Genomic DNA, 70478 nt, shown 5'->3' with positions numbered 1-70478 from the left:
GCTGCGCTACGAACCCGGCCACCCGAGTTTGATTCCAGCTCACAGCTAACACCAGTGAAACCGGTCCTGGGCCTCCCCTAGGTCGCCTCAGCCTCAAGTTAGTACCTGCTGCGGTGTATAAACATCGCCACTCGGGACACAAAGGTGACCTGGCGTGGTTCTGGTCACCCACTCGCTAATAGCACTTGCCCCAACAGTCCGTAGTGCCTATACGGGGTATCTTTGTCTTGTAGGGCGGTGGGGGGAGAGTGTGTGCACGGGGAGATGTGTGTGTGGGGTGTGTGTATGTGCCAGAGTGCATGTCGTTGTGCGTGCGTGTGTTGGAGGTCTGAGGCGTGTTTTATGAATAGTGTATGGCAGTGAGTGGGGTGTGTAAGTTGTGCGAGAGTGTCTAGTTGTGGGGAACTTGAGTGTCGTCGTGGTTAGCGTACCGGGCTATCAACTCAGCGACCCGAGGTTCGATCCCCGCTCACGGCCAACATTCATGACGAATACCTGAACCGGTCCTGGACCTCCCCTAGGTCGTCTCAGCCTGTAATGAGTTCCTGATGCCAGAATCGGGCGACTGCCCCGGGACCCGCACTTTGGGGGGCCGGTAGAATTTGAAGGCGTCTGCCCGCCCCCCCCGGTGCCTGCCCCCCCCCCCCCCCTTATGGACGACCCTGCCTGGTACGGCGTGTACATATCAGCACTGGGGAGACAAAGGCGGCCGGGTGTGGTTCTGGCCACCCCGCCCCCTCCTTTACGGTGGCGACATTCCATTCATAGGTGCTATCGAACAGCACTTGCTCCAGCCCTCTGTTAAGGCTATACGGGAGATCTTTGTCTTTATCTGTGGGGCATGGAAGGAAATGTGTGCGTGTGTGTGTGTGCATGCGGAGTGGTAGCCACCCCTCGTGTGCTCGCACACAGCACTTGTTTCCACAAGTCTGTGAAGGCTATACGGGGGATCTTTGTCTCTCGTTGGCACAGTGGGGAGCACAGGTGGTGCATCTGCCACTCATCTCAGGCAACCCACGGGCACCTGTATGTGTCCCGTGACCTCCTACCAGCAGAGAGCCGTCTACATTTCACATGGCCTCAGGGTGCACCTAGCCTGGCACAGGTAGCGTGGTGACGTCACCGCCACTTTTTGTATAAACGGCGGCTATTATTGTTGTGCTTGTATGTGTTGTATATGTTTGTGATGTGTGAATGATAATGTGGTGTGTGTGTGTATGGTGTGTGTGTGTGGCCTATCGCTCCATACGAATCTCCAGATCTTCTGGGCCACATTTATGCCCTCCCTTTATCCACGCTTGCGAAATGTGGAACCCTTTAAGGGAACATCCGCACCGGTTTGAAGGCAATCAGGCTAGCCCCGACCACGATCCGTCCTGGGTTTAAGCAGACGGGATTGTGTGAGGAGCTCACAGATCCTTAAAAGATCTGGACACAGTCTCATCGTTGCCCGAGCTCCTTCGACAGGCGAGGCAGCGTCGCTGGCTGGGTTCACGTAGCCCGCATGCCCAGCCACCGCATGCCCAAGCAGCTTCTGTTTGGCCGGATAGAGGGGGGGGGCTAAACGGGCGCGGCACGGGCTGGAGAAGAGATGGAGCTGACGCTGCACAGAAGGACGTGGAGCTGAGTGGACTTGCCGATGACCGGTACCAGCGGTGTCAAGATCGGCCTCTGGGGAGGAGGCTCGTGAAGGACGCTGCTGCTGCTGCTGCTGGTAGTTGTTGGAGGCAGTCGCCCTCCAGCAACAGCGGAGGGCAGAGGAGCGACGCTCACAACAACGAGGGGAGCGCCGGGTGGCTAAAACGCAACAAGCTGGCACAGTAGAGAGCACAGGTGGTGCATCTGCCAGTCATCTGTCAACTCGTGGCACCTGGGTCTGTCCAGTAACCTCCTGTCAGCAGCTAGACTTTCACACTGAACGTGCACCTAGCCTGTCACAAGCACTGTGCTGACGTCACCGCTACTTAGTGGGGCACGGCGGCTGTTGTTGTTGATGTGTGGGGGTGTGTGTGATGGTGGGGGGGGTATGTAGGGAGTTGTGTGTGTGTGTATTAGTGGGATGTGTGTATATAATGAGATGCGTGTGCGTACGGAGGAGTAGTGTGTGTGTGAGAGAGTGCCGTCCTTCACGGGTTCTCGCTAACAGCACTTACCCCGCCAGTCTGTTGAAGGCTATACGACGGACCTTTGTCTTTGTGCGAGAGTACAGTATGTGTGTAGGAGAGCATGTGTTCGTGCATGGAAGATGTGTGTGATGTGTGCGTGTGTAGGAAGATGTGTGGGAGTGTAGGAAGATGTGTGGGAGTGTAGGAAGATGTGTGTGATGTGTGCGTGTGTAGGAAGATGTGTGTGATGTGTGCGTGTGTAGGAAGATGTGTGTGATGTGTGCGTGTGTAGGAAGATGTGTGGGAGTGTAGGAAGATGTGTGGGAGTGTGTGATGTGTGTGTGTAGGAAGATGTGTGTGATGTGTGCGTGTGTAGGAAGATGTGTGGGAGTGTAGGAAGATGTGTGGGAGTGTGTGATGTGTGTGTGTGTAGGAAGATGTGTGTGATGTGTGCGTATGTAGGAAGATGTGGGGGAGTGTGTGCCAGAGATGAGTGGAGAGCGGTAGAGCAATTGTTAGCGCACTGCGCTACGAGTTCCAATATTTGAGCCGGTCCTGGGCTGCCCCTAGGTCGACTCAGCCTTAAACGAGTACCTGGTGTGGTGTGTAGTAAACATCAGCATTGGGGAGACAAAGGCGGCCGGGCGTGGTGTTGGCTACCCACCCTGTCGTGTGCCGTGCCGGCTGTCATAGGTGCTCGCTAACAGCAACTTGCCCCAACAGCCGGTGAAGGCTGTACGGGGGATCTTTGTCTCTGTCGTGTGATGAGATCTGTATGAAGGGCGTATGTCTATGTGTGGGGAAGAGTGTCTGTGTAGGGAGTCGTGTGTGAGGAGTGCATGTATGTGTGCAATGGGGAGTGTGTGTGTGTATGAGATGTATGTGAGTGGGAGAGTGTGTGTGTGATGTATGTGTATGAGATGTGTGAGTGGGAGAGAGTGTGTGTGATGTGTGTGTATGAGATGTGTGTGATGTGTGTGTATGAGATGTGTGTGTGTGTGTGATGTGTGTGTATGAGATGTGTGTGAGTGGGAGAGAGTGTGGTGTGTGATGTGTGTGTGTGTATGAGATGTGTGTGAGTGGGAGAGTGTGTGTGTGATGTGTGTGTATGAGATGTGTGTGAGTGGGAGAGAGTGTGGTGTGTGATGTGTGTGTGTATATGAGATGTGTGTGAGTGGGAGAGTGTGTGTGTGTGTGTGATGTGTGTATGAGATGTGTGTGAGTGGGAGAGAGTGTGTGTGATGTGTGTGTATGAGATGTGTGTGAGTGGGAGAGAGTGTGTGTGTGATGTGTGTGTATGAGATGTGTGTGAGAGTGTGTGAGTGATGTGTGTGTATGAGATGTGTGTGAGTGGGAGAGTGTGTGTGTGATGTGTGTGTGTATGTATGTATGAGATGTGTGTGAGTGGGAGAGTGTGTGTGTGTGAATGAGATGTGTGTGAGGGGGAAAGTGTGTGTGTGTGTGTGAATGAGATGTGTGTGAGTGGGAGAGAGTGTGTGTGATGTGTGTGTGTATGAGATGTGTGTGAGTGGGAGTGTGTGTGTGTGATGTGTGTGTATATGTATATGAGATGTGTGTGAGTGGGAGAGAGTGTGTGTGATGTGTGTATGAGATGTATGTGAGTGGGAGAATGTGTGTGTGTGATGTGTGTGTATGAGATGTGTGTGAGTGGGAGAGAGTGTGTGTGATGTGTGTGTCTGAGATGTGAGTGAGTGGGAGAGTGTGTGTGTCATGTGTGTGTGTATGAGATGTGTGTGAGTGGGAGAGTGTGTGTGTGATGTGTGTATGAGATGTATGTGAATGGGAGAGATTGTGTGTGATGTGTGTCTGAGATGTGTGTGAGTGGGAGAGAGTGTGTGTGATGTGTGTGTGAGATCTGTGAGTGGGAGAGTGTGTGAGATGTGTGTGAGTGGGAGAGTGTGTGTAGGGAAATGTGTGAGTGGGAGAGAGTGTTTGTGATGTGTGTGTGTATGAGATGTGTGTGAGTGGGAGAGTGTGTGTGTGATGTGTGTATGAGATGTATGTGAATGGGAGAGATTGTGTGTGATGTGTGTCTGAGATGTGTGTGAGTGGGAGAGAGTGTGTGTGATGTGTGTGTATGAGATGTGTGTGAGTGGGAGAGAGTGAGTGTGATGTGTGTGTGAGATCTGTGAGTGGGAGAGTGTGTGAGATGTGTGTGAGTGGGAGAGTGTGTGTAGGGAAATGTGTGAGTGGGAGAGAGTGTTTGTGATGTGTGTGTGTATGAGATGTGTGTGAGTGGGAGAGTGTGGGTGTGATGTGTGTGTCTGAGATGTGTGTGAGTGGGAGAGAGTGTGTGTGATGTGTGTGTATGAGATGTGTGTGAGTGGGAGAGTGTGTGTGTGTGATGTGTGTGTATGAGATGTGTGTGAGTGGGAGAGATTGTGTGTGATGTGTGTGTCTGAGATGTGTGTGAGTGGGAGAGAGTGTGTGTGATGTGTGTGTATGAGATGTGTGTGAGTGGGAGAGTGTGTGTGTGATGTGTGTATGAGATGTGAGTGAGTGGGAGAGTGTGTATGAGATGTGTGTGTCTGAGATGTGAGTGAGTGGGAGAGTGTGTGTGATGTGTGTGTGAGAGTGTGTGAGTGGGAGAGTGTGTGAGTAGGAGAGTGTGTGTGTGATGTGTGTGTCTGAGATGTGAGTGAGTGGGAGAGTGTGTGTGTGATGTGTGTGTGTATGAGATGTGTGTGAGTGGGAGAGTGTGTGTGTGATGTGTGTGTCTGAGATGTGTGTGAGTGGGACAGAGTGTGTGATGTGTGTGTATGAGATGTGTGTGAGTGGGAGAGAGTGTGTGTGATGTGTGTGTAGGGAAATGTGTGTATGTGTGTGGGGAGCGGTAGTGCAAAGGTCAGAGCGCTGCGCTACGAACCCGGCGACCCAAGTTCGATTCTCGCTCACCGCTAATACTCGTGACGTTTATCTGAACCAGTCCTGGGCCTCCCCTAGGTCGACTCAGCCTCATATTAGTACCTGGTGCGGTGTGTAAACATCGCCACTGGGAAGACAAAGGCGGTCGGGCGTGGTGCTGTGCTGGTCTTCATTGGTGCTCGCTTACAGCACTTGCCCCAAAAGTATTTCAAGGCTATACGGGGGATCTTTGTCTTTGTGCATTAGAGTGTATGCCTGGTGTGTATACATATATATATGTGTGTCTGTAGCAGGGTACATGTGTGATGATATTGTGTATGGGGAGCTGTGTGTGTCTGTATAAGAGAGTTGTGTTATGTGTGATGAGTGTGAGATGATGTCTGTTCTGTCTCCGTGAATGGGGTGTGTGAGTGCAGGAGGAAACAGGCGTGTGTGTGTATGCATGGCTATATGCGTGTGTGCAGGAGGATACATGCATGTGATGTGTGTATAGGATTATACATGTGTGTGCAGGACTATATATGGGAGTGTGTATGTACACGTGTATGATCTGTGTGTGCAGCAGCGGGACTTGTGTGTAAGGGATGTCGGTAGATATACTGTGTGTGCCTAGGCTCTAGGGGCATGTGGGAAGATGTTTGTGTATACGTATGTTTTCTTGGTGTGTGTATGTACGTGTCTTCGTATGTATGTCTGTTAAAGGTTATATGCGGGATCTCTGTATGTGTTGGTGCTTGTGCGTAGGTGTGTGTCGCGAGCGGTTAGCTCTGCTTCGAACCCGGCGACTCGAGTTCCATTCCCGCTCACGGCCAACACCGGTGACAATTATCTGAACTGGTCCTCGGGTTTCGCTAGGTCGACTCAGCCTCAAATGAGTACCTGATGTGATGTGTAAACATCGCCATTGGGGAGACAAATGCGGCCGGTCGTGGTGCTGGCCACCCACCCCCTCTTGTGCCGTTCTGGCTTTCATAGGTGCTCGCTAACAACACTTGCCCGTAAGGTATCTTAAGGCTATACGGGGATCTTTGTCTTTGTATGTCGGTGTGCATGTGTGGAGATGTGGGAGTGTGTCGAGTGATGGATGACTGGAAGATGGTTGTGCGTGTGTGGTGGATATTACACACACACACAATACACGTGTCTGTGTGTATAGTGAGACGTGAGAGGCGACCCGAGTTCAATTCCCGCTCACGGCCAACACCGGTGACGATTATCTGAACCGTTCCTGGACCTCCCCTAGGTCGACTCAGCCTCAAATGAGTAGCTGGTGCGGTGTGTAAACATCGCCACCGGGGAGACAAAGGCGGGTGCGATGCTGGCCACTCGCCCGCTCGTGTGCTGCTCGCTAACAACACTTGCCCCAAAAGTCTGTTAAGGCTATAATTGAATGTATGTGATGGATGGTTTGCGTGAGAATGGTTGTTGTGTTCTTTGATGTTTGTGTGAACTGTATGTTGGTGTGTAAAAGGGTTATGTGTGTGTGTGTGCGTGTAATTATTCGCGAGTGTAGAGGTATGCGTGTGTGAAGGTGCACACGTATGTACGTGTGTTGATTGGCGTGTGTGTAAAGGTATGTATGTGCGGTGTGTATGCACTTGTGTGGCGTGTGTGTGTATATATACGGTGGCTGGGTGTGGTGCTAGCTGGTCACCCACCCCCTCGTGTGCCGTTCTGGTCAGCTTTCATAGGTGCTCGCTAACAGCACTTGCCCCTACAGCCTGTCAAGGCTACACGGGGGGTCATTGTCTTTGTGTGTGTGTGTGATGTATGTGTGTCTAGGGATGTATGTGTGTGTATTGATGTGTGGGGGGAGGGGTTGTTTGATGTGTGTGTGTGGTGTAATTATGTGTGTTGGTGTGTGTGTGGGAATTGTGTTTACGTGGGGTGTGTAGTTGGAATCTATTATGTGTGTGTGTTTGGAGTGTGTGTGGAATGTGGTGTGTGTGTGTGTGTGTGGGGAGCGGTGGCGCAGTGGTTAGTGCACTGTGCCTTGAACCCGGTGGCCCGAGTTCGATTCCCGTTCACAGCCAACATCGGTGACGAACAATCTGAATCTGGGACTCCCCTAGGTCGACTCAGCCTTAAACGAGTTCCTGGTTGCGGTGTGTAAACATCAGCACTGGGGAAACAAAGGCGGCCGGGCGTGGTTCTGTCCATCCCCAACTCCCTTGTGGTCCGTGCGGGCATTCATAGGTGCTCGCTTAGCTGCACTTGCCCCAAAAGCCTGTTAGGCTACACGGGGAATCTTTGTCTTTGTTGATGCCTGTGGGGAGCGGTGGCGCAGCGGTTATCGACACGCGCTACGAACCCGGCGACCTGGATTCAATTCCCGGCCACGGCTAACGTCAGTGGCTTATATATGAACCGGTCCTGAAACCTCCTCGAGGGAAACGCAGCGTTAAATGAGTGACGTGATGTGGCATGTGTGTGCGTGTGTGTAATCACCAGCCCTGGGGAGACAAAGGCGGTTGGCCCTAACTCTGACCACACCTCTCTCGCGTGTTGTGCCGACGTTAATAGGTGCTCGCAAACAACAGCACGTGTCTCTACACGTCTGTACGCCTCCACCGTGGATCATTGTGTTGCGGTGTGGTTATGCGCGTGAGTGTGGGGGTTGTGGTGAGTGCATGCGGGTGCGGGGAGCGGTGGTGCAGTGCTTAGCGCGCTACGAACCCGCTCACCCGAGTTCGATTCCCGCTCACAATCCACCAACAGCGACGGCGAATATCTGATTGTCATGGGCTTCTCTTAGGTCGACTCGGCCTCAAATGATTTCCTGGTGTGATGTATAAACATCGCCACTGGGGAGACAAAGGCGGACGGTCGTGGTTCTGGCCACCCACTGTCACCTCCCCCCAACTCCTCGTGTGCCGTGCCGTCTTCAGAGGTCCTACTCGCTAACAGCACTTGCCCCATGAGTATATTAAGGCTACAAGGGGGATCTTTGTGTTGTGTGGGGGAGCATCCACATAGATGTGTGGGTATTGGCGTGTGTGTACGATTGTGGTGTGTGTCTGATGTGTATTGTAGGGGGTAATGCCAGTGTATGATTAATGGGATTCGGCGTATGCGTGAGTGCTGAGAAGTGTGTGTATGAAGAGGTGTGTGTGTGATTGTGTTCGAAGAGGGGGAAGCAGTAGTGTAGTGGTTAGTGCACTGGTCCTGGGCCTCCCCTAGGTTGACTCAGCCTCAAATACATGCCTGGTGCGGTGTGTAAACATCGCCATTGGTGAGACAAAGGCGACCGGGCGTTGTTGTGGCCTTCATAGGTTCTTGCTAACAGCACTTGTCCCTACAGTCTGGTGAAGGTTATACGGGGGATCTTTGCCTTTGTGTATCTTTGCGATGAAGCGTGTGATCCGTGTGAAGATAATGGTTTTGTATGAGTAACGTGTGTTGGTGTGTCTCGGTGTGTTTTTGTGCATGTATGAAGAGGTGTGCATGTATAAACATACGTGGAGAGGAGTGCCTGTGTCTGTGTGAAGAGGCTGCATTGGAGGAGCTCACAGATCCTTGAGAGATCTGGACGCAGTCCCATCGGTTAGCTCCTCGGGCAGGCGAAGCTGCGTTGGCTGGGTCATGTAGCCCGCATGCCCAGCCACCGCTTGCCCAAGCAGCTTCTGTTTGGTTGGATGATAGAGGGGGGTATACGGGCACGGCACGGGCTAGAGAAGAGATGAACAGATGCGGTACGTGAGGACGTGGAGCTGAGTGGACTGGCTGATGACTGGTACCAGCGGTGTCAAGATCGGCCTCGATGGAGGAGGCTCGTGAAGGACGTTACCGGGTAGTTGGAGGCAGTCGCCCTCCAACAACAACGGAGGGCAGAGGAGCGACGCTCACAACAACGACTGGAGCGTCAGGTGGACAAAACGTAGCAAGTTGGCGCAGTGGGGAGTATATCTTGTGCATCTGCCATTCATCTCCATCAGTCAACCCATGGCACTTGGGTCTGTCAGTAGACAGCCTTCCACACTTCACGTGGCCTCAAATTGCACCGAGCCAGGCACAAGCGCTGTGGTGACTTCAGTGTCACTTAGTGGCGAATGGCGGCTGTTGTTTGTATGAGGGTTCCTATATTTGAATTATTGGTGTATCTATGTGTCTTTGTTGCGTGTGTGAAGAGGCAAGGGATGTGTGTGTGTGTGAAAATTATGCTTTGTGTATAATTATTGTGTGTGTGTAGGTGTGATTGTGTGTATGATAAGGTGTATGTATAATTGCGTAAGGTGGGATTGTGTGTTGTTTTTGTGTGTATGTGTCAGTGTGTCTGTGTGTATAGTTTGTGTCTGTAGCGCATATCGCTACGAACTCGGCAAGTTCGATTCCCGCTCACAGCCAACATCGGTAACAAATAACTGAAACTATACCTGGGCCTCCCCTTAGGTCGACTCAGCCTTAAATGAGTACCTGGTGCGGTGCGTAGTCATCGGCCGGGCGTGGTGCTGGGCACCCCCCCCCCTCGCGTACCGTGGCGGCCTTCATTGGCGCTCTCTAACAGCACTTGCCCCAACAGTCTGTGAAGGGCTCCGGGGGAGCGGGTTAAGGGAGGAATTCTGTGATTGCATCAAGTGCGGCTATCTGGTGGGAGCACTTGTCCGCTTTCCGCCGGCTTTAGAGTCACACTCCACCGTGGGCGAATTACTCGGTTTGCAGATGACGCTGGGTTCTGTCGTCGTGTGCGCGCGCGTGTTTAGCGGGAGCAGCAGCAGCGGGGAACTCGAGGCAGAGACTGCGCCCTGTGTATGGAACCACTCCGCGCACTAATTACTGGAAGTCCAAATGTTACATTTGCAAGTTCAGATGTTTCTAGTTGTGCCATATTTGTATATCTCTAGCCCTTCTAGAACGTCGTTAGATTTCACATCAGTCACTCTCAGCTCTTGTCTCGTGCATCATTCGAATTCACATCACTCAGATCTCAAGCCCTTCTAGAACATGAGAACTAACATCAGTTGCTCAGTTCACTCGTCCTTCTCGAACATCATTAGAATTCACAACGAGCACTGAAATCGCTAGCCCTTCTCGTACATCATTAGAAATCACGCCACTCAGATCTCTAGCCCTTCTAGAACACCATTAAAATTCACATCAGTCGCTCACCTCTCCAACCCTTCTAGAACATAATTAGAATTCACATCACTCACTCAGGTCTGTATAGCCCTTCTAGAACATCAGAAAATCTTACATCACTAATTTATAGCCCTTCTAGAACATCATTAGAATTCACACAACTCAGATCTCTAGCCCTTCTAGAATATGAGAATTCACATCACTCGCTCAGCTCCCTAGCCCTTCTAGAACAGAATTAGAATTCACGCAACTTAGATCTCTAGCCCTTCTAGAATATGAGAAAAAATATAATCTGCTCAACTCTCTAGCATTTCTAGAACATTAGAATTCACATCAGTCGCGAAATATCAAGCCCTTCTAGAACACCATTAAAATCACGTCAGTCGTTCATCTGTCTAGCCCTTCTAGAACATCATTAAAATTAACATCAATCGCTCAACTCTCTAGCATTTCTAGAACATTAGAATTAACATCAGTCACTCAACTCTCCAGCCCTTCTAGAACATACTTAAAATGTACATCACTCACTCAGGTCTGTATAGCCCTTCTAGAACGTCATACAATTTTGCATCACTAATTTTTAGCCATTCTAGAACAGAATTAGAATGCACGCAACTTAGCTCTCTAGCCCTTCTAGAACATTAGAATTCACATCAGTCGCTCAGCTCTCTAGCCCTTTTAGATCATCATTAACATTCACATCACTCACTCAGCTCCCTAGCCCTTCTATAACAGCATTATAATCCATGCAACTTAGATCTCTAGCCCTTTTAGAATTTGCTCAACTCTCTAGCATTTCTAGAACATTAGAATTCGCATCAGTGACTGAAATATCAAGCCCTTCTAGAACACCATTAAAAATCACATCAGTCGCTCAATTCTCTAGCCCTTCAAGAACATCTTTAAAATGAACATCAATCGTTTAACTGTCTAGCCCTTCTAGAACATTAGAATTAACATCAGTCGCTCAACTCTCTAGCCCTTCTAGAACATCATCATAATTCACAATTCAGATATCTAACCCTTCTAGATTATGATCATTAATTCATATCAGTCGCTCAGCTTTCTAGCCCTTCTAGAACATTAGAATTCACGGCTCTCTAGCCCTTTTAGAACGTCACTAGATTTCACATCATTCAGTCACGGTTTCCCGTATGCATGAGATGATGATGTGTGTTGGTGGATGTATACTAGATTATGGTGTATGTGTGTCTGTATATATATGAGGTGTTAGTGTGTGTGGGATTAACTGTGTGTTCGTGTGTGTACTAGATTATGGTGTGTGTATATGTCTGGAGATAGGTCGACTCAGCCTCAAACGAGTACCTAGTGCGGTGTGCAAACATCGCCGCTTGGGAGACAAAGGCGGCCGGGCGTGGTGTTTGCCACCCACCCCCTCGTGTGCTGTGCCGGCCTTCATAGTTGCTCGCTAACAGCACTTGCCCCTCAACTCTATTAAGGCTACACGGGGGCTCTTCATCTTTGTCTTGTACATATGTGTACGTGCGTATGTGTGTATGCATGTGGGGAGCGGTAGTGCAGTGGTTAACGCACTGCGCTACGATTCCTGCTCACGGCCAACACCAGTGACGAATATCTGAACCGGTCCCGGGGCTTCCCTAGGTCGACTCAACCTCAAATGAGTACCGGGTGCAGTGTGTAACATCGCCACTAGGGAGACAAAGGCGGCCGGGCGTGGTGCTCGACACCCACCTCTGGGTGTAGAGTGCCGGCCTTAGTAGGTGCTCGCTAACAGCAGTTTCCCCAGCAGTCTGTTGAGGTCTATAATGGGGGATCTTATTATGGTGTGTATGATTAAGTAAGTGCACGGACAGATGTATGTGTGTATAATTGCGTGTGGAGTTGGTATGTTCGAGGTGTGTGTGCCTGTGTATGTGTGTATGAGTATGAGATAATGGTATGTGTGTGTTGGTGTGTAAAGTGATGTGTGTATGTATTGTGTGTATCATGTATGTGTCTTAGGTGTGCATATTGTATGTGCGTCTATGTGTGTGTGCAGTGGGGAGCGGTGGTGTAGCGGTTAGCGCGCTGTGCTACGAACCCGGCGACACGGGTTCGATTCCCGCTCACGGCCAACACCAGTGACGGATTATCTGAACCGGTCCTGGCCCTCCCCTAGGTCGACTCAGCCTCAAATGAGTACCCGGTGCGGTGTGTAAACATCGCCACTGGGGAGACAAAGGCGGTCGGGCGTGGTGCTGGCCCACCCACCCCCTCGTGTACCATTCTGGCCTTCATAGGTGCTCGCTAACAGCACTTGCCCCTGCAGTCTGTTAAGGCTATAGGGGGATCTTTATCTTTATGTGCAGTCTGTACGTATGTATGTCTGTGCAGGGTGTCTGTGCACTGTGCATGTGTCTTTGAGTACGTGCAGGGTGTGTGTTTGTGCAGCGGTTCGTACGCTGCACTACGAATCCGGCGACGCGAGTTCGATTCTCGCCCACGACCACCAGAGACAAATATCTAAACCGGTCCCAGGCCTCCCCTAGGTCGACTCAGCCTCAAAGGCGTTCAGTACATGGTGCTATGTGTGAACATCGATCGTCACTAGGGATACAAAGGCGGCTGGGCGAGGTCCTGGCCACCCCACACCTCGTGGACCGTGGCTTTCATAAGTGCGCGCTAACAGCACTTGCCTAAGAGTCTATAAAGATTATAGGGGGACCTTTGTCTTTGTGTTCCCATGAAGGAGTTAACGTGTGAACGCACCGTGGGGTGTTGGTGTGTACTCTGTATATGCAGGCTAAGTGCACCTAGCCTGGCACAAGCGCCATGGTGATGTCACCGCCACGAGTACTTGTCTATGTATATTTGAGCATTGTGTTTATGTCTGACCATGCATGTGAATGTCTGTATTTGTACGTACGTGTGTTTGTGTATACGTGATGGTGCTATGTGTATGCCTCTACAGTATATGTGTGTGTCTGTATGTATGTGGGGAGCGGTAGTTCGCTTCGAACAACACCAGTGATGATTATTTGAATTGGTCCTGGACCTCCCCTAGGTCGACTCAGCCTCAAATGAGTACCTAGTGCGACGTGTATACACATTTCCAGTAGGGAGACAAAGGCGGCCGGGCGTGGTGCTGGCTACCCACTCTCTCGTGTGCCGTGCTAGCCTTCATAGGTGCTTGCTAACAGCACTTGCCTCAACAGTCTGTTAAGGCTATACGGGGGATATTTGTCTTTGGGGAGCGGTGGCACAGTGGTTAGCCCCTTGCATGACGAACCCGACTTAATTGAGTAGCATGGTGCGGTGTGTCAGAGATCATCATGTCATTCACAACCGTCACCGGGGAGACAAAGGCGGTCGGGAAGAGTGATGGCCACACAATGATGGCCTTAATAGGTGCTTGCTAACAACGCATGCCCTAACCGACTAGAATGGCTATTTGGGGGATCTGTGTGTCTGTGTACGCGCTACTTTTGTATACGTGTATGTTCTTGCGTTTATATACGCCTGTGTACATATATACGTGTGTATGTGTGTGTGTATACGTGTGGGGAGCGATAGTGCAGCGGTTAGCGCGCTGCGCTATGAACCCGGCGACACAAGTTCGATTCCCGCTCACGGCCAACACCAGTGACGATTATCTGAACCGTTCCCGGGCCTCCCCTAGGTCGACTCAGCCTCAAATGAGTACCTGGTGCGGTGTGTAAACATTGCCACTAGGGAGACAAAGGCGGTCGGGCGTGGTGCTGGCCACCCACCCCCTCGTGTACCGTTCCGGCCTTCATAGGTGCTCGCTAACAGCACTTGCCCCTACAGGGATCTTTGTTTGTATACGTGTGTGTGTGTGTATGCGTGTGTGTGTGTATACGTGTGTGTGTGTATATATGTACGTGTGCCGCGACAGGCTGTCGCGCCTGGTCGCGTACGGTTCGCGACACCAGTGAATGGGACCCATGGAGTGGGGGGAGGGGGAGTGGGTTATGTCGGGGAGGAAGGCGGGGGGGCGGTGGGATTGATGAGAGGGGAGGGGGTGGGGGAGTGGAGGGAGTGGAGTCGCGGTGAGTGGGTGAATTGATAGGAGAGGGATTGAGGGATTTAGGGGAGGGGGCAGTGGGGGTGGAAGGGAGGGGGAGCTGAGTGATAGGGGGATGAGAAGGGCGGGTTGAGAAGAGAGAGAGCGAGGGAGAGAGTGGCGTGGTAGTGGTGGGGAGGAGGAGTGGGAAGATTGAGAGGGGGTAGGGATGTGGGGGGTAGGGATGTGTAGGGGGGGGGGTGTTGAGGGGAGGGGGAGTGGGGGAATTAGGGAAGGTGGAGTGGGGGGATTGAGAAGAGGTAGATTGAGGGGCAGTTGGGGTATTGAGGGGAGGGGTAGTCAGGGGGGGTGAGGGGAGGGGCAGTGTGGGGTGAGGGGAGGGGCAGTGGAGGATGCTCACTGATCACTCCGCGCGGTCACGCGGGTGTCTGGAGCGCGCGACGCCCTGGGGGGTGGGGGCTGGGGGGAGGGGAAAGGGAGAGTGAGGGGGGTGGGGGGAGACTGCACGTGGAGGGAGATGGGGGGCAGGGATTGAGAGAAGAGAGGGAGAGGGAGGGATGAGCAGTGTCAGGCTCCCGGCGATGATGCTTGGGGGGGAGGGGTGCGGGGGAGGCTTGGGGAGGGGGGAGGAGGTGGGGGGTGTTGGGATCGTTAAGTCTCCTCGCCAATCAAGGCTGTGATAATTGGCGGCGCCTCCTGATCAGCATTCGGGGCGGGAGACGAGCCCAGAGGGGAGGGGGGAGGCGGGGGCATCAAGGCAGCTAGGAGCGACTCAAACAGACGTGGGACCCAAATCCCTCCCGGCCTCCCCGGGTCCCAGCTCCCTTCCTGGGCCCCGGCTCCCTCCCCGGGTCTCGGCTCCCTCCTTAGGGTCCCGGCTCCCCCCCCCCCCCTTACTTCCTAGGCCCCGACTGACTCCCTCCTTGGGTTCAGGCTTCCTCCCTCCCTTGGTCCCAACTCCCTTCCTCTCTATCTGGGTCCCGACTCCATCCCTATCTCCCTGGTTCCAAACCACATCCCACCATCTCTGGGTTCTGACTCCCTCTTTCCCTTTCGCTCCCCCCCCCAGGGTCCCTACTCCAGTTCTCCCTCGGTCTCAACACCCTCCCTCCCTAGTTCCCGACTTTTCCCTCCCCTACTCCCCTACTCCCGACTCCTTTCTCTTGAGCCTCCCTGGGTCTCGACTCCATCCCTGTCTCCCAGGGCACTGGCTCCCTCTCTCTCTGGGTCTCCAATCCCTCCCTCCCTGGGTCCGGACTCCATCCCTCTCTCCCTGGGTCCCCACCCCCTCGCTCCATCCCTGGATCCCAACGCCTTCCCCCTTTCGCCCCCCCCCCCCTCCCAGGGTCCCTACTCCCTCCAATTCTCCCTCGGTCCAAATGTCTTCCCTCCCTGGGTCTCGACTCCGTATCTCCCTCCCTCCCTGGGACTCGACTCTCTCCCTCGGTCCCAACTCTGCCACTCCCTACCAAGAACCCGTGTTCATCTCTCTGCCTGCCAGGGTTCCGGCTCCCTCCCGCTCTCCCTGGGGCCCGACTTCTTCCATCCCTGCCTGGGTCCCGAGACTCTCTCTTTCTCCCGAGGACCCTCCTTCTCTTCCTCCCTCCCCGGCTCCCGACTCCTTCCCTCTCTGCCTGGGTCCCGATCCCCACCTTCCAACTCTCCCTCTCTCCTCGGACCCGACTCCATCCCTCCTCGGACCATGTCTTTCTCCACGGATCCCTCCTCATTTCCTTCTTGGGCCCTGACTCCCTCTCTCGCGGGGTCCCGTCTCCCACCCCCTCTCCCTCCCTCCCTCTTCGTGCTCTGACCTTGAGAGCGCGGCTTGGTTGAAGGAGCGAGGCGCATGTGGAGGTGATGGGTGTGTGCGATAGGGATGTGTGGTGGGGGCGTGTGATGGGATGTTGTGATGGGATGTTTGATTGCACGTGATGAGGGTGTGTGATAGGATGTATGATCGGGTGTCTGATAATGCAGCGGTGTGATCGGAGTGTGATGGCGCACGATGGGGGTGATCGTGCGTTATGAGAGTCTGATGGTGTCTGATGGTGCGTGATGGGGAATGTGATGGGGATATGTGATGAGAGTGTAATGGTGCGTGAGAGGGGTTTGTGATGGTGAATTATGGGGTTGTGATGGTGTGTGATGAGAGTGTGTGTGATGGTGAGTTATGGGAGTCTGATGGTGTGTGATGGGGCGTGATGGGAGTATGTGATGGGAGTCTGATAGTGTGTGATGGGTGTGATGGGGGTGTGTGATGGGAGTGTGTGATAGGAGTGTGTGATGGGGGTGTGTGATGGGAGTGTGTGATGGGGGTGTGTGATGGGGGTGTGTGATGGGAGTGTGTGATGGGAGTGTGTGATGGGGGTATGTGATGGGAGTGTGTGATGGGTGTGTGTGATGGGAGTGTGTGATGGGAGTGTGTGATGCGGGTGTGTGATGGGAGTGTGTGATGGGAGTGTGTGATGGGGGTGTGTGATGGGAGTGTGTGATGGGAGTGTGTGATGCGGGTGTGTGATGGGAGTCTGATGGTGTGTGATGGGGTTTTGATGGGGGTGTGTGATGGGGGTGTGTGATGGGCTTTTGATGGGGGTGTGTGATGGGGCGTGATGGGAGTGTGTGATGGGGGTGTGTGATGGGGGTGTGTGATGGGAGTGTGTGATGGGGGTGTGTAATGGGGGTGTGTGATGGGGGTGTGAGATGGGAGTGTGTGATGGGAGTGTGTGATGGGAGTGTGTGATGGGGGTGTGTGATGGGGGTGTGTGATGGGGGTGTGTGATGGGAGTGTGTGATGGTGAGTTATGGGAGTCTGAGATGGTGTGTGATGGGGTTGTGATGGGGTGTGTGATGGGGGTGTGTGATGGGAGTGTGTGATGGGAGTGTGTGATGGGGGTGTGTGATGGGAGTGTGTGATGGGAGTGTGTGATGGGAGTGTGTGATGGGGGTGTGTGATGGGGGTGTGTGATGGGAGTGTGTGATGGGAGTGTGTGATGCGGGTGTGTGATGGGAGTGTGTGATGGGAGTGTGTGATGGGAGTGTGTGATGCGGGTGTGTGATGCGGGTGTGTGATGGGAGTGTGTGATGGGAGTGTGTGATGGTGAGTTATGGGGGAGTGTGATGGGGGTTTTGATGGGACGTGATGGGGGTGTGTGATGGGAGTGTGTGATGGGAGTGTGTGATGGGAGTGTGTGATGGGGGTGTGTGATGGGAGTGTGTGATGGTGAGTTATGGGAGTCTGATGGTGTGTGATGGGGTTGTGATGGGGCGTGATGGGGGTGTGTGATGGGAGTGTGTGATGGGAGTGTGTGATGAGAGTGTGTGATGAGAGTGTGTGATGGTGTGTGTGTGATGGGATTGTGTGATGGGGGTGTGTGATGGGAGTGTGTGATGGGAGTGTGTGATGGGAGTGTGTGATGGGGGTGTGTGATGGGGGTGTGTGATGGGGGTGTGTGATGGGAGTGTGTGATGGTGAGTTATGGGAGTCTGATGGTGTGTGATGGGGTTGTGATGGGGCGTGATGGGGGTGTGTGATGGGGGTGTGTGATGGGAGTGTGTGATGGGAGTGTGTGATGAGAGTGTGTGATGGTGTGTGATGGGGTTTTGATGGGGGTGTGTGATGGGAGTGTGTGATGGTGAGTTATGGGAGTCTGATGGTGTGTGATGGGGTTGTGATGGGGCGTGATGGGGGTGTGTGATGGGGGTGTGTGATGGGAGTGTGTGATGGGAGTGTGTGATGAGAGTGTGTGATGGTGTGTGATGGGGTTTTGATGGGGGTGTGTGATGGGAGCGTGTGATGGTGAGTTATGGGAGTCTGATGGTGTGTGATGGGGTTGTGATGGGGCGTGATGGGAGTGTGTGATGGGGGTGTGTGATGGGAGTGTGTGATGGTGAGTTATGGGAGTCTGATGGTGTGTGATGGGGTTGTGATGGGGCGTGATGGGGGTGTGTGATGGGGGGGTGTGATGGGAGTGTGTGATGGGAGTGTCTGATGGGAGTGTGTGATGAGAGTGTGTGATGGTGAGTTATGGGAGTCTGATGGTGTATGATGGGGTTGTGATGGGGCGTGATGGGGGTGTGTGATGGGGGGGTGTGATGGGAGTGTGTGATGGGAGTGTCTGATGGGAATGTGTGATGGGAGTGTGTGATGGGGGTGTGTGATGGGGGTGTGTGATGGGGGTGTGTGATGGGGGTGTGTGATGGGAGTGTGTGATGAGAGTGTGTGATGGGGTTTTGATGGGGGTGTGTGATGGGAGTGTGTGGTGGTGAGTTATCGGAGTCTGATGGTGTGTGATGGGGTTGTGATGGGGCGTGATGGGAGTGTGTGATGGGAGTGTGTGATGGGGGTGTGTGATGGGGGTGTGTGATGGGAGTGTGTAATGGGAGTGTGTGATGGGGGTGTGATGGGAGTGTGTAATGAGTGTGTGATGGTGTGTGATGGGGTTTTGATGTGGCGTGATGGGGGTGTGTAATGGGGGTGTGTGATGGGAGTGTGTGATGAGAGTGTGTGATGGGGTGTGTGATGGGGGTGTGTGATGGTGAGTTATGGGAGTCTGATGGTGTGTGATGAGAGTGTGTGATGGGGTTGTGATGGGGCGTGATGGGGGTGTGTGATGGGAGTGTGTGATGGCGGCGATGTATGCTCTGTGGGGGGTGATTGCTTACCCCCCCCCATCCTTCCCCCGGGACCCGGGGCAATTAATTAATTAATTACCGCGGGAAGCCTCATTACTCATTCATGAATATGCATGAGCTGTAACCCCCCCCCACATCTCCCGTGCGGACAGGAAAGAAGCCACAAGCAACATCACCACCACCATCACCACCACATCCACACCATCACTACCACCACTCACTCACTTCTGCCTCTATCCCACCGTCACTTTCAACATTACATCAACACCATCACCACCACTTACTATGAACACCATCACCACCACCACTTACTATGAACACCATCACCACCAAGGATATTACCATCACACCCCCATCATCACCCATCATCTCTCCTCGTTACGGAGCATCATCGTCAATTGTGTCGCGTTCGTGAAGAGGGTGGGGAACCGAGAGGGATGTGAATTATTGTGATGTGAGGGTGACGAGGTGAGCGTAATGTGAGTGAAGGGGAGCGGTGGCGCAGCAGTTAGCGCGCTACGAACCCACTCACCTGAGTTCGATTCCCACTCACGGCCAACACCAAGTGACGATTATCTGAACCGGTCCTGGGTCTCCCCTAGGTCGACTCGGCATCAAATGAGTAGCTGGTGCGGTGTGTAAACATCGCTGCTAGGGAGACAAAGGCGGCCGGGCGTGTTGTTGGTCTTCACATGTGCTACTCGCTAACACCACTTGCCCCTATAGTCTGCTAAGGCTATAGGGGGGGGGATCTTTATCTTTATTATAGGGTGATGTATACGTCGTGTTGTTGACAATGACGCCGAGGTAAAGTTAATAAGGTCGGGGTAATAAGGTTAATGTGATGCCGAGGTGGGGTGAAGAGATGAGGTGATGTGGCTGGTGATGATGTGAGGGTGATGGCAAGGTGATGTGGATGGTGACGAGGTTATGATATATTGTGGACAGTTAAGATGCCAGTGCGTTGAGGCGATGTTCTGGATGGTGATGATGATATGGATGTAAATGTTAGCGTGGTGAGGTGATGAGATGAGGTGATGTTGAAGATGTGGATTGTGTGAGGAGGTAATGTTGACATCACACAATAATCACGGGTGATAATGACATTTTGTTAATTATGTGATGATTATTATGAGCTGTTGACAGTGATTTTGAGGTGATTTGGATGTTGATGACGAGGTGATGTAAAGGTGGTGGTTGAGGCGATGTGGACGGTGATGTTAACGTTGAGGTAAATGATGAGGTGATGATGAGATGTCGTGGATAGTGATGTCAATGATGTGGTGGTGATTAGGTGATGATAGTGATGTCAATGATGTGGTGGTGATGTGATGATAGTGATGTAAATGATGTGGTGGTGGTGATGAGATGATGATAGTGATGTCAATGATGTGGTGGTGGTGATGAGGTGATGATAGTGATGTCAATGATGTGGTGGTGGTGATGAGGTGATGATAGTGATGTCAATGATGAGGTGGTGATGAGGTGATGATAGTGATGTCAATGATGTGGTGGTGATGTGATGATAGTGATGTCAATGATGTGGTGGTGGTGATGATAGTGATGTCAATGATGGTGATGAGATGATGATAGTGATGTCAATGATGTGGTGGTGGTGATGATAGTGATGTCAATGATGTGGTGGTGATGAGGTGATGATAGTGATGTCAATGATGAGGTGGTGGTGATGAGGTGATGTCAATGATGTGGTGGTGGTGATGAGGTGATGATAGTGATGTCAATGATGTGGTGGTGGTGGTGATGATAGTGATGTCAATGATGTGGTGGTGGTGATGAGGTGATGATAGTGATGTCAATGATGAGGTGGTGGTGATGAGGTGATGTCAATGATGTGGTGGTGGTGATGAGGTGATGATAGTGATGTCAATGATGTGGTGGTGGTGGTGATGATAGTGATGTCAATGATGTGGTGGTGGTGATAAGGTGATGATAGTGATGCCAATGATGTGGTGGTGGTGATGAGGTGATGATAGTGATGTCAATGATGTGGTGGTGGTGGTGATGAGGTGATGATAGTGATGTCAATGTGGTGGTGGTGATGATAGTGATGTCAATGATGAGGTGGTGATGAGGTGATGATAGTGATGTCAATGAGGTGATGGTGGTGATGAGGTGATAATAGTGATGTCAATGATGAGGTGGTGCTGAGGTGATGATAGTGATGTCAATGATGTGGTGGTGATGAGGTGATGATAGTGATGTCAATGATGTGGTGATAGTGATGTCAATGACGTGGTGGTGACGAGGTGATGATAGTGATGTCAATGATGTGGTGGTGGTGATGAGGTGATGTTGACGGAGATGTAAGCGATGATGAGGTGATGGTCCCTCTCAGGGCTGCATGTCGAGTGTGATTGCTGAGCTCATGAATAATTAACGAACTCATTAATTATTCATGCACTCATCTTAAACGCGTGTCTGCCTCCCTGCCCCGCCTCTATCATTGAATTATAATTATTATTACAATCGCTGTTAATACCATTATAACAAGCATCGCTATTATCACTTAAATAATCGTTATCATCAACAGCGTTAAGTTAATTATTATTCATTAATCAACTTGCAACGGTGATCGCTGTGTTAGGTACATCATACGAGGTAGTGTATACGTAATAAAGTGTGGCATCGGTGAGTAACAACAACTTTGGTAGTGAACGAGGTGGGTTCACTAACGAGGTGCGCTGCAGGTAACGAAGCGCCTCGGCGTTTTCCCGCTCTTTTTCCTCCGTCGAATCGTGACGTCACACCGCTAATGACTGGTTAATTAACCCCGGCCAATCAGGGCGCTTGACTCCGCCCCCTCCCCCACTCCGCAATTAGGGGTGCCCCCCCCCTCTATCCCTCTCTACCACCCCCCTCTACCCCCCCTCCCCCCTCCAGTCTCGAGCCCCGCGGGGGGGAGGGGACCTGAGTGTGCCCATTAGTGCACGCGCCAGGGGTGGGGGGGGGGGCCCTACCCCCCCCCCACTACTCCCCCCCCCCCGCTTCGTTGGGGGCATTAGGGGGCAGAAGGGCATTGGGGGGGCATTGGGGCGGTGGGGTGGGGGGAGGCTCCGTGTGATTTCCCGCGCCTGAGCTCATTACCTCGAGCCCCTGTCACGTGACGCGGGAGGGGGGTAGGGGGTGAGTGGGGGAGGGGAGGGGTCTGAGCGTCTCGTGCGCGGTGATGGTGACGATGGCGGTTGTGATGGTGATGATGGCGGTTGTGGTGGTGATGATGGCGGTTGTGATGGTGATGATGGCGGTTGTGATGGTGATGATGGCGGTTGTGATGGTGATGATGGCGGTTGTGATGATGATGATGGCGGTTGTGATGGTGATGATGGCGGTTGTGATGGTGATGATGGCGGTTGTGATGGTGATGATGGCGGTTGTGATGGTGATGATGGCGGTTGTGATGATGATGATGGCGGTTGTGATGGTGATGATGGCGGTTGTGATGGTAATGATGGCGGTTCTGATGGTGATGATGGCGGTTGTGATGGTGATGATGGCGGTTGTGATGGTAATGATGGCGGTTCTGATGGTGATGATGGCGGTTGTGATGGTGATGATGGCGGTTGTGATGATGATGATGGCGGTTGTGATGGTGATGATGGCGGTTGTGATGGTAATGATGGCGGTTCTGATGGTGATGATGGCGGTTGTGATGGTGATGATGGCGGTTGTGATGGTGATGGCGGTTGTGATGGTGATGATGTCGGTTGTGATGGTGACGATGGCGGTTGTGATGGTGACGATGTTGGTTGTGATGGTGATAATGGCGGTTGTGATGGTGATGATGGCGGTGGTTGATATAGTCATTAAAACGATGACGATGGCGATGTTGGTGGTGATGATGGCGGGGGTTGGTGGTGATTATAACGAATGTGGTGACGATGATGGGTAATGGTGATGATGGAGGTTGATAGTGATTATAAGGATTATGATGGTGATGTATTTGATGTTAGTGGTTATTATGTTGATGGGGAGTGGTGATGTTGGTGATAGTGATGTTACTGGTGATGGTGTTGATGGGGAGTAGTGATGATGTTGATGGGGAGTAGTGATGGTGTTGATGGGGAGTGTTGATGGTGTTGATGGGGAGTGGTGATGGTGTTGATGGTGAGTGGTGATGGTGTTGATGGTGAGTGGTGATGGTGTTGATGGGGAGTGGTGATGGTGTTGATGGGGAGTGGTGATGGTGTTGATGGTGAGTAGTGATGGTGTTGATGGGGAGGGTTGATGGTGTTGATGGTGAGTGGTGATGATGTTGATGGGGAGGGGTGATGATGTTGATGGGGAGGAGTGATGTTAGTGTTGATGAGGAGTGATAGTGTGGATGGGGAATCGTGATGATGTTGATGGGGAGTGGTTATGGTGTTGATGGGGAGTGAGGATGTTGATGGCGAGTGGTGATGGTGTTGATGGTGGTAGTGATGATGGTGTGAATGAATGGGGAGTGGTGATGGTGTTGATGGGGAGTGGTGATGGTGTTGATGGGGAGTGGTGATGGTGTTGATGGGGAGTGGTGATGGTTTTGATGGGGAGGGGTGATGTTGATGGGGAGGGGTGATGATGTTGATGGGGACTGGTGATGGTGTTGATGGTGAGTAGTGATGGTGTTGATGGGGAGGGGTGATGGTATTGATGGGGACTGGTGATGGTGTTGATGTGGAGTGGTGATGGTGTTGATGGACAGTGGTGATGATGTTGATGGGGAGGAGTGATGTTAGTGTTGATGAGGAGTGATAGTGTGGATGGGGAATCGTGATGATATTGATGGGGAGTGGTGATGGTGTTGATGGGGAGTGAGGATGTTGATGGCGAGTGGTGATGGTGTTGATGGTGGTAGTGATGGCAGTGCTGATGGTGTGAATGAATGGGGAGTGGTGATGGTGTTGATGGTGTTGATGGGGAGTGGTGATGGTGTTGATGGTGAGTGGTGATGGTGTTGATGGTGAGTGGTGATGGTGTTGATGGTGAGTGGTGATGGTGTTGATGGTGAGTGGTGATGGTGTTGATGGGAGTGGTGATGATGTTGATGGGGAGTGGTGATGGTGTTGATGGGTGAGTGTTGATGGTGTTGATGGGAGTCGTGATGGTGTTGATGGTGTTCATGGTGGTCGTGATGGCAGTGATGATGGTTTGAATGAATGGGAAGTGGTGATGGTGTTGATGGGGGTGGTGATGGTGTTGATGGGGAGTGGTGATGGTGTTGATGGGGAGTGGTGATGGTGTTGATGGGAGTGGTGATGGTGTTGATGGGGAGTGGTGATGGTATTGATGGGAGTGGTGATGGTGTTGATGGGGAGTGGTGATGGTGTTGATGGGGAGTGTTGATGGTGTTGATGGGGAGTTGTGATGGTGTTGATGGGAGTGGTGATGGTGTTGATGTGGAGTCGTGATGTTGTTGATGGAGAGTGGTGATGGTGTTGATGGGGAGGGGTGATGGTGTTGATGGAGAGTGGTGATGGTGTTGATGGGAGTGGTTATGGTGTTGATGGGGAGTTGTGATGGTGTTGATGGGAGTGGTGATGGTGTTGATGGGGAGTCATGATGGTGTTGATGGGGAGTTGTGATGATGTTGATGCGAGTGGTGATGGTGTTGATGGTGTTGATGGGAGTGGTGATGGTGTTGATGGGAGTGGTGATGGTGTTGATGGTGAGGGGTGATGGTGTTGATGGGAGTGGTGATGGTGTTGATGGGAGTGGTGATGGTGTTGATGGCGAGTGGTGATGGTGTTGATGGGAGTGGTGATGGCGTTGATGGTGTTGATGGGAGCGGTGATGGTGTTGATGGGAGTGGTGATGGTGTTGATGGGGAGTGGTGATGATGTTGATGGGGAGTGGTGATGATGTTGATGGTGAGTGGTGATGGTGTTGATGGGGAGTGGTGATGGTGTTGATGGTGAGTGGTGATGGTGTTGATGGGGAGTGGTGATGGTGTTGATGGCGAGTGGTGATGGTGTTGATGGGAGTTGTGATGGTGTTGATGGTGAGTGGTGATGGTGTTGATGGTGAGTGGTGATGGTGTTGATGGGAGTGGTGATGGTGTTGATGGGGAGTGGTGATGATGTTGATGGTGAGTGGTGATGGTATTGATGGGGAGTGGTGATGGTGTTGATGGTGAGTGGTGATGGTGTTGATGGGGAGTGGTGATGGTGTTGATGGCGAGTGGTGATGGTGTTGATGGGAGTTGTGATGGTGTTGATGGTGAGTGGTGATGGTGTTGATGGTGAGTGGTGATGGTGTTGATGGGAGTGGTGATGGTGTTGATGGGGAGTGGTGATGGTGTTGATGGGAGTGGTGATGATGTTGATGGTGAGTGGTGATGGTGTTGATGGGGAGTGGTGATGGTGTTGATGGGGAGTGGTGATGGTGTTGATGGGGAGTGTTGATAGTGTTGATGGGGAGTTGTGATGGTGTTGATGGGAGTGGTGATGGTGTTGATGGGGAGTCGTGATGGTGTTAATGGAGAGTGGTGATGGTGTTGATGGGGAGGGGTGATGGTGTTGATGGAGAGTGGTGATGGTGTTGATGGTGTTGATGGGGAGTTGTGATGGTGTTGATGGGAGTGGTGATGGTGTTGATGGGGAGTCGTGATGGTGTTGATGGGGAGTTGTGATGATGTTGATGCGAGTGGTGATGGTGTTGATGGGGAGTCGTGATGGTGTTGATGGAGAGTGGTGATGGTGTTGATGGGGAGTCGTGATGGTGTTGATGGGGAGCTGTGATGATGTTGATGTGAGTGATGATGGTGTTGATGGTGTTGATGGGGAGTGGTGATGATGTTGATGGGAGTGGTGATGGTGTTGATGGGAGTGGTGATGGTGTTGATGGTAGTGGTGGTGGTGTTGATGGGAGTGGTGATGGTGTTGATGGTAGTGGTGGTGGTGTTGATGGGGAGTGGTGATGATGTTGATGAAGAGTGGTGATGGGTGTTGATGGTGTTGATGGGAGTGGTGATGGGTGTTGATGGTGTTGATGGGAGTGGTGATGGTGTTGATGGTGTTGATGGGAGTGGTGATGGTGTTGATGGGAGTGGTGATGGTGTTGATGGGAGTGGTGATGGTGTTGATGGGAGTGGTGATGGTGTTGATGGGAGTGGTGATGGTGTTGATGGGAGTGGTGATGGTGTTGATGGGGAGTGGTGATGATGTTGATGGGAGTTGTGATGATGTTGATGCGAGTGGTGATGGTGTTGATGGTGTTGATGGGGAGTCGTGATGGTGTTGATGTAGAGTGGTGATGTTGATGCGAGTGGTGATGGTGTTGATGGTGTTGATGGGGAGTGGTGATGATGTTGATGGGAGTGGTGATGGTGTTGATGGTGTTGATGGGAGTGGTGATGGTGTTGATGGTAGTGGTGGTGGTGGTGTTGATGGGAGTGGTGATGGTGTTGATGGTAGTGGTGGTGGTGTTGATGGGGAGTGGTGATGATTTTGATGAAGAGTGGTGATGGTGCTGATGGTGAGTGGTGATGGGTGTTGATGGTGTTGATGGGAGTGGTGATGGTGTTGATGGGAGTGGTGATGGTGTTGATGGGAGTGGTGATGGTGTTGATGGGGAGTGGTGATGATGTTGATGGGAGTGGTGATGATGTTGATGGGGAGTGGTGATGGTGTTGATGGTGAGTGGTGATGGTGTTGATGGGGAGTGGTGATGATGTTGATGGTGAGTGGTGATGATGTTGATGGTGAGTGGTGATGGTGTTGATGGGGAGTGGTGATGGTGTTGATGGTGAGTGGTAATGGTGTTGATGGGGAGTGGTGATGGTGTTGATGGCGAGTGGTGATGGTGATGATGGTGAGTGGTGATGGTGTTGATGGTGAGTGGTGATGGTGTTGATGGCGAGTGGTGATGGTGTTGATGGCGAGTGGTGATGGTGTTGATGGGGAGGGGTGATGGTGTTGATGGTGAGTGGTGATGGTGTTGATGGCGAGTGGTGATGGTGTTGATGGGGAGTGGTGATGGTGTTGATGGTGAGTGGTAATGGTGTTGATGGGGAGTGGTGATGGTGTTGATGGCGAGTGGTGATGGTGTTGATGGCGAGTGGTGATGGTGTTGATGGTGAGTGGTGATGGTGTTGATGGCGAGTGGTGATGGTGTTGATGGCGAGTGGTGATGGTGTTGATGGGTAGGGGTGATGGTGTTGATGGTGAGTGGTGATGGTGTTGATGGGAGTGGTGATGATGTTGATGGCGAGTGGTGATGGTGTTGATGGGGAGTGGTGATGGTGTTGATGGGAGTGGTGATGGTGTTGATGGCGAGTCGTGATGATGTTGATGGGGAGTGGTGATGGTGTTGATGGGGAGGGGTGATGATGTTAATGGTGAGTGGTGATGGTGTTGATGGTGAGTGGTGATGGTGTTGATGGCGAGTGGTGATGGTGTTGATGGGGAGGGGTGATGGTGTTGATGGTGAGTGGTGATGGTGTTGATGGGAGTGGTGATGATGTTGATGGCGAGTGGTGATGATGTTGATGGGGAGTGGTGATGGTGTTGATGGCGAGTCGTGATGATGTTGATGGTTAGTCGTGATGGTGTTGATGGGGAGTGGTGAGACTGGTCGTGATGTTGGTATTGTGGCGGAGGGGGGTGATGATGATGCTGATGGTGGTCGTGATGTTCGTGGTGATGGTGTTGATGGGGAGTGGTGATGATGTTAATGGGGAGTGGTGATGGTTTTTACGGGGAGTGGCGATGGTGATTATCTCTGGCCTCTCTCTCGCCCCGCGCCCCATCACTCATCCCCCTCAGCCTTAATGAGCGCGCAGCGGGGAGTGCGGGCAGAGTGGAGGGAGTTGGCTGGGGTGGTTAGCGGGGGGGGGGGCAGTCGAGAGGAGGGGGTGATGAGGGGAGAGGGGAGGGAGCGAGGGAGGGAATGAGTAACGAGATGAGGTGATGATGGTAGAGGTGATGATGGTAGAGGTGATGAGGGGAGGGTGATGAGGGGAGGGTGATGAGGGGAGGGTGATGAGGGGGGGGTTGATGAGGGCGATTAGGGGAGGGTTGATGAGGGGAGGGGCGATGAGGGGAGGGGTGATGAGGGGGAGGGTGGTGATAGGAGGGGTGATGAGGGGAGGGTGGTGATAGGAGGGGTGATGAGGGACGGGGTGATGACGGGTGATGAGGGAGAGGGGTGATGAGGGGAGGGGTGATGAGGGGGGGGGTGATGAGGGAGAGGGGTGATGAGGGGGGGGTGATGAGGGAGAGGGGTGATGACGGAGAGGGGTGATGAGGGGGGGGGTGATGAGGGAGAGGGGTGATGAGGGGAGGGGCGATGAGGGGGGGTGATGAGGGAGAGGGGTGATGAGGGGAGGGGCGATGAGGGGGGGGGGGTGATGAGGGAGAGGGGTGATGAGGGGAGGGGCGATGAGGGGGGGGGGGGGGTGAGGGAGAGGGGTGATGAGGGGAGGGGCGATGAGGGGGGGGGGGGTGATGAGGGAGAGGGGTGATGAGGGGAGGGGTGATGAGGGGAGGGGTGATGAGGGGGGGTGATGAGGAAGAGGGGTGATGAGGGGAGGGGCGATGAGGGGGGGGGGTGATGAGGGAGAGAGGTGATGAGGGGAGGAGTCATGAGGGGGGGGGGGGTGATGAGGGAGAGGGGTGATGAGGGGAGGGGCGATGAGGGGGGGGTGATGAGGGAGAGGGGTGATGAGGGGAGGGGCGATGAGGGGGGGGGGTGATGAGGGAGAGGGGTGATGAGGGGGGGGTGATGAGGGGAGGGGCGATGAGGGGGGGGGGTGATGAGGGAGAGGGGTGATGAGGGGGGGGTGATGAGGGAGAGGGGTGATGAGGGGAGGGGCGATGAGGGGGGGGGGGGGGTGATGAGGGAGAGGGGTGATGAGGGGGGGGTGATGAGGGAGAGGGGTGATGAGGGGAGGGGCGATGAGGGGGGGGGTGATGAGGGAGAGGGGTGATGAGGGGGGGGTGATGAGGGAGAGGGGTGATGAGGGGAGGGGCGATGAGGGGGGGGTGATGAGGGAGAGGGGTGATGAGGGGGGGGGGGGTGATGAGGGGGGGGTGATGAGGGGGGGGTGATGAGGGAGAGGGGTGATGAGGGGGGGGGGTGATGAGGGGGGGGGGGTGATGAGGGAGAGGGGTGATGAGGGGAGGGGTGATGAGGGGGGGGGGGGTGATGAGGGAGGGAAATTGTGAGAAAATGGGCGCGGAGGGGGAATGGATAACGAGGTGAAGTAGTTGAGCAGACGGGGAATTCAGCGTTAATAGACCAGTGGAGATGATGGTGATGGAGATGATGGTGGTGATGATGATGGAGACAGGAATTTGTGTGAACACATAGGGCTGATGTGTCCCATAAGACCCTTGTCGTAGCTAGGGACCCCTCCCAGCCCCAGGACCCCTCCCAGCCCCAGGACCCCTCCCATCCCCAGGACCCCTCCCAGCCCCAGGACTCCTCCCAGCCCCAGGACTCCTCCCAGCCCCAGGACCCCTCCCAGCCCCAGGACTCCTCCCAGCCCCAGGACCCCTCCCAGCCCCAGGACTCCTCCCAGCCCCAGGACCCCTCCCAGCCCCAGGACCCCTCCCAGCCCCAGGACCCCTCCCAGCCCCAGGACTCCTCCCAGCCCCAGGACTCCTCCCAGCCCCAGGACCCCTCCCAGCCCCAGGACTCCTCCCAGCCCCAGGACTCCTCCCAGCCCCAGGACCCCTCCCAGCCCCAGGACTCCTCCCAGCCCCAGGACCCCTCCCAGCCCCAGGACTCCTCCCAGCCCCAGGACCCCTCCCAGCCCCAGGACCCCTCCCAGCCCCAGGACCCCTCCCAGCCCCAGGACTCCTCCCAGCCCCAGGACTCCTCCCAGCCCCAGGACCCCTCCCAGCCCCAGGACCCCTCCCAGCCCCAGGACCCCTCCCAGCCCCAGGACCCCTCCCAGCCCCAGGACCCCTCCCAGCCCCAGGACCCCTCCCAGCCCCAGGACCCCTCCCAGCCCCAGGACCCCTCCCAGCCCCAGGACTCCTCCCAGCCCCAGGACCCCTCCCAGCCCCAGGACCCCTCCCAGCCCCAGGACTCCTCCCAGCCCCAGGACCCCTCCCAGCCCCAGGACTCCTCCCAGCCCCAGGACTCCTCCCAGCCCCAGGACTCCTCCCAGCCCCAGGACCCCTCCCAGCCCCAGGACCCCTCCCAGCCCCAGGACTCCTCCCAGCCCCAGGACCCCTCCCAGCCCCAGGACCCCTCCCAGCCCCAGGACCCCTCCCAGCCCCAGGACCCCTCCCAGCCCCAGGACTCCTCCCAGCCCCAGGACCCCTCCCAGCCCCAGGACTCCTCCCAGCCCCAGGACCCCTCCCAGCCCCAGGACCCCTCCCAGCCCCAGGACTCCTCCCAGCCCCAGGACCCCTCCCAGCCCCAGGACTCCTCCCAGCCCCAGGACTCCTCCCAGCCCCAGGACCCCTCCCAGCCCCAGGACCCCTCCCAGCCCCAGGACTCCTCCCAGCCCCAGGACCCCTCCCGGCCCCAGGACTCCTCCCGGCCCCAGGACTCCTCCCAGCCCCAGGACTCCTCCCAGCCCCAGGACCCCTCCCAGCCCCAGGACCCCTCCCAGCCCCAGGACTCCTCCCAGCCCCAGGACCCCTCCCAGCCCCAGGACTCCTCCCAGCCCCAGGACTCCTCCCAGCCCCAGGACCCCTCCCAGCCCCAGGACCCCTCCCAGCCCCAGGACCCCTCCCAGCCCCAGGACCCCTCCCAGCCCCAGGACCCCTCCCAGCCCACGGGGACTCGAGTCACGAGTCTCTTTCGCCCCCTGGCGCCCAGAGCTCGTCACTGCCTCGGCGGGGTTCAATGGAGGGTCACGGTCAGTGCGAGGAGGCAGGGGGCAGCACGGCGGAGCGCGCACTGGCGAGACTAATTTGTTTGCCGTTATCGTCGTTAGCCACGGCCAATCCACTGCTGGATGAAGGCTTTCGTAAGTCGTCTCCACTCCTTCACGCCCCCAGCCCCGACGATTCATTTCATCCTCGCTCCTGCACGCCAGCTGATTCCGTTGCTCCGTCTGGGCGGCGCACGACCTCTCGAGCGAGTGCCATCCTTTGGCTGCCGCGCCGTTCTTAGTCTCGACCATCCTTGATGTGAGTGGAGTTTGTATGTTCTCTCTCCGTTCTGCAGCGTGTGAGTGTGTGGAGTGAGTGGAGTTTGAATGTTCTCACCCGTTCTACAGAGTGAGTGAGTGTAGTGAGTAACATTCTGTAGAGTGGAGTGAGTGAGTGAGTGGAGTGACATTCTGTAGAGAGTGAGGGAGTGAGTGGAGTGAGTGAGTGAGTGGAGTGAGTGAGTGAGTGGATTGAGTGAGTGGAGTGACATTCTGTAGAGAGTGAGTGGAGTGAGTGAGTGGATTGAGTGAGTGGAGTGACATTCTGTAGAGGGTGAGTGAGTGGAGTGAGTGAGTGGAGTGAGTGAGTGGAGTGAGTGGAGTGAGTGAGTGGAGTGAGTGAGTGAGGTGAGTGAGTGAGGTGAGTGAGTGGAGTGAGTGAGTGGAGTGAGTGAGTGGAGTGAGTGAGTGGAGTGAGTGAGTGGAGTGAGTGAGTGAGTGGAGTGAGTGGAGTGAGTGAGGTGAGTGAGTGAGTGAGTGGAGTGAGTGAGTGAGTGAAGTGAGTGGAGTGAGTGGAGTGAGTGAGGTGAGTGAGTGAGTGAGTGGAGTGAGTGAGTGAGTGGAGTGAGTGAGTGAGTGGAGTGAGTGAGTGGAGTGAGTGAGGTGAGTGAGTGGAGTGAGTGAGTGGAGTGAGTGAGTGGAGTGAGTGAGTGAGTGGAGTGAGTGAGTGGAGTGAGTGAGGTGAGTGAGTGAGTGAAGTGAGGTGAGTGAGTGGAGTGAGTGAGTGGAGTGAGTGAGTGAGGTGAGTGAGTGAGTGGAGTGAGTGAGTGAGTGGAGTGAGTGAGTGGAGTGACATTCTGTAGAGGGTGAGTGAGTGGAGTGAGTGAGTGAGTGGAGTGAGTGAGTGGAGTGAGTGAGTGGAGTGAGTGGAGTGAGTGAGTGGAGTGAGTGAGTGAGGTGAGTGAGTGAGGTGAGTGAGTGGAGTGAGTGAGTGGAGTGAGTGAGTGGAGTGAGTGAGTGGAGTGAGTGGAGTGAGTGAGGTGAGTGAGTGGAGTGAGTGAGTGAGTGAAGTGAGTGGAGTGAGTGGAGTGAGTGGAGTGAGTGAGGTGAGTGAGTGAGTGGAGTGAGTGAGTGAGTGGAGTGAGTGAGGTGAGTGAGTGAGTGGAGTGAGTGAGTGAGTGGAGTGAGTGAGTGGAGTGAGTGAGTGGAGTGAGTGAGTGAGTGGAGTGAGTGGAGTGAGTGAGTGGAGTGAGTGAGTGAGGTGAGTGAGTGAGGTGAGTGAGTGGAGTGAGTGAGTGGAGTGAGTGAGTGGAGTGAGTGAGTGGAGTGAGTGAGTGAGTGGAGTGAGTGGAGTGAGTGGAGTGAGTGAGGTGAGTGAGTGAGTGAGTGGAGTGAGTGAGTGAGTGGAGTGAGTGAGTGGAGTGAGTGAGTGGAGTGAGTGAGGTGAGTGAGTGGAGTGAGTGAGTGGAGTGAGTGAGTGGAGTGAGTGAGTGAGTGGAGTGAGTGAGTGGAGTGAGTGAGGTGAGTGAGTGAGTGAAGTGAGGTGAGTGAGTGGAGTGAGTGAGTGGAGTGAGTGAGTGAGGTGAGTGAGTGAGTGGAGTGAGTGAGTGAGTGGAGTGAGTGAGTGGAGTGACATTCTGTAGAGGGTGAGTGAGTGGAGTGAGTGAGTGAGTGGAGTGAGTGAGTGGAGTGAGTGAGTGGAGTGAGTGGAGTGAGTGAGTGGAGTGAGTGAGTGAGGTGAGTGAGTGAGGTGAGTGAGTGGAGTGAGTGAGTGGAGTGAGTGAGTGGAGTGAGTGAGTGGAGTGAGTGGAGTGAGTGAGGTGAGTGAGTGGAGTGAGTGAGTGAGTGAAGTGAGTGGAGTGAGTGGAGTGAGTGGAGTGAGTGAGGTGAGTGAGTGAGTGGAGTGAGTGAGTGAGTGGAGTGAGTGAGTGAGTGGAGTGAGTGAGTGGAGTGAGTGAGGTGAGTGAGTGAGTGGAGTGAGTGAGTGGAGTGAGTGAGTGGAGTGAGTGGAGTGAGTGAAGTGAGGTGAGTGAGTGGAGTGAGTGGAGTGAGTGAGTGGAGTGAGTGAGTGGAGTGACATCCTGTTGAGTGGAGTTCGTATGTTTGTCTGTCTCGCCCTGGGTTTCTGCCAGCTCCGATTTCCCCCCAGAGCTAAACCCACAGCAGTCACGCAGACAGCGTGACTGCTGCCGGCCGCGGAACATCCGCAGTGCTGACCAATAACAACTACCGGCACATCACTCGGCTGGTATCACGCACAAACTTGGGAGAGGACCCTCTTGTAACTTTACCGAGTCGCCCACGCCGGACGACTGTGAACAAGGGATTCGTGGATCACCGGATCGCTCCTCCTGCAGTCGATATAAAGATTCGGATTCTCTTGAAAGATAAAATGTTGAGGTTCTCCGAGGCAAACAAGCGGAAATGTGTTTGTTTATTGTTTTATCAGGTACGGCCCACAGAGCTATATAGCTCATTTTCAGAAGCGACTTGGCCGCTAATGAGCTCAACAAAGTGGCTTGTCACGTGGACATGTCATAGCGAACTCTAAACGCGGTGATGTTGATTCCAAATGTGGAGCGAAACCCCCGAGGACCACGGGGAGAAGACGCAAACTCCAAATACACAGCAGCAGCAGGCGTCAGAGTCAAACACACGACCTCCTATATACCAGGCGAGGTAGTTAACATCTCCTAGCCACCGTGATGATGAGAGAGAGACACACGCAAACTCCAAATACACAGCAGCAGCAGGCGTCAGGATCAGGATCGAACCCACGCCATCCTATATACCAGGCGAGGTAGTTAACATATCCTAGCCACCGTGATTATGAGAGAGACACGCAAACTCCAAATATACAGCAGGAGTCAGGGTCAGGATCGAAACCACGACCTCCTGCGTACCAGGCGAGGTAGTTAACATCTGGGCACCGCGGTGTACCGAATATAATCTATTCCTCGAGTTTCCTGGCTGGCTGCTGGCTGGGCTCCTCTCCATCCCAACGACAACTCTGTTGTTGTTAGCGGGTGTTGTGGGTGTTGTGGGTGTTGCGTGTGTTGCGTGTGTTGCGGGTGTTGCGGGTGTTGCGGGTGTTGCGGGTGTTGCGGGTGTTGCGGGTGTTGTGGGTGTTGCGTGTGTTGCGTGTGTTGCGGGTGTTGCGGGTGTTGCGGGTGTTGCGGGTGTTGCGGGTGTTGTGGGTGTTGCGTGTGTTGCGTGTGTTGCGGGTGTTGCGGGTGTTGCGGGTGTTGCGGGTGTTGCGGGTGTTGCGGGTGTTGCGGGTGTTGTGGGTGTTGCGTGTGTTGCGTGTGTTGCGGGTGTTGCGGGTGTTGCGGGTGTTGCGGGTGTTGTGGGTGTTGTGGGTGTTGCGTGTGTTGCGTGTGTTGCGGGTGTTGCGGGTGTTGCGGGTGTTGCGGGTGTTGCGGGTGTTGCGGGTGTTGTGGGTGTTAGCGGGTGTTGTGGGTGTTGCGTGTGTTGCGTGTGTTGCGGGTGTTGCGTGTGTTGCGGGTGTTGCGGGTGTTGCGTGTGTTGCGTGTGTTGCGGGTGTTGCGGGTGTTGCGTGTGTTGCGGGTGTTGCGGGTGTTGCGGGTGTTGCGTGTGTTGCGGGTGTTGCGGGTGTTGCGTGTGTTGCGGGTGTTGCGTGTGTTGCGGGTGTTGCGGGTGTTGCGTGTGTTGCGGGTGTTGCGGGTGTTGCGGGTGTTGCGGGTGTTGCGGGTGTTGCGGGTGTTGCGGGTGTTGCGTGTGTTGCGGGTGTTGCGGGTGTTGCGGGTGTTGCGTGTGTTGCGGGTGTTGCGTGTGTTGCGGGTGTTGCGGGTGTTGCGTGTGTTGCGGGTGTTGCGGGTGTTGCGGGTGTTGCGTGTGTTGCGTGTGTTGCGGGTGTTGCGGGTGTTGCGGGTGTTGCGGGTGTTGCGTGTGTTGCGGGTGTTGCGTGTGTTGCGGGTGTTGCGGGTGTTGCGTGTGTTGCGGGTGTTGCGGGTGTTGCGGGTGTTGCGTGTGTTGCGTGTGTTGCGGGTGTTGCGGGTGTTGCGTGTGTTGCGGGTGTTGCGGGTGTTGCGGGTGTTGCGTGTGTTGCGGGTGTTGCGGGTGTTGCGTGTGTTGCGGGTGTTGCGGGTGTTGCGGGTGTTGCGGGTGTTGCGTGTGTTGCGGGTGTTGCGGGTGTTGCGGGTGTTGCGGGTGTTGCGGGTGTTGCGTGTGTTGCGTGTGTTGCGGGTGTTGCGTGTGTTGCGGGTGTTGCGTGTGTTGCGGGTGTTGCGGGTGTTGCGTGTGTTGCGTGTGTTGCGGGTGTTGCGGGTGTTGCGGGTGTTGCGGGTGTTGCGGGTGTTGTGGGTGTTAGCGGGTGTTGTGGGTGTTAGCGGGTGTTGTGGGTGTTGTGGGTGTTGTGGGTGTTGCGGGTGTTGCGTGTGTTGCGGGTGTTGCGTGTGTTGCGGGTGTTGCGGGTGTTGTGGGTGTTGTGGGTGTTGCGGGTGTTAGCGGGTGTTGCGTGTGTTGCGGGTGTTGCGGGTGTTGCGGGTGTTGTGGGTGTTGCGTGTGTTGCGGGTGTTGCGGGTGTTGTGGGTGTTGTGGGTGTTGTGGGTGTTGTGGGTGTTAGCGGGTATTGCGGGTGTTGCGGGTGTTAGCGGGTGTTGTGGGTGTTGTGGGTGTTGTGGGTGTTGCGTGTGTTGCGGGTGTTGCGTGTGTTGCGGGTGTTGCGGGTGTTGCGGGTGTTGTGGGTGTTGCGTGTGTTGCGGGTGTTGCGGGTGTTGTGGGTGTTGTGGGTGTTGTGGGTGTTGTGGGTGTTAGCGGGTATTGCGGGTGTTGCGGGTGTTAGCGGGTGTTGTGGGTGTTGCGGGTGTTGCGTGTGTTGCGGGTGTTGTGGGTGTTGCGTGTGTTGCGGGTGTTGCGGGTGTTGCGGGTGTTGTGGGTGTTGTGGGTGTTGTGGGTGTTGTGGGTGTTGTGGGTGTTAGCGGGTATTGCGGGTGTTGCGGGTGTTAGCGGGTGTTGTGGGTGTTGTGGGTGTTGTGGGTGTTGTGGGTGTTGTGGGTGTTGCGGGTGTTGCGGGTGTTAGCGGGTGTTGTGGGTGTTGTGGGTGTTGTGGGTGTTGTGGGTGTTGTGGGTGTTGCGGGTGTTAGCGGGTGTTGTGGGTGTTGTGGGTGTTAGCGGGTATTGCGGGTGTTGCGGGTGTTAGCGGGTGTTGTGGGTGTTGTGGGTGTTGTGGGTGTTGCGGGTGTTGTGTGTGTTGTGGGTGTTGTGTGTGTTGTGTGTGTTGTGGGTGTTGTGGGTGTTGTGGGTGTTGTGGGTGTTGTGTGTGTTGTGGGTGTTGTGGGTGTTGTGGGTGTTGTGGGTGTTGTGGGTGTTGCGGGTGTTGTGTGTGTTGTGGGTGTTGTGTGTGTTGTGGGTGTTGTGGGTGTTGTGGGTGTTGTGTGTGTTGTGGGTGTTGTGGGTGTTGTGGGTGTTGTGGGTGTTGCGGGTGTTGCGGGTGTTGTGTGTGTTGTGGGTGTTGTGTGTGTTGTGTGTGTTGTGGGTGTTGTGGGTGTTGTGGGTGTTGTGGGTGTTGTGGGTTGGTTGTGACGAGAGTCTTGGACATGACATCTGCCCCTCTGACTCCGCAGCAGAGCAACAGCGAGCGGGGTGATCTCATCGCGTGGTGAACGGTGACGCGCTCCGGGGATTAGCCAGCACGCGAGTCACTTGGCCGTGATTAGGGGCAGGCTATTAATTAATGACTGTGCTTAGTGCTCGGGTTAGGGTTGCTAATTGGGGCGAGGCTGTGCTAGTCAGGGCTATAGTTAGAGATTGGGCGAGGACTGGTACCAGGAGTACTATCAGTAACACGGTAGTAGTAGCACCATCAGCAACTACAGCACCATCAGCAACTACAGCACCATCAGCAACAGCAGTACCATCATCAACAGCAGTAGCAGCAGCAGTAGCAGCAGCAGCAAAAGCATCAGTAGCACCATCAGCAACTACAGTACCATCAGCAACGGTAGTAGCAGCAGCAGCAGTAGAAGCAGTAACAGCATCAGTAGTAGCACCATCAGCAACTACAGCACCATCAGCAACTACAGCACCATCAGCAACAGCAGTAGCATCAGCAGCAGTAGAAGCAGTAACAGCATCAGTATTAGCAGTATCACCAGCAGACATGTTGTGTGAGTTCTACTGAGTCACAGACGTACTCTTTGGAGGCAACACGTTTATTAATACCAACACAAAGGGGTGACTGCACACATTGAGTGGTGCCCGCAATGTCACTACACTGCACGCCGTGCCTCTCTAGGGCCGGCAGTGCACAGTGACATCCACGATGTCACTACAGATATACAAGCAACAGTAGCAGTATGAGTAGTAGTAGCAGCAGCAGTGGTATTTAGTTGTAGCAGTATCTGTAGCAGCAGCAGTAATAGCGGCAGCAGCAGCAGTAGAAGCCACAGCAGTAGCACCAACAGTAGCAGCAGTAGCAGCATCAGAGGCAGGAGCACCAGCATCACGAGCAGCGCCAACAGTTGCAAGCGCAGCAGTAACAGGCGACATCGGCAATAGCGGCAGCAGCAGAGGCTATGGCAGCTCCCTCTGCCCCCACACACACGCGGGGTCGCCATGTCGCGCCGAGCTGTTGCCGAGTGAGGGGGGACAGCGGCGGTCACCCACAATCAACCACTCAACCACACTCGACCACTCAGTCACACCACCACACTCGACCACTCAGTCACACCACCACACTCGACCACTCACAGCCACTCCACCACACTCGACCACTCAGTCACACCACCACACTCGACCACTCACAGCCACTCCACCACACTCGACCACTCACAGTCACTCACCACACTCGACCACTCAGTCACACCACCACACTCGACCACTCACAGCACTCCACCACACTCGACCACTCACAGTCACTCACCACACTCGACCACTCACAGTCACTCCACCACACTCGACCACTCACAGCCACACCACACCACCACACTCGACCACTCAGCCACACCACCACACTCGACCATTCACAGTCACACCACCACACTCGACCACTCACAGCCACACCACCACACTCGACCACTCAGTCACACCACCACACTCGACCACTCACAGCCACTCCACCACACTCGACCACTCACAGTCACCACCACACTCGACCACTCAGCCACTCCACCACACTCGACCACTCACAGTCACACCACCACACTCGACCACTCAGTCACACCACCACACTCGACCACTCACAACCACTCCACCACACTCGACCACTCAGTCACACCACCACACTCGACCACTCACAGCCACTCCACCACACTCGACCACTCACAGCCACACCACCACACTCGACCACTCAGCCACACCACCACACTCGACCACTCACAGTCACACCACCACACTCGACCACTCACAGTCACTCCACCACACTCGACCACTCACAGCCACACCACCACACTCGACCACTCACAGTCACTCACCACACTCGACCACTCACAGCCACTCCACCACACTCGACCACTTACAGCCACACCACCACATTCGACCACTCAGCCACACCACCACACTCGACCACTCACAGCCACTCCACCACAGTCGACCTCTCAGTCACACCACCACACTCGACCACTCAGTCACACCACCACACTCGACCACTCACAGTCACACCACCACACTCGACCACTCAGTCACACCACCACACTCGACCACTCACAGCCACTCCACCACACTCGACCACTCAGTCACACCACCACACTCGACCACTCACAGTCACTCCACCACACTCGACCACTCACAGTCACTCACCACACTCGACCACTCACAGTCACTCCACCACACTCGACCACTCACAGTCACTCCACCACACTCGACCACTCACAGCCACACCACCACAGTCGACCACTCACAGCCACACCACCACACTCGACCACTCACAGCCACTCCACCACACTCGACCACTCACAGTCACACCACCACACTCGACCACTCAGTCACACCACCACACTCGACCACTCACAACCACTCCACCACACTCGACCACTCACAGTCACACCACCACACTAGACCACTCACAGCCACTCCACCACACTCGACCACTCACAGTCACTCACCACACTCGACCACTCACAGTCACTCCACCACACTCGACCACTCACAGCCACACCACCACACTCGACCACTCAGCCACACCACCACACTCGACCACTCACAGTCACACCACCACACTCGACCACTCACAGTCACTCCACCACACTCGACCACTTACAGCCACACCACCACATTCGACCACTCAGCCACACCACCACACTCGACCACTCACAGCCACTCCACCACAGTCGACCACTCAGTCACACCACCACACTCGACCACTCAGTCACACCACCACACTCGACCACTCACAGTCACACCACCACACTCGACCACTCAGTCACACCACCACACTCGACCACTCACAGCCACTCCACCACACTCGACCACTCAGTCACACCACCACACGACCACTCACAGCCACTCCACCACACTCGACCACTCACAGTCACTCACCACACTCGACCACTCACAGTCACTCCACCACACTCGACCACTCACAGTCACTCCACCACACTCGACCACTCACAGCCACACCACCATAGTCGACCACTCACAGCCACACCACCACACTCGACCACTCACAGTCACTCCACACTCGACCACTCACAGTCACTCCACCACACTCGACCACTCACAGCCACACCACCACAGTCTCACAGCCACACCACCACAGTCGACCACTCACAGCCACACCACCACACTCGACCACTCAGACAATACTGTAGATCTACACTCAACCACTGATAAAGACAAAGAACCCCCCTACAGCCTAAACAGACTGTTGAGGGCAAGTGCTGTTAGCGAGCACCTACGAAGGATGCACAACCACACTCACCCGCGCACTCACAGACCCGACACATCGGCACTCATCCAATGACATCCACCCATTCACATTCACCCGCAGAATATCTCTCTACATTTGGTCTGTGGTCGTGATGTGGTGTGTAAACAGTGCGTGTGATGTGGTTTGTAAACATCGCCACTGGAGAGACAAAGACGGCCTGGCGTGGTGCTGGCCACCCACCCCCTCGTGTACCGTGTCGGCCTTCATAGGTGCTCGCTAACAGCACTTGCCCCAACAATCTGTTCAGGATATACGGGGGATCTTTGTCTTTGTGTGTGGGGAGTCTCTCCGACATGAGATGACTTGACGTCACCGCCACTGAGTGGTGAATGGCGGCTGTTGTATGTGTGGTGTGTGTGGGGTGTATGTGTGTTAGTATTGTGTGTGGTGTGCATGTGTCTTAGTATTGTGTGGTGTGATGTGAGTGTATGTGTTAGTATTGTGTGTGGTGTGCATGTGTGTGGTGTGTGTATGTGTGGATGCATGTGTGTGGTATGTGTGTGGTGTGTATGAGTGTGTGGTGTGTATGTGTTAGTATTGTGTGTAGTGTGCATGTGTGTGGTATGCATGTGTGTGGTGTGCATGTGTGTGGTGTGCATGTGTGTGGTGTGCATGTGTGTGGTGTGCATGTGTGTGTATGCGAGTTTATGGGAGCGGTAGTGTAGTGGTTAGCGCGTTGCGTTACGAAGCCGGCGACCCGAGTTCGATTCCCGCTCACGGCCAACACCAGCGACGATTATGTGAATCGGTCCACGGCCTCCCCTAGGTCGACTCAGCCTCAAAATAGTTCCCGGTTCGATGTGTAAACATCGCCACTGGGGAGACAAAGGCGGCCGGGCGTGCTGTATCGAGGAGACAGAGGTGGTTGGGCGTGGTTCTCGCCACTCCGCAAGCTCTCGAGACACTTTCTAAATGCAAGTTGTAGCTATGAGACGTGGTTCATAAAATGGTTTTCAATAAAAAAAAATGTGAACACATTCCTGCCAGACCCCGTGATTGATCTCACTGATCGACACTGTCTATGTGCCGCAAAGGAGGGCCATGACCCGAAACGTCGCATGTTACATATCGAATGTTCTCCTGTTACGGCAGTGTTATCGACGATTATAAGGGGCGAGGGGGTTATTCCACAGTTACATTTGTCCTAAACTGAAATATTCCGGTGAGACGCCCGATATATCGCCAGGCGACATCGCGATATATCGTCCGAGCGGACCAATGAACGCGCGCGCGCTGCAAGCGAAGCCACGTGTCATCTCCTCCAGACAAGCCACGTGTCACTGACGGGGCGGGTGCGCGGAGGGCGAGCGGGGAATGAGGGAGGGGTGCTCGTGGATCCAGCTTCTGATTGGTCCTTCCGCTCCCAAGCAGGCAGGGCTAGGGAGGTGACCCTCCCCCTGATCGCCTCTGATTGGTCAGCCACTGTTAAATGGGCGTGGCTATAAAACTCCCCCCTCCATCCACGCAACCCACGTGACCTTCACCACCGGCACCCCCCTCCCACCCTCGCCTCGCTATAAATACCCCGCCCCCCCTCTCTCTGTGCACCACGTGACTCCCACGCCCCGCCCCCTTCTGCCCCGCCCCTTGCCCGCCATGCTCCGTGCAAGCGACGTGAACATGAAGCTGCTCGTGGCCGCCGGCCTCATCGTCGCCTCCGTCGTCTTCCTCCTCATGCCGCGCGGCTCGGACGCCGACGACAAGAAGAAGGGGCCCAAAGTGACGGACAAGGTTTGTGGAGAGAGAGGGGAGAGAGAGGAGAGGGAGAGCGAGGAGAGAGGAGGGGGACAGGGAGAGTCGAAAGGTGCCTGGGGAGGCAAGGGGAGCGAGGCAGGGTGGTTTTGCATTTCCCACTGCGCATTGGCGGAGCGGTTGCGGAGGCGACGCGCGGTTGGCTGGCGGTGGCCACGTGACGCGCGGTTCCGCCGATGGCGAGCGGCGACGTGCTGCGATTCGCCCATGCGTTGTAGGGAATGTGAAGTAGCGGGAGCTGAGTGATGGAGGTGGTTGTAGCAGCGGTGATGGCGGGTGGGGGGGTATCGTCATCTGTGATCATGATCTCCGCTTCAATGAGGCTTTCCACCACTGTTAGTGATGGTGATTGTGGGTGATGGTGACGTGGGCTGTGGTAGGTGGGTGGCGATGGTAATCGAGATATTGATGATGGTAATCGAGATATTGATGATGGTAATCGAGATATTGATGATGGTAATCGAGATATTGATGATGGTAATCGAGATATTGATGATGGTAATCGAGATGATATTGATGATGGTAATCGAGATATTGATGATGGTGGCGATGGTAATCGAGATGATATTGATGATGGTGGCGATGGTAATCGAGATGATATTGATGATGGTGGCGATGGTAATCGAGATGATATTGATGATGGTAATCGAGATGATATTGATGATGGTACAGCGATGGTGGCGATGGTTGATAATTCTGCTGGCTGGATGGGGAGTGATGGCGATGCGACGTTATGCAATCGGTGGCAGTGCAGATGGTCATGGCAGTGATGTTGATGACTCCTGCTGGGACTCCCCTAGGTTTACTTCGACGTGAAGATCGGCGATGAGATTGCCGGCCGCGTTGTCATCGGCCTCTTCGGCAAAACGGTGCCCAAGACGGTGGAGAACTTCGTGGCGCTCGCCACGGGAGAGGTGACCTGCACCCTGCACACTCACCCTGCACACTCACCCCGCACACTGCACCCTCACCCTGCACACTCACCCTGCACACTGCACACTCTCCCTGCACACTCACCCTGCACACTCACCCTGCACACTCACCCTGCACACTCACCCTGCACACTCACCCTGCCCTGCACCCTGCACACTCACCATCCCCTCACCCTGCCCTGCACCCTCGCCCTGCACCCTCACCCTGCACCCTGCCCTTTCTCTCACCCCGCCCCCCCCCCCGTTGTCCATGGAGTAATCTTGCCAGTGTCGTCAGCCCTGCAACTTCCCACTGCTGGGCAAAGGCCTCCCTCCCCCCACCTCCCCCCACCTCCCATTCCCTCCTCCTCCATTCCCTCCTCCTCCATTCCCTCCTTCCCCCAGTGGCTCTGGTCCAGTCGCGGCCTCCGAGCGTGTCTCGTCTCGCTGCCACCGCCGCCGCCACCCTCGCCGCGTCTCTTCGGCTGTCTTCCTCCGTTGCTTGCCGCTTGCCTCCTCCTCGCTCGGTCTCCATTCCCACTCAAAGCCAGTTCCCAATAGTAACGTATGGCGATCCAGCAGCATTGGTTTCAAACCCATCCGTTTTAAGTCTGCTGATGAGACCCAGACGGGTCGACACGGGGTCCACCATTTGCTGTCTTAAACAGATTGCCACGGTGGATAACAGTGGTCTGACAAGCCAACCGGGCTGATGGACTGTAACGTGTTGTTATCGACGTAATTCTGCGTTGCGCAGTCCGTAAACTACCACCACGCGGTAGTTGAGTTGCTCAAGAGCACCGCTTAATGGGAACATCGTGTCCTAATAATACAGGGTGAAGCACAGTCCGCGAGAACACGCGAGATGCGTACGCAGGCTCAACGAATACCGAGGCGCGTGTGAAGCAGCATCTAGAAGCATCCAGCAGCATCCCACTGCCTCGTGCGATGCTACGCCGAGGCAGCCGTACAAACCGCTTACTCACACTCGCACAACGTAGTTCTGGCCACTCGATCACGTGATATCCAATTTGCATCCACGTTATAAAAAAACGTTCCCCAGTATATTAATTGCGTTATATCCGATTCGCGTTGTGAAAACGTGGCGTTGTAGGAGAAGGGACTGTACTTGTTTCTGCTCGCGTCCGGGTTGGCGGTCTACCTGCCGCCCCCCGAGTCTCACGGTGGTGGCCGCGTTGTCGGTGTTCACAGAAAGGGTTCGGCTACAAGGGCTCCAAGTTCCACAGAATCATCAAGGACTTCATGATCCAGGGCGGCGACTTCACACGTGGCGACGGCACCGGGGGTAGGGACAACGGCAGCCACACGACCCCCACCCTCCACCGCTAACCACAACCCAGCCCCTAACCCAATTCATGTGGCTTCTTTATCACAACCCAGCCACGAACCCAGCCCCCTAACCATGAATCCAGCTGCTCGCTGCTATCCCAACCCTGAACGCCTTGCTGAATATAGTCTCTAAGTCCCAACCCAATCCCGAATCTGGACCCTACACCCCTAGACCCAAGAGCCCTCGATCACTAACTCCCTCACACCAGGATGAAGAAGTTATTTTGGTCAAAGCTGTAGATGCCGCATCTACCACCACCACCACCGCACTCGGCGACCATCGCCTTCTCTCCATCAGATGCCACAGCTGCTGCTGCTGTGTAATAGACACGGCGACCTCCCAACATCTGTGTGTCTCCTCCCTTGGGCCCGCTGGAGCCGTGTAGATGCCAAACATCCCCAACCCAACGTCAACCCCCCCCCCTTGCTCCCCATTCAAGCCTGGCCTTTAACCGTGACCCGTGAATTTGGTTGCTCTTGCACCGATTTTGTATACGCGTCATTGTTTAACTTTGTTACGTTGTTGCTTTTGTCATCTTGGTGACCCAGGGTCACTTATAGCAAATGACTCCATCCTGGACTCATTTTTTTCGAGTTCTTGCCCAGTGAGATGAAACCCACTTGAAAACTTGACTCCTGACTGTGCTGTGGAGAAATAGAATAGGTGGTGATGCTGGCATATTCCCTGCTTAACCAAACTATTTTACCAGCTAAGGCCCACTGAGCTATGTAGCTCTTTTTAAGAAGCAACCTGGCCACAAATTAGAGCTCAACAAAGTGGCTTATGTGGAATTTTATAGCAGCCAAATACTCTAAATGCGTGATGTTGATTCTAAATGTGAAAGGGAAAAACTGGAGGACCTAGTGAAAAATCCACACTACCACGGAGAGAGACACGCAAACTCCAAATATACAGTAGGCGTCAGGGTCGGGATCGAACCCACGACCTCCTGTATACCAAGCGAGGTATTTAACATCTCCTTAATTTGCCATGATGAAGGGCGATTTGTATAATTTCTCCCTTTTTAGTGACGATCGTGTTTGGATTGTTCCGTGTGGCGTTGGCCTCGGAGGCTTCACACGTCGCCGCCTTTTGTTTGCGCAGGGAAGAGCATCTTCGGGGAGCGCTTCCCGGACGAGAACTTCAAGCTGAAGCACTACGGGCCCGGCTGGGTGAGCATGGCCAATGCGGGCAAGGACACCAACGGCTCCCAGTTCTTCATCACCACCGTCAAGACGGGCTGGCTCGACGGCAAGCACGTCGTGTTCGGCAAGGTGCTCGAGGGCATGGTGAGTGCCGCTCTCGCACGCACACGCGTGTGCGCTTCCCATGCGCGCCTTCCCGTGCTTCTCGCTTGCGGGGATAACAGCTTTTCACGCACGCAGGGCACGCTTCTCTGATGCTTCGCACGCACATTGCTTCCTTTGCGCTTCTGTGCCGTTTGACACGGAACGGGCGTCTCTTTCGTGCAAAGTTTGCTTGAGCTTTGCTTGCGCTTCTCACTCACAGGCTTCCATTGTGCGTCTCTTGCACGTCGCACATGGACGTGCGCTTCGCCCACTCTCCCCTTGCATTCCGACCCCAGCTCCCCTGACGCTGCCCGTGTACCTCCCCTGTCGTTGCTCGGCTTCCGTGATGGTGGCCGATGACGTCACGACTGCGTGCCCAGGGCCGCCCATACCTCGTGACGTGCGTGGGGTCACGGAGGGGTGGGGGGGGTCTTGGGGGACGACACGGTTACAGCTTCACATAGGGCTGTGATGCCTCTTTGTCTCAATCCTGTTCACCCCCCTTCCCCCAATCTCACGCTCCCTCTTCTCCACCCTGCTTCATGCTCCACTCTACTCCCGCTTGGCTTTCTCCCCCCCTGCTCACCCTGCTAAACCACGCCCCCAGTACGTAGTGCACTCCATCGAGCTGCAGCAGACAGACGACCACAACCGCCCGCTCGCCGAAGCTGTCATAGCCGCCTGCGGCACCATCGCCGTGGCCGAGCCGTTTACTGTGCCCGTCGAGGACTGGTAGCGCCTGCGGGGTCCCGGGTGCGTGCACCTAGCCTGGCACTGCAGCTAGAGGGAGACCCCCCCCCCCCCCCCGATCCCTGTCGCCTCTAACCACTAATCCTGCCATCTTTCACTTCTCCTGTAATCCCATTAACCCTGCTGCCGCCCTCTAATCGTGTCCATCCCCGGCAGGCCTCTCCCCTCCTCCGCTTTGGCCGCGATTACTTTTCAATTTAGAAACAAAAATCGAGAGGAATCCAATCCCGCACCTTCCTTGGTTTTTCCCAGAGGACACCGAACTCCTTCGCCACTCCCCTACTCCTCCCACTCCTCCTGCCCCCCCCCCCCCCGTCCCCAACTCCGCTAACGTGCATGTGGTGTGACCGCCCCCACCCCCTCTTGCCGGCCCCCACCCGCCCGCCCTGCACGCCGTCTCTCCCGCTGCCCCTCCCACCTCGCCCCCCCCAACTTGCGCTCCCCAGGAGGTGCTCAAGAAGATGGAGGAGACCAAGACGGACGGGCGTGACCGGCCGCTCAAGGATTGCATCATCGCCGACAGCGGCACGGTCCCCGTCGAGAAGCCTTTCGCCATCGCCAAGGAGTGACCAGAGCGACGCGATGGCAGCCGGCGGCGCCGTCTTGCTGATGTCACCCACAACACTCAACCTGGCTCCACTCCGCCTCCCTCTGTGGGGGTGGAGGGGTGGAGCCAGACCCTCACTGGGGGTCAGCAGGGGCCGCTGTCGAATTTAATTTCTGGTCGAAGACCATCTTACCCCCCCTCCCATCCCCATGGTAACCGTGTTGCCGTGGCACCCGCCACATTTCTTCCAGGTGGGTGCAAGGACCGTGGCCGATTAGAATTGGGTCGGTTTTTTTCGTTTTGAATCAAACGTTTTGTGTGGCTGCAGGAGAATCGGCGTTTCACACAAATAAAAAAAGTTTTTACGACTACGATGTTGAGTGTGTGTGCTGTGAGTGCTGTGTGTGTGTGTTGTGAGTGTGTGGGTGTTGTGAGTGTGCTGTGTGGGTGCACCCCTGGGGTCTTACCTCCAGGAAGGGATCCTTCTAATCTGTAGTCCAAAGTCGTCTGGGCATCTTAAATGAGATGTTAACTGCCTCACCAGGTATACAGATCACGGGGTTTGATCCTGATGTCCGAATATTTGGAATTCTCTGGATTTTTCTCTGCCACATTTAGTCAACATGCAGTTGCAGTATTTGCCCGCTATACATTTCCACAAGCCACTTCGTTGAGCTATCATTTGAGGCCAGGTTGCTTTATAGAAAGCTATATATAGCTGTGGGGCTTACCTGGTAAAATAAGGTTGGTCTAAACCTTGACGTCCTGTGGGTCCTACCATGTCAGCAGTCCCAACACCCCCCCCCCCCCCCAAGCAAGTCCTCTGCACGTGAGTGGTTGTCAGAATCTTTAATCAAGGGGTGCAAGAGATTGGAGTGCAAGTGAGAATAAGAGAAGGGCAGTGGCAACGGATGAGTTTTTTTGGCAACGCAAAACGAAACCGACGGACGGCGCACAGAGCTCACGCCCGCTCCACAGGACCACCACACGCCCACCGTGGGGTGGTGGTCTCCCTTACCCCTCCCAGGGTCCTCTAATGGTCCCAGTCGCTGGTGACCACACCTGGGATCAATTGTAATGCTGCTACTCAATACATTTCAATCGGTGTCATTACGATTGTAATTTCAGCTAAGGATGCTGCTGTACAGGCAAAGGTGCAGCCCAGAAACTTCTTGCTCGAGCCACTGCGGGTGCAAGGCCCCGCCAGAGGGTATATTTGGTCTACTCTTCCACACTGACCGATGTAACGGGTGGGAGTATCCACACTTTACCCCCCACCACACACAACCTGCAGATTGATGATGGGGTGCACCCATTTATACTGCTGAGGTGGTGGACAAAGGTGGGTCGGGAGGGGGGGGGGATTTAAGAAACTTTCCTCCCATTGTTTCAGACGGGATTAAACTGGAAACGTGGATTGCAAGTCCAGTAACGTGATCCACGACACCAGCTTGGCGCCACTACTGTAGATGAAACTAAAACCCACCCTCGGATCGGGTGGTTCAAACCTTCCCGTCCCCTAAACTGTTCCCAGAAGCCGGGTGCCCTGACCCCCCCCCCCCCCCCCCCACTTGGTCCCCGAATGTCCCCTAAAGCCTCCCCGTGGTCCCCCCTAAACACCCGACTCGCCGACCTACATCATGGCCCCGTTACCCCAAGGCAAGGTTCGCCACCTGTCACGGTTTAACCCAGACAGTCTGGGAATTGGTCTCTTGCCTTTGGGTGGCAACAGCTGATTTGTACCAAGATCTCGTGGCAGCATTGCCTTGGAATTTTAATCACAGATGTCTACTCGATCCAGAGCAGACCGTACAACGTATAACGACGCAATGCCCCGAGATCCACAAATGCGAAGGAGAAATCGCGGCGATACACTCCGCTGCTCCCGACGCAGCTTGACCACCTGATTGTGAAATGGGAGTTGTTTGTGCCGCATCGACATCGGCAGTCGTACAAAAGAATCGGAGACCTCGAGGCCGAGTGAGAAACACGCCCGCGGTTTGGCCTGCTGACGAGGCGGCGACCCTACCCACCGTGACCCCTGTAACCGTGACCCAAGGGGGTCGTGACCTTTAGAAGACGAGTCTCTGCTCGCGACGGTGGCGGTGGCAGCAGCGGGCATGGCTGTCGCGCGTGGAATTTAATCGCGTGAAGAAGAGGCGCGCGGCGGGGGCCTTGAAGATCGCGGCCCCGGAATGGATCGAGGAGGATTTCAAACTTGAGCTCTCAGATTGTGGCTGCGCCTGATTGAGACACGCCTCGCTACTGTTTGCCCCCCTAATTGCAATTAAGCGCTGTGGATCCCCCACTGGGTGACAGTAATTGCGACTGGCGGGAGTTAAGGGGGCGGTGGGCGGGCTCCCTGCCCCCCCCCTACCCTATCCCCCCCCCCCCAGCATTGCCCCCCCCACCCCGCCTTGGCGTTAATTAGCCGTCTGTCGTCATGGTAACGCTGGTTGTGGCACAAGCCTGCTTGGCTGATGCCGCTGCTACCACCACCACCAGAGCCAACCTCCTCCCCCACCGCACACCCAACACAAACCCGCGTCCCGGTGGCCATGACGACGACGATGACGACGGCCGTCTGGCAGAAGAGGTGTCGCGGCAGCGTGGCCACGTGGTGTGCGGTGGTGAGTTTTTGTGGTCGTGGTTTGACGTCGCATGGGCTCGGTGGTAATGGCGAGGTGTGTTTAGTGTAAGGTGGCAGTGTGTAGTGTAGTAGTGCGGTGTGTAGAGTACAGCGTGGCGTGTAGTGCGGTGTGTAGCTTGGCGGTATGAAGTGTGTTGTGCGGTGTGCAGGGTAGTAGTGTATAGAGTGGTGTGTAGTTTGGTGTGTAGTATGGTGTGTAGTGAAGTGAGTAGTGTGCGCTGTAGCGTGTTGTGTGGAGTAGATGAGGCCACCAACGTGAGCCCTTGTGTCGCTGCGCTGACCCACGCCGAGCCCTGGCGTCGATGCCGAGTGCCGGGGGGGTGGGGGGGGGCGTGCTGCCCGCGCGCCGTGGAGGACACGACGGAGGCACTCAGATGATGGCCTTGGCCTCGGGCAGGAAGCCCTCCCAGTACTTCACCAGCTGTAAGGTGACACACGCGGCCGGCACACCTCGTCACACAAGGACCACCTCGTCGCACACAAAGGACCTCATTTGAGGCCGAGTCGACCAAGGAGAGGCCCAAGACCGGTTCAGATAATCGTCACTGGTGTTGGGTGCGAGCGGTAATTGAACTCGGGGGTTTGTAGCTGAACGCGCTAATCGCTGTTCCACCGCACCGCAAACACACCTATGCACAAGCACCAACACATACAAAGCTCCCTCATGTAACCTTTAACAAGCAAATATCCCCCGTGTAGCCTTAATGAACTGTTGAAGTACCTGCATGTTAGCGAGCAGCACCTATGAAGGCCGGCACAGAACACGACGGGGACGGTGGCCAGCACCTCGCCCAGGCCGCTTTTGTCTCCCAGGTGGCGATGTTTACACACCGACCCAGGTTCTCATTTGAGGCTGAGTCGACCTCGGGGAGGCTCACTACCGGTTCAGATATTTGCCACTGTTATTGGTCGTGAGTGGGAATTGAACTCAAGCGGCCCCAGAAATAAACTTCTGGAGCAATGCACTAACCACTGCACCACAATAAACTTCGTGACACCTCACTGCCTCAAGACCAATACCCGCCATGACGGTGACGTCGCCACGGCGCCTGTGCCAGGCTAGGTGCTTGTCGCACACAACAAAAGCAGCGATTCACCATTAAGCGGTGGTGACTTCACCACAGCGCTCGTGCCAGGTTATGTGCGCTTTGAGGCCACGTAAAGTGTCGAAAGCTCGCCGACAGGTCACGGGACAGAGCCAGGTGCTATGGGTTCATCGACTGAGATGAGCGGCAGCTGCACCAGCTGTGCTGCCCCGCTATGCAAACTTGCTGCATTGTAGCCGCCTGCTGTAGCTGGAGAGCAGGCTGCCTCTAACTGCCCAGTCGCGTCTTTCACGAGCCTCCTCCTACACAGAGGCCAATCTTGACACCGCTGGTACCAGTCTTCGGTAAGTCCAATCAGTTCCACATTCCCCTGCACCGCATCAGCCCATCTCTTCTCCATCCTGTGCCGCGCCTGTTTAGCACCCTCTATCTGGTCAAACAAGCTTTTTGGGCATGCGGTGGCCTGGGCATGCGGGCTACATGACCGAGCCAACAAAGCCTCACTGATGGGACTGTGTCCAGATCTTTGAATAATCTGTGAGCTCCTCACATGATCCAGTCTGCTTAAACCCTGGATGAATCGTAGGCAGGCCAGCCTGAATATTTCAAATCGGCGCAGATGTTCTTTTCGACGGGGATCAACATTTTACGAGCACAGAGAAGGGAAGGCATTCACTGTAGCCGAAACGATCTTAATCTTCTTACAGAGCAACAGGCCAGGTAGCTTCCACGCAGCGTTACACAGCCAAAGAAAATATAATGGAATTCAAATGATCTGGATACCTCCCGTACCCTTCAATTAGCACACGTGGTTATGTACGGTGCGAAAGAAGTTCAACACCCATCAGTATACGTACTGCCAAACCGGAATTAGTCATGAGCACACTACTCATAAATGGTAACTCCTTCATCTGCTCTCTCCACAACTGCCTCTTCACTCACGGGGAGATGAGGGGTGGAGTGTTTGATGATATAAACCCACCCATGTTAGGTGCTTAGTTTTGGTGGGGCTGATGTTAAGGCCCCACCCTCTTAGCGGCACGCTCCAGGTTCAGCAGCAGTGTCTCCTAACTCCTCAGAGTGAACAGTAATTCTTAAAAAGGGGGAACCCCCCCCCCCCACCAGAACATCCTTCTAATTTTGCAGAACCCATCCTCTGATCCAGACAGTTGTGCTCATGTCATATGGGGCAGTCTGCACACAATCGCCACCCTTCGTCAGCAGTTCGCTCGGGAAGTAATCTCTACCTGGCACCTCACCTGGTCTCGGGCTCTGGACTGCTTTCCGTACTTCCACAACAGATGGCACATCAGCCGGCCAGCCACTCACAAGGGTGGCTACTTCCTCCTCTGATATTTGTAGCACCACAGCCCCAGCAGGGACAACCCCACCTTGCCCCACGGTGTTACCTGGGCTGCGGAGGTTTCCCCTCCACCAAGCCTTCACACAAATACTCAGCAAACCCGCAAACCTGTTTGTTCCTGGGGGTCTGAGATCGGATCACCACTCTTTCCATTTAGGACGGTAGTAGGTGTGGCGCTGCAAGTGACTTTTTTTGATCGCGTTACGCACGCACACCTCGTAACACACCTCGTCACACTCAATGTCTCATCACAGACCTCATCACACAAAGACAAAGGCCCGGGACCGGTTCAGATAATCGTCACTGGTGATGGCCGTGAGCGGGAATCGAAGTCGGGTCCCCGGGTTTTAAATGCAGCGCGCTAACCGCTACACTACTGCTACCCACAACACACACAATAGATACAAAGATCCCCCGTATAGCCATTACAGGGTGTTGGGCAAGTGCTGTTAGCGAGTAGCACCTAGGAAGGCTGGGACGGAACACCAGGGGGTGGGTGGCCGGCGCCACGTCCGGTCAGCGGCCTCGTCACACCTCACTGTACCTCGTTATAGCGTCACACCTCGTCACACTCACACCCTGTCACACGCCTCACCTGTGCCTGCGTGTGCACCAGGGCCTCGAGGTAAGACACCACCGCGTGCTTGAAGTCTCTCACTCGCTCCCTCTGCACGCGGCACGGCGAGGAAATGTGAGTCACATGACGAGGTGAGTGACGACTCGATGAGGTGATGGTGAGGTGAGTGACCTCACGACGAGGTGAGTGACATTACGAGGTGACGACAGTGAGGTGAGTGATCACACAAAGAGGTGAGTGATCACACGACGAGGTGACATTACGAGGTGACGGTGAGGTGAGTGACCTCACAAAGAGGCGAGTGATCACACGACAAGGTGAGCGAGTGACGAGACAGGCAGTGTGATGGCGAGGATACGGAACAGGACGAGGTCACAATGAGGTGGCTGTGATGAGGTGAGCGATTATTGTATGCTGCTCTGGTGAAGACGTTAGTGGTGGCGAGTGAGGTGAGCATCGTGAGTGGTGAGTGTGGCGAGCGTGGTGTGGTGGGTGGTAAGTAAGATGTGTGTGGTGAGGTGAGAGCTGTATGGTGAATGTGGTGAGGTGTGGTGTGTGTGGGGAGAGTGGTGAGTGAGGTGTGTGTACAGTGAGTGTGGCCTCACCTCGAATCTCGCCACCTCTGTGCGAATCGTTTTGGAGATCGACTCAAACTCCGCCTCTCCCTGCTCCACTTTGCCCTCCCACTGCGTCACAACACAACGTCACATCAAAACATCACGCCATTACACCACAACATCACACCACTTACACCACAAGACAAAATCCGTACTACACAATGTCAAAAGCATTCAAACGTCACCCCGTCACGTCACACCATCACACCGCAGCGTCCCAACACAGCGTCAAACACACCGCACCGTCAAACCGTCAACCGCAAGGGGAACACCACCCAGTCACGGCGTCACACCACCACACACCGCACAGCAAATCCCACTCATCTGCAGACCGGACCTTGGGGTACGGAGCTCAAATAACCGCTGCTCTCCCACTACGCACGGCAGACGTGTTGCTGCAAGTCCTTGGAAGGGACCGAAGAGCGATTTGTGGTCGTGAGCTGCTCAAGCAGCTTTCATCTCTCCTCGGCAGTCCGCGACCACCACTCATCCTCGCAGCGCCGCGCGGCTCTCTGAACCTCCGAGCGTGGGCTGCGGCGTTCACTTTTTTTTACGATTCCGCTCGCTTACCCAGCACAGCCTCACCGAGCCCTGTGATCCTTCTCCAGGAGGGTCCCGCAGAGCTTCCGCAGTGGGGGGGGGGGGGGGGGATGACTGCTGCCATTTATTCCAAGCGAGTTATTTGCGGCGTTATTTAAAAAAACTATTTGCCAAATTTGGACCGCAACGCCGGCACGCGATGGCCTCGCTCTTGCGAGCGACGTCACGGGATCTATCACGTCCGGTGTGAGCAAAGCAGACGGCGCCTAGCAATAGTAGTTTTTGTACGGTTAATACGCACTACCGCAGTATTAACCAGGGCGGCCGCTGGATTCGAACCGCAAAGATTTGTAACAACAAGCGGCTAACTCGGCACCCGCTGGGCTACCGCGTCACCGGTCAAGGCCCCTGGCTCCCCCGGCGCGGGATGTTGGGAGACGTCGGGAGCGGGCCTGCTGCTTTCTCGCCGGAAACGCCTCCTCCGTCAGCCAGGGTTGTCTGGGGAGGAGGGCTAGACCGGGGCACCCCGTGCAGCAGTTTGGCATTCACCCAGAATGACCAACGGTGCCCACGCGACCTTGCGGCGCCACGCGTGTGGCTCTGGCCACCTGCGTGCGGTTGTACCAACCACGTGTCCGGAGCCACAACCGTTGCCCGTCGTCGTCGAGGCATCAGGAGGAGGGTTGGGGAGGGAGGACGCCAACTGTGGGTTTGAACGAAGTCCAAGGAGGATGCCCGTCTCCACAGCGGGAGGACGGCAGAGGCTTCTTACAGATGGCAAGCCAGCCTCAACGCACGCCACGCGCATTCGCCACCGAGTAGCGGTGACGTCAGCACAGCGAAAGTGCCAGGCTAGATGCACTTTGAGGCTACACCACGCAAAAAGGCAAAGATCCCCCGTGTAGCCTTAACAGACTGTTGAGGCAAGTTCTATTAGCGAGCACCGATGAAGGCTGGCAAGGCACACCAGGGGGTGGGTGGGTCGGACCACGCCCGTCCGCCTTTGTACTCGACCTAGGGGAAGCTCAGCACCAGTTCAGATAATCGTCACTGGTGTTGGCCGGGAGCGGGAATCGAACCCGGGTCGCCAGGTTCATAGCGCAGCGTAGCGCTAACCGCTGCACTACCGCTCCCCACACACACACAGACACACACATCGTCATCACATCCCACAAGATACCACACACCACAGCACCACGCCACACACCACCCTGGGCACAGGAAGTCTGATTACAGTGAGTGGTAGGGTTGGGTGCGTGAGAGTTGCTGGGTGTGTGGGGTGTGCCATGCTGTGTGTGCAAGAGATGTCTGCCACATGCTGTGCGGAATGTGCTGTGTGGGTTTGTGTCATGTGTGTGTTTGTGTGTCGTGTCTGGGTGTGTGTCGTGTGTGGGGGTGTGTGTCATGTGTGGGTTGTGTCATGTGTGGGTGTGTGTCGTATGGTGCGTGCTGCGTGCGGAATGTGTGGGTGTGCTGCGTGTGCCGTGTGGTGTGTGCCGTGTGGTGTGTACCGTTTGCGGTGTGTGCCGTGTGGCGCGTGCTGTGTGGTGAGTGCATGTGTGCGTGTGTGCCGTAAGTTGGTGTATGATGCATGCCCTGTGGTGTGTGTGTGCGCGTGTCGTGCGCCGTCGCTCCGTGTGGTACACACCTCCGTGACCTCCTTGGTGAAGCATGGCGAGAGAAGGAACCAGCGATTACACCACGAGGCAAGCGCCTCGAATCAAACGCTCACGCAAAGCAGCACGAGCAGCAGCAGCAGCACGAGCAGCAGCAGCTGGATTGTGTGCATTCATCAACTCAGTGAAGGTGGCCACCCCGACTGAAACTCCAGAAGCAAGGAGTGGTGGCATGTGTTCACATGCGAGTGTGTGGCCTGCGTGAGTGTGTTTGTGAGTGAGCGAGGCCTGCATACAGGTGTTGCCCGTGTGAGTTGAGTGTTACCTGCTCCAGTACTACCCGTGCGAGTGTGTGGCCGACGCGTGTGGCCGACGCGTGTGTGCGTGTGTGCGCGTGTGCGCGTGTGTGTGTGGGTGCGTGCGGTGGCAGGACTGGGGCACCTCGTGGATGTCGTCGCGCGCCTGCTGCAGCTTGTCCCCCTTGGTGGCGGCCCCCGACTGCAGCTTCGCCTCGGCCTCGCGCTTCTTCTGCAGCGTGACCTGCGCGTCCTGCCAGCGCTGCCAGCAGCGTACTCGCTGGTCGAACACGGCCTGCACACACGCACATGCACGCACGCACACACACACACACACACGTACGCAAACACACACGCATGTACACACACAAACACACGTACACACACACACGTATATACATACACACAAACACACGCATGTACATATACATGCATGTGCATATATACGCACACACACGCATGTACATATGCACACACACACGCGCACTCACACACACACGCACTCACACAGACGGCCATCACCTGCCGCTGTGGGACCTTAACCGACTCTAGGGGAGCCAGTGCTGTTAGCGAGCTGCTATGAAGGCCGCTTTCTTACTCTCCGGCTACGGGAACTGGGGGAGTTCCGGAACCGGAAGTTGGCGCGCTAACCGCTGCACTACCCATCGCACACAAAGACAAAGATCCCCCCTATTGTTGTTAGCGAGCACCTATGAAGACTTGCATGGCACGGGAGGGGGTTGGTGGCCAACACTACGCCTGGCCGCCTTTGTCTCCCTAGCGGTGATGTTAACACACCACACCAGGTACTCATTTGGAGGCTGAGTCGACCTAGGCGAGGCTCAGGATCGGTTCAGATAATCGTCACTTGGTGTTGGCCGAATCGAACTCGGGTCACCGGGCCCGTAGTGCAGCGTGCTAACCTCTACACTATCGCTGCCACACACGCACTCACATACACTCTCACACACACACAGATACAGACACACACACATGTACATACACACACAGGCAACAAACAGACGCAACCACAGAGCAGGTTGGCGAAGGTTGCTCAGGCCCACGGCCAACTGGGTAGAGGCCAGGCACGACGGCGTCGCCGGTGGCTCGCGGTGGGGCCGGACTCGGGGGGGCCCACGCGATTGAGCCGAGCGCGGGCCGGCGATTGGCGGCAGTGGCGGCCAAGCGAGGGTCAACCCTGCGGGCCGGGGCGCGCGCGGGGCCGCACCTTCACGGAGCCGATGAGCCGCACGTAGTCGGCGAGCAGCTCGGCCAGCAGGAAGGCGTCGGCGTGGGCCTGGGCGCCGTGCAGGCCCTCGACCCGCTCCTCCACCTCGGCCAGCTGGGAGAGCGCGCGCGACAGCGCCGTGTGGTCCTCCGAGGTGCCCAGCATCGCCACGCTGCGCGCAAACGCAGACGTGCACAGCGCCAGGTCTGGAGGGAGGTGGGTGGAGGGTGTCGGGTCGGGTGGGGGTGGGGGCGGCACAAATGGTACGGTCACGCGCGGTCACGACACGGGGATGTGGCTGGGGGGGGGGGGTCACACGGCGGGCAAGGAGACGCACAGACGGATGCACGTACAGGGGTGCGGGCACACAGACGGGGGCACGTGCAGTTGGACAAGCGGTCACATGTCCACATGGGGACATGGACACAGGGACACGCGGGCACAGGGCTAGGGCTACATGGATATATGAGAACAGAGATGCAAAAACACACACGTGGGCATGCGTGGGCATGGGCGGCACGGGAATACAGACATGCCACTGAGACACTGGCACACGCACACAGGGAGGCACAGATGAATGGCACGCACACGGACACATGGGGAAACATGGACACGGACACGCAGACACACGGACACACGAATGGCGTGTGATGGGTTGGGATAGCGTGTTACACTACGTGTGACGTCTGTGATGGTGCCACGCACTCTTGCGGTTGAGGCATGATGGTGGGTGATGGTGGGTGATGGTGGGTGATGGTGGGTGATGGTGGGTGATGGTGGGTGATGGTGGGTGATGGTGGGTGATGGTGTCACATACTCTTGCGGTGGCGAATGATGATGAGCGACAGTGAGGCCTCTCACCCTTCCGGTGCACCACCAGCCCCTCCACGCTCCCGTGCAGTCTCCGTAGCTGCTGATCCAGGCTCTCAAACTGCAGCTGCTTCTCCTCAAACCACTACGCAGCAAACGCAGAAATCCCCCGCACAGGATCAACAGACTGTTGGATAAAACGCTGTGAGAAAACACTGATATAGGCCAACAAAGGGCCAGTGTGGCTGGCACCACGCCCGGCCACCTTTGTTTCCGCAGTTCCCCATTGGGGATGTTTACACACAGCACCAGGTGCTCATTTACGGCCGAGTTGACCTCAGGGAGGCCCGGAACCGGTTCAGATAATCGTCACCGATGTTGGCGGCGAGCGGGAATCGAACTCGGCTCGCCGGATGGACCACTGCACAGCCGCTCCCTACCACGTACGCTCACATAGACGGATAACTATGACAACTGGCAAAAAAACCACCACCATGCACACACGCACACACCTTTACTTCCGACATCACCACGAACACATCGTCATTATCATCATGATCACCACCGCTGCCACCACCATCACCACCGCCGCCGAATACCACCACCGGCAAAAGCCACCACCACCGCCAAAAGCCACCACTGCCATCAAATCCGCAACCGCCACCACCACAGCCACCACCACTGCCACCCTCACCACCATCATCGCCACCACCACCGCCATCTCTACCATCACCACCACCCACACGAGCAGCTGGGGTAGTGCGTGAACGAAGACATGGGGCTTACTGGGTCCAGCTCGCTCATCTTGATAGTCATCTTGTTGACAGCCTCGGCCGCCTTGCTGACGATTCGCATGAGTCCAGCTCCACTCAGCGCCTGAGTGCTGACAGCACGGGGCAGCTGCACACACACACACAAAGACAAAGATCTACCATACAGCCTTAACGCACGTTTGGGGCACGTGCTGTTCGCGAACAGCACCTCTGAATGCCGGCACGGTGAACAATGGGGGTGCGTGGCAAGCAGTGGTTATCGCACTGCGCGATGAGCCCCGGCCATCCGGGTTACATTCCCGTTCACAACCAAAGCCCGTGCCGAATATCTGAACGGTCCCAGGCCTCCCCAAGTCAACTCGGCCTCAAATGAGTACCTAGTGCGGCGAGTAAACATTGCCACGAGGGAGACACAGGTGGCCGGGTGTGCTTGAGGCCCCACACCACTCCCTTGGGCGCTAGCTAACAGCAGTTGCCCCGATAGCGCGGATGGGCTACACGGAGGCCTCTTGTCTGCGTGCGCGTGACGAGGCGGAGGAAGAGCGGCCCTCACCTCATCGCGCTCCAGGAAGTCGCGGAAGTCCGGGTCCTGCAGGAGGGTCGGGTGCTTCGCTACTCTTTGCAGGTACCTGCGGGAGAAGCAATTACCATGGCAACGGCAGGGAGGGGGTGGGTCGTGGGAGAGGGCAGTGGTCAGTTGTGGAAAAGAGCGAGGGGGGAGAGGGGAGGAGAGGGGGGTGCGAGTGGGGTGGGGGCGGGAGTGAGGTGGGGGTGCGAGTGGGGTGGGGGGACGAGTGGGGGTGGTGTGGGGGCACCTCTCGAGCGAGGAGCGCCGTTTCTCCACGAACTCCGCGGAGGAGGGGTCCTCCTTCCCCACCTTCACCTTCGTCATCCCTACAGCAGCAGCGCACCCCCCCACCCCCACCGCCAGCGTTAGCGAGCGTGAGGTCGTGTGCGGACTCAATCTCCTTGCTCCCCCCCTCCACCCACCCACAACAGGGCCCCACCGTGCCCAGCAACTCCCCCAGCGCCAGATCCCCCCACTCCCACACACACGGGGGGGTCCCCATCCTCACAGCTTCCCCCACCTCATAAGGTCCCCGGACCCCCCCCCAACCCCGCAAGATCCCCCAGCCCAACGCCACCACAGGGAGGGCCCTGAGAGGTCCCCCAGGAGGGAGGGAGGGGGGGGTTGGGGCCACAGGGCTTGAGGTCGTCAATTGGGGTGAGGGGCTTAGAGGAGGAGCAGCGTGGGAAGCTCGGAGTGGGGGGGGGGCTCGGAGTGAGGAGCTCGAAGTGGGGGGGGGGCGTACCGATGACGCTCTTCTCGGGCGCGGGGGGCACGATGACCCCCACAGCGCCGTGCCGGGTGGACAGCTTCGAGTGAAGCCCCAGGAAGTCGCTGAATCGGCGCTTCACCCCAAACTCCGATCCGCGGAACCCGCTCAGCGAGGTCTGCAGAGAAGGGGGCACTCTTAATCACTCACTCGCACACTCACAATTCCTCACACTCACTCACAATCACACTCACAATCACTCACACTCGTACACTCGCACACTCACAATTCCTCACTCACTCACAATCACACTCACTCACGATCCCAAACAAACACTCACTCACAACCACTCACTCACAATTACTCACACACACTCACACTCACTCACTCTCACGCACACTCACAATTCCTCACACTCACTCATGATCCCAAACAAACACTCACTCACAATCACTCACTCACACTCACAATCACTCACACACACTCACTCTCACAATTACCCACACTCACTCTCACATTCACACTCACCCACAATCAAATTCACACTCACAATAATTCACACTCACAATCATACTCACTCACATGTACAGACCCCTCCATGTAGCCTTAACAGACTGTTGGGACAAGTGCTGTTAGCGAGCACCTATGAAGGCCGGCACGGCACACGAGGGGGTGGGTTGCCAGCACCACGCCCGGTCGCCTTCGTCTCTCTCGTGGCGATGTTAACATACAGCACCAGGTACTCATTTGAGGCTAAGTCGACCTAGGGGAGGCCTAGGACGAATTCAGATATTCGTGACTGGTGTTGGCCATGAGCAGGAATCGAACTCGGATTGCCGGGTTCATAGGGCAGTGCGGTAACCGTGAACTCGCTCACATACACTCACGAGTATACACCGACGCATATACTCACTCGCTCTCATGCTCACGGTGATATACACACTCGCTCATATATACACACTCCCAATGTACTTTCTCACAGCACTCTCACCTCACCTCGTCGCTCACCGGCTCGCGAGTGACGCTCACCTTGGTGTTGACGTGATACACCATGTAGGCGTTCATGCCATCACCTGAAACAAAGACAAAGTTCCCCACCCCCCAGTATAGCCTTAACAGACTGTTGGGGAAAGTGCTGTTCATAGCGAGCACCTAACACCCGGGGGACACGCGGTTACAAGTAGGCACGTACACTCACACACATGCACGTATACACAAAGATCACCCAAACAGCCTTTAACTGTTGGGGCAAGTGCTGTTAGGGAGTACCTATGAAGGCCGGCACGATACACTTGGGGGTGGGTAGTCAGCACTACGCCCAACCGCCTTTGTCTCCCCAATTGCAATGTTTACACACCGTACCAGGTACTCATTTGAGGCCAAATCAACCTAGGGGAGGCCCAGGACCAATTCATATCATCTTCAGCGATGTTGGCCGTGAGCTACACTACAGCTCCCCGCAACACACACACACAAACGTGTACGCGTGCGTGCACACACACGCGAATCGCCCCTCTGACTCCAGTCCCGCATCCCCACCTCACTACCCAGCCACCCACCTCCTCAGCCCCACTCCCAGCACTCACCGACTTTCTCAGGCTCAGTGACATTGACGACCAGGTCACAGACATTGTCCCCCGCCTCCTCCTCCTCCTCCACCTAGGGAGGAACACAGCCTTTAACACACACACAGTAAGAAATAAATGTAAAGACAAAAATCCCCGTATAACCTTAACAGACTGTTGGGGCAAGTGCTGTTAGCAAGCACCTATGAAGGCTGGAATGGCACACGAGAGGTGGATGGTCAGCACGATGCCCAGTCGCCTTCATCTCCCGAGTGGCAATGATTACACAGCTCTCCAGGTACTCATTGAGGCCGTGTCGGCCACAAGGGGGACCTCTGTGTTTGTGTGCAGGTGTCTCACCTCGTCAATGCTGCTGGGTGAGTGTTGTGCGTCCCGTGCTGGGGGTCTCTGGTGTTGCTCCGCTGGGGCTGGCGGTACGAGCGGGGGCGACTCCAGCAGAGCCGAGCCCGCAGGGGGCACCCCCGGGCGGACCTCCTCGTCATCCTCATCAGGGCCATCTTCCAACACACACACACACACACACGTACAAAGATAAAGATTCCCTGTATAGGCTTCAACAGACTGTAGGAGCAAGTGCTGATAGTGAGTAGTGCCTATGAAGGCCGGCACGGCACACGAGGGCGTGTGTGGCCAGCACCACGCCCGACCGCCTTCTGCGATGTTTACACACCGCGCCAGGTACTCATTTGAGACCGAGTCGAACTGAGAGGAGGCCCAGGACCGGTTCAGATATGTTTTGTCACCGATGTTGGCCGTGAGCAGAAATTGGGTCGCCGGGTTCGCAGCGCAGCGCGCTAACCACTACACTCCCGCTCCCCGTACAACAACAGCCGCCATTCGCCATGCAGTGGAGGTGACATCACCACGGTGATTGTGCCAGGCCAGGTGCACTCCCAAGGCTCACTAACAGGTCACGGGACAGACCCAAGTGCAATGGGTTGACCGAGATGACTGGCAGATTGCACAAGCTGTGCCTCCCACTGGTCCCCATACAAAGATCCCCCGTGCAGCCTTAACAGGCTGTTGGGGCAAGCTCTGTTAGCGAGCACCTATGAAGGCTGGCACGGTACACGAGGGGGTGGGCGGCCAGCACCACGCGCGACCGTCTTTGTCTCCCCAGTGGCGATGTTTTTACACACCGCACCGGGTACTCAGAGGACGAGTCGACCCAAACACACACTCATATACACTCGCTCCGATGGTGCTGGTCTGGTGGGTCTGGGTGGGGGTGGTGGGGAGGGTGGGGAGCCCAGAGTCGGCCGTGTCCGATTCTAACGACTTCGCTTCCACCCCACGCCGCTGGGGGGCGCGGGTGGAGAAGGCGCAGGGGGGATGAGCCGCTGTTATGCTTCACCACCCCTTAGCCACTGCAGGGGTCACAGCCAACCGCAGCAAATTTCGGCCTCGGCTGACCCAGCCAGCCACGAGAGGCAAGCCCCAACAGCAGCAGCAGCTAGGCGGAGGGCTTTCCCAAACACCACCACCAGCATCAGCATCAGCCCGGCACACCCCAGCGCCCGCCCTCCAGGCAGGGCGTGGTGGAGTCACGTGTGGGGCACCGGGGCCACGGGGAGACGCGTGACTCGAGTCACATGAGTGGAGCAGCTTCCCCTCGAGCGGATCCGGCCTCCATTGCAATTCCTGTTTATAGCAGCAGCAGCAGCGTCGGCAGCTGACAATCGGCAGCTGACAATTACCGAACAGCCCCCACGACAGCGACCGCAGCTCGGCGTTGCAGCGCTCACGACGCGATTGCGAACAGTAAAACTGGGTGACCAAACTACGAGCCGCGGCGTGAGGTCACGAGCGGAGTCGTCATATGCCACAATCGGCTTGTCAGTCATGATCAACCCACTGCTGGATGAATGCCTCACGATGAGAACATCGATAATGAATCTACCCCAGGGCTCCAGCCACGGTCACCGCTCCACCACTCAACTCCTCTTCCCAACGACCCCCCCCCGCCACCAAGAGCCACGGCTCCCGGGGGGGGCCTTGACGAGGTCTCGAGACCCCGGTCCACGACACGCACCGCCGAAGAGGTCGTCGCCGTCGCTGTCATCCAGCAGGGCCTGCTGCTCCTGCCGCGGGGTCGCGTGCTCTCCGCTGTCGGGGGCCCCGGTCCCCTGGGCCTCCCCGAGTCGCCCCTGGGGCCCAGCCACCGCCGCCGCCACCGCGTCTTCGTCGTCGTCTTCGTCGTCGTCTTCCTCCTCGCTGGGGCTGCCCGCGTCCGGGCTGGACGGGCTGGGCTGGGGGAGGGAGGCACGAGGTTGGAGGGGGACGCGGCTCACAACCCCAACCCTCTCCCTCTCACCCCCCGAATCTTTAAGACCCCCAGAGGATGGGGATAAGCGAGCCCCTGCGCGTCCGTCTGGCACGCGACTCCCGGAACTCCTGGTTGGGGTCCGTTGCACGAAACGTCTAGAGTGAATTCACGCGGCCTCTCTGCATCCCAAGAAAAACAAGGGACCATTTAGTCCAAGTTGATGTATTATTTCAGCTACTGAACCCTGAATGTATCGACTCCAGGGCACCCGCATACAGGACGCCTGGCACCACTTCATGGGGTAGCCCCCCCTTCCGGGACCCTGGAACCAACCACATCTTGCAGCCAGTCAGCAATGGGGCCCCCCGCAGGAGCCCTGGACACACTCCCGCGCCACGAGACCCCCTCGACGGGGACTCCGGAACTTGCGGACCACTAAACCTCGACAAAGGGAGGAGCCCTAGAGGCGACAACTCCTGGACCACTGAACCCAAGACACGCGCGCATGCCTGAACCCCGGGACCCCTTGCGCCGCTCGACCCCGAAACGGGGGCCCGGGGGGGGAGGGTCAGGGGCCCCCTAATTAGGGGGCTCTATCCGCGTTCATCCTCGGCCCTCACCTCCAGGGTGCTCTCCGTGCTGGCGAACAGCTCCTCCGCGTCGTCGCCGTCTGCTGCCCCCGCTCTCGTCTCATCCCCCAGGTCCACCAGGTCCCCCAGGCCACCCAGAGCGCCCAGGCCCCCCAGGCCCCCCAGAGCGCCCAGGCCCCCCTCGTCTCTCAACTCGGGAGAGCTGCGCGGCTCCTCCGCCGTCGTAGCCGCCATCTTGGTCAGGGGCCGGAGTCCGCGGAGTCACGTGGGGGGAGACGCCGGGCAGGTCACGTGGAGGGGGGGCGGGGGCGGGGGGTGTTATGGGTGGGGGGGGGGCTGGAGCTACGGGTCGCCGCGCGCACGTGACAAACGCGATTTGCTAACGGTACGAGTTCACATTCGGGCTGAACGATTTGGGGAAAATATCTAATTGCGATTTGATATCTAATTGCGATTTTTCTGACATTGCGATTTGATTTGCGATTAAACTTGTTTAAGTCAAGCTTTAGTTCAAAATTCACTGTGTAATAGATTTAAAACATGTGATGGAGCATTACCACAAGATACCATCAAAATGTGAACTGCTCTTTATATTCTAATGCAAGGATGAGAACTTAAAAGATATGAATTGCTTCCAACATGTCTTTATTAAAATGCTTTAATAAAAATAGAACAATCAAACATGGAACAATTGTTAAGTTAAATAAATAAAGTTATAATAATAAAAAATAAAACAATTTCAATAAGAAAGTCATAGGACTTTTTAAATCGCAGCATTTGCGTTGTTTCAAATTTCGATTTCGATTTGAAATCGATTTAATCGTTCAGCCCTAGTTCACATTCACAGGCTTCTTCACAATCCTGGCAAAGCGTCTGACGATGCTGATTGCTGCTGCTGCTGTTGTAATCAGCAGCGAAACGTCGTACTCGAATTGTAAATATTGTAGTGGGTTTACTTTCCAACACGCCGGTTAGTGCTGTACTAGTAACGAATTGGCACGTTCTGTTTACGTGACAAACCTTACTAATTGGCTGTGTCGGGTGGTGGCGGGTTTAACGACACATTTATATTTACCCGATCTAACCCAAACACACTTGTCTTATGGATGATATTGGTCGCGAAAGCCGACTGCGTGTTAAACCCCACCGTCTCGTATTCGCCACTTGCACGGACACATTGAACGTGTTTTTGTATTGTTACTGAATGCGACAAAACACATTGTCCTGCGGAGGGAGCTGGTAGGAACGTTGGGTTGCTCGGTCAATGGCCAGGGTCAACGGCGGCGTGGTGTATTCCGCAAGCCGGCGTGAGTAGGTTAAACGTTGAGTTTTATAAGGGCACCACGGGGTGACCAGCCCCTCCCCACCCAGCCCCACCCCTCCGACCCCCCACCCAGTCCCACCCTCCCCACCCAGCCCCTCCCCACCCTCCCCACCCAGCCCCACCCCACCCTCCCCACCCAGCCCCTCCCTTCACGACGGACGGACGGACACAATAATCCCTTGTGGGCTGGTGTAACCAGGAGGTTCCTACCAGTAAAATGCTCTTCGTGAAGGGACGGAGTATATGTGAAGGAGACATCGTCTGTTTATATATTTACTTAATTTCAGTTCTATTTCTCAAGAACAAAGCTAATTATTAGTTTGGGTTTGTGTTGTTCAACATTTCGTGGTGTCAATCAAAGCGCCATCATCACACGAATAGTCAAAGTCAAAGTTGACAATGAACCACAATCCCCGTTATGAACGTTGGGAGCAGGCTGTGCCCATTGCGGACAGCAGAGGGCAGAGCAGCGAACTCACCCACAGAGAGGGCTGCTCACAAGACCGGAGCTCCCTCCAGCGGGAGCGCCGTCCACCAGCAGTAGCGTGGGCGAGCAATTGCAGGGCTGCGCCGTCACCTCGTGCAGTGACTTATATGCCCCCCGTGCCTTACCTACCTAATCTGCCCGCCTGTCGACCAGTGCCTACATCTACACACCACGCTGTGAGATCCATTGTTGAAGGTCGCCTTATAATTGTAGATTATCCACTGCTGGTTGACACTCTGTGGATGTGGTCTCAAACAGGAACAAAAACGTAATAGGCGACGTTTCGGGCAATGACCCTTCTCCACCAGCACATAGAGAACCAAGATTGGTCGGCCATTAATGACCGAGACATCTTCTATTGTTTACTTTGTTCATTTGAATCGACACGCGCCGTTGTTGTTGTTGTTTGTTTGTGTAGATGCGTTTACTGTGCTTGTGCATTGCTGCCAACGCAGAAGCAGCGTCGCCGACATTATTTGCTCGCTGTTGGATGAGGGTTGTTTGACCATACTTCACCACTCTGGTCAGTGCAGGCGGGTAAGGAGCGTGGACGGGGGGGGGGGGGCATAGAAGTACTGTATAGCACAATCATGTGTTTTCGCTACACTCTGCTGCCCACAACATAACCACCCCCCTCTCTCTACCGACGTGTAAATGGGTACACGTTGGAATTGATCAGCCGTGTACGTGTGTACGTGCGTGTCCGATGAGGAGCGGTGGCGCAGCGGTTAGCGCGCTGCGCTACAAACCCCGACCACCTGAGTTCGATTCCCGCCACTCACTTCCACCAACACCAGTGACGATTATCCGAACCAGTCCTGGACCTCTCATAGGTCGACTCAGCCTTAAATGGGTAACTTGTAGCGCTGTGTAAAGAGCAGTGGGGAGTGGGAATACAAAGGCGGCCGGGCGTGGTGTTGGCCACACCATACCATCGTGGGTCGTGCTGGCCTTCATAGGTGCTCTCTAATATCACTTGTCCTAAAAGTCTATGAAGGCTATACGGGGGATCATTGTCTTCTGTGTAAATGCTTTCCAGTTTAAACGTGCATGTGTGTGTGTAAACGGATATATGTGTGTGTGTGAATACATGCCAGTGTGTGTGTCCGAGTGTGTGCGGACACGCTTGCTGGTGTACTACATGAGAAACATTGGATGTCTGTGCGTGCACGTGTGTGAGACGTGGGGAGCGGTGGCACAGTGAATAGCGGCACTGCGCTACGAACCCGGCATTCCGTGTTCGATTCCCACGAATATCTGAACCGGTTCTGGGCCTCCCCTAGGTCGACTCAACGTTAAACGAGTACCTGGTACGGTGACCGGGCGTGGCGTTGGCTATCCGCCCTCCGGTGCGCTGTGCCGGCCTTCATGAGGTGCTCGCAAACAGCTCTTGCCCTAACAGGGGGGGGTGTTTGTATGTTGTGTGTAATACGTGGGGAGCGGTGGCACAGTGGTCAGCGCACTGCGCTACGAACCCGCCCACGTGAGAACATCAGTGGCGAACATCGTCACCAGTTCGTGGGTATCTCCCATAGGCCGACTCAGACTCATATTTACACACCGGGGTGCCATGTGTAAAGTAAATAAGCAAAACCCCATCCATCGGCCACGGAGAGACAAAGGCGGCCGGGCGTGACTTGGGCACATCACCTCCTCGTGTGACCTTCGCATAGAAAGTTGGGTGGTTCCGCCAACAGCACTTGTACCAACAGTCCTGGAAAGGGCTACACGGGGGACCTTTGTCTTTGTAGACCCGTGCCCGCGTGTGTGCGCGTGGGTAACTGTGCCCGCCTGTGACCCAACCCAGAGTGAGCGAGCGATTCAAAGAGCTGAATGTACCGGGCGCTGAGCGGCTATTTGCATAGCAAATACAGTTTATAAAAATAATCATAAGAGGAGTAGCAATAATAATTGCTGCATAAACACGGCCCCGTGGGGCCACGCACAGAGGGCCCTTGTGGTGCGCGGGGCCGCTCTGAGCCAGGGCCCAATGCGGACGAGACACGTTGCACGGAGCACACAGACGGGCACGCACACACACACACGGGCACGCGCACACACACGCACACACACGTGCACGCGCACACACACACACACGGGCACGCACACACACACACGCGCACACACACACGTGCACGCACACACGTTCACCCGCACACACGCGCGCGCGCACACGCACGTGTACACGCACACACGCGCGTACACACAGACGGGCACGCGCACACACACACACGTGCACGCGCACACACGCGCGTACACACACACGTGCACGCGCACACACAAGTGCATGCGCACACACACACGCACGCGCACACACGGAGTACACAGACACACACACATGTACACGCACAGACACACACATACGGAGCACACAGACAACAACAGCAACACCCGCCATTCGTCACTAATTGACAGTGACGTCAACACGGCGCTTGTGCCAGGCCAGGTGCACTTTGAGGCCACGTGAAGTGTCGAAGGCTCGCTGACAGGTCACGGAACAGACCCAGGTGCCATGGGTTCACGGGCTGAGGTGACAGGCAGATGCACCAGCTGTGCCCCCTACTGTGCCAACTTGCTACGCTTTATTCGCCTGGCCGTCCGCTCGTTGTTGTGAGCGTCGCTCCTCTGCCCTTCGTTATTGCTGGAGGGCCACTGCTTCCAACTGAGCAAGCCTCATCCGTAGACACACGCACAGACACACACGCTGAGCACACAGACACACGGAGCACAAAGACACTGCACTCACACCATCACACACACACAGAGACAAGGATCCTCCGTATAGCTGTAACTGTTGGGGCGAGTGCTGTTAGCGAGCAGCAGCTATGAAGGCCGGAACGACACACGAGGGCGTGGGTGGCCAGCATCATGCCTGGCCGCCTTTGTCTCCCCCAGTGCTGATGTTTACACACCGCACCACACACACGCTACGCGCCAGGCGGCAGAGCAAACACGTGCATTCCGACTTCACCTCCCACGCGCGTCTACATCCAACTCACCTGTGTGTGTGTGTGTGCATGTTCACGTGCGTGTGTGTGTGTGCATGTTCACGTGCGTGTGTGTGTGCATGTTTAGGTGCGTGTGTGTGTGTGCATGTTTAGGTGCGTGTGTGTGTGTGTGTTTTTGTGGGGAGCGGTAGTGTAGCGGGTAGCGCGCTGCCCATCGAACCCGACCAGACGATTCCGACTCACGGCCACCAACACGAGTGATGAATATCTGAACCGTTCGTTGGGCCTTCCCCTAGGTCGACTCGGCCATAAATGAGCACCTGGTGCTGTGTGTAAATATTCACCCTGGGGACCGGGGAAACAAAGGTGGTCGGGCACGGTGCTTGCCACATCACTCCTTTGCTGGCCTATATAGGTGATTGCGGTGAATAAACATCGCCACGGGGGAGACAAAGGCGATCGAGCGTGATGCCGTGCCGGCCTTCATAGGTGCTCGCAAACAGCACTTTCCCCAACAGTCTGTCAAGGCTACACGGGGGATCTTTGCCTTGTGCTTGTCTATGGCGTGTCGTGTGCTCAGCGCGATGCGCCCCGAACCTGGCGAGCCAAGTTCGCTTCCCGCTCACGACGAAGTCGTCTTGCCGTGCGATGGCTGCATTTTGTTCGGGAGCTCGATGCCAATGTCGAGATCTGCTGCTGCTGCAGCTGCCGGCTACGACGAGAGAGGGCATCAGCAGCATCAGCAGCAGAGAGAGAGAGTTCGTGTCGCTGTTCTGCTTCATCCGTTCAAGGAGCACAGTGGGATAACTGCACGGATCCATAGTTTGGGTTGCGTGGCCGCACCGTGGCTGTCTCTTTACCTATCATACCTCGGGGTGTTAATGCATCTCTCTGAGGGTCTCCACGCATCCCTATGGGAGTCGGGCTCGATGTGGTCTCTATGGGTTTGCTATGTGGTCCGTAATGATGGTTGCATGGCTGCAGTCTTTAACATTCACTACATAGTTGTGCGCGTCAGCCTTACGACTCGTAACAGTGGCAAATATTTGAACCGGATTTTCGGTATTTTGGGTCTCCCCGAGGTCGACTCAGCCTCAAATGAGTACCTGGTGCGGTGCGTAGTTCATCGGCACTGGGGAGACAAAGGCGGGCGGGTGTGGTGTTGCCTGCTCACCCCTCCCTGTGAACAGCAGCCGTCTGTTAAAGACTATCCGGGGGTGATTCGTCTTGCACGTCTCGATGTCTCTGTGTCTGTGTGCGCGTGCCCATGTCTCTTGTGCTGCGTACACGGACACGCTGTGCCTGCGTGCTCGGTGCCTCTTCGCTGTACGCATCTGCAAGGCACGCGTCCCTCTGCCGTGTGTGCAGCTGTTAGATGTCTGCGCACGTACACGCACACACGTGCACATACACAATCCGCGCCACGTAAGCGCCCAGGAATTTGTGGAACAGGGGCCGCTGTGTCCCGGGGGGAGGGGCCCCCCTCACCTCCTCCCACCCCGTGTGTAATGGCATCCGGCGCCACCCCGTGCTCGCGCCTCTGCCAAGCGCGCATTTTTGTGTGGGGAGGGAGGGTGGGCAGGGGGAGGGGGGCCCAAGCCAGCCGCGTGTGGAAACGAGAACAGCCCCTGCCTCTCATGTCGCCGCTCCTGTCCCTACTACCCAGAGCCCCCCGCCCTTAATAGGTGCTCGCTAACAGCACGCGCGCTCCAGAAGTGACGGCGGGTGGTCACGGAGCAGTGGTTTCTTAACCTGCACACTGCAGCCTGCAGCCCTTTGGTTCTCAATCGTAAAAAAAAACCATGTATAATGTTCATGAACACATCGAGTTGAGTTAAACAAAGTAAGTTGTAACGCACGTGCCCGTGATTAATTTGTGTTTTCGATTATTTACCTTCTAAATAAAAAACTGCCCATTGCTCGCACCCCCAAAACGGGCATCATCTCGCACCCCCGGGGAGTGCTGCGTGCACCCCAGGCGAAGAAGAGGAAAAGCCACTGCTGCTGTAGAGCAACGCGTGGGTGTACGCACGTGTGTGCATGCTCTATAACAGCACGTGTCCCCACAAGTCCTGTTCAGGGTGTACGGGGGATCTTTGTCTCAGTGCTGCAGGTGACGGAGCAATACGAGTGGCGAATATTTGAGCCGCACCTGGGCCTCTAGTAGGTCGACTCAGCTTCAAATGAGTAACCTGGTGCGGTGCGTAAACATCGCCACGAGGGAGACAAAGGCGGCCGGGCGTGGT

General features: G+C 55.7%; 2 protein-coding genes across 3 annotated transcripts; one reads left to right on the top strand and one right to left on the bottom strand.

Moving 5' to 3' along the window:
• Positions 1-41195: 41195 nt before the first annotated feature.
• PPIB (peptidylprolyl isomerase B) lies at positions 41196-46606 on the top strand. Of its 2 annotated transcripts, XM_078879181.1 has the most exons (6): positions 41196-41369; positions 42191-42304; positions 43514-43607; positions 44757-44941; positions 45549-45694; positions 46138-46606. In XM_078879181.1, exons 1-5 carry the CDS (start codon positions 41235-41237, stop codon positions 45675-45677), a joined length of 657 nt encoding a protein of 218 aa, XP_078735307.1. In that variant the 5' UTR covers positions 41196-41234; the 3' UTR covers positions 45678-45694; positions 46138-46606. The 2 variants fall into 2 exon arrangements, with proteins under 2 accessions (XP_078735307.1, XP_078735308.1); XM_078879182.1 differs by lacking the exon at positions 45549-45694 and having other exon boundaries at positions 41202-41369.
• Positions 46607-48650: 2044 nt separating this feature from the next.
• Positions 48651-63722, bottom strand: LOC144949261 (sorting nexin-2-like). The gene is made up of 15 exons (XM_078879180.1): positions 63504-63722; positions 62650-62866; positions 60957-61114; positions 60618-60690; positions 60061-60104; positions 59068-59209; positions 58570-58648; positions 58308-58383; positions 57768-57881; positions 57033-57126; positions 56172-56377; positions 55089-55238; positions 52480-52560; positions 51893-51964; positions 48651-49309 (listed from the first exon to the last, which is right to left on the bottom strand). Exons 1-15 carry the CDS (start codon positions 63705-63707, stop codon positions 49259-49261), a joined length of 1761 nt encoding a protein of 586 aa, XP_078735306.1. The 5' UTR covers positions 63708-63722; the 3' UTR covers positions 48651-49258.
• Positions 63723-70478: the final 6756 nt, after the last annotated feature.

This window comes from Lampetra fluviatilis, chromosome 53 (genome assembly GCF_964198595.1).
Source record: "Lampetra fluviatilis chromosome 53, kcLamFluv1.1, whole genome shotgun sequence".
NCBI classification, from domain to species: domain Eukaryota; kingdom Metazoa; phylum Chordata; class Hyperoartia; order Petromyzontiformes; family Petromyzontidae; genus Lampetra; species Lampetra fluviatilis.
The sequence above is the reverse complement of the archived record's forward strand: the minus strand, read 5'-3'. Positions and strand labels throughout refer to the sequence as shown.

Bases quoted from the DNA above. Each gene is read 5' to 3' on its own strand.
- PPIB (XM_078879181.1), top strand. From the start codon at position 41,235: ATGCTCCGTGCAAGCGACGTGAACATGAAGCTGCTCGTGGCCGCCGGC. The intron at 42,305-43,513 runs GTGACCTGCACC...CGGTGTTCACAG, and splicing joins TGGCGCTCGCCACGGGAGAG to AAAGGGTTCGGCTACAAGGG. The intron at 43,608-44,756 runs GTAGGGACAACG...TTGTTTGCGCAG, and splicing joins ACGTGGCGACGGCACCGGGG to GGAAGAGCATCTTCGGGGAG.
- LOC144949261 (XM_078879180.1), bottom strand. From the start codon at position 63,707: ATGGCGGCTACGACGGCGGAGGAGCCGCGCAGCTCTCCCGAGTTGAGA. The intron at 57,882-58,307 runs GTGAGGGCCGCT...GTGTGTGTGCAG, and splicing joins ACTTCCTGGAGCGCGATGAG to CTGCCCCGTGCTGTCAGCAC. The intron at 57,127-57,767 runs GTAAGCCCCATG...TTTGCTGCGTAG, and splicing joins AGATGAGCGAGCTGGACCCA to TGGTTTGAGGAGAAGCAGCT.